At 43.5% G+C, this 71,569-nt stretch overlaps 1 protein-coding gene across 1 annotated transcript; it reads right to left on the reverse strand.

The window, feature by feature from the left end:
- Positions 1–14,651: 14,651 nt before the first annotated feature.
- MME (membrane metalloendopeptidase) lies at positions 14,652–48,255 on the reverse strand. Its single transcript, XM_030456474.1, has 23 exons — positions 48,177–48,255; positions 45,034–45,203; positions 43,667–43,702; positions 38,741–38,902; positions 38,418–38,498; positions 37,534–37,629; positions 37,310–37,428; positions 36,570–36,635; positions 33,419–33,553; positions 31,845–31,946; positions 29,563–29,699; positions 29,371–29,464; positions 27,894–28,022; positions 26,985–27,083; positions 26,132–26,212; positions 25,042–25,145; positions 23,835–23,893; positions 22,452–22,571; positions 21,678–21,811; positions 21,410–21,475; positions 19,103–19,198; positions 18,660–18,736; positions 14,652–15,986 (listed from the first exon to the last, which is right to left on the reverse strand). The coding sequence occupies exons 2-23, from the start codon at positions 45,191–45,193 to the stop codon at positions 15,887–15,889; spliced, it is 2,253 nt and encodes a 750-aa protein (XP_030312334.1). The 5' UTR covers positions 45,194–45,203; positions 48,177–48,255; the 3' UTR covers positions 14,652–15,886.
- Between the last annotated feature and the right edge of the window lie 23,314 nt (positions 48,256–71,569).

Consider the following 71,569-nt stretch of genomic DNA (forward strand, 5'->3'; position numbering starts at 1 on the left):
CCCTCACGCTGCCTTCTCCATAAGGACTTGGCATTTTCAGCACATCTCTAGCTAGGAAAGTTGGCTATGTTCTTACAAATAAGATTCACTGGTTTTCTTTAGTCTGTGCATGCAGCTGTCAGTTCTGGGATGCTTTTGAGACGTTTCTCTCTAGTTGGAGAAGACTTGGTAACTTTTTAATGGCTTTTCAAGGTTTGCAAAGCTTTTTTGGATTAAGTTCTTTATTCTGGTAGTTTTAAAAACACATACTTTCCCCAGCACAGAGAGTTAATTTTAAAAATGAAAATACAAGCTATAGAAAAAGAAAGGAACAAAGATCCATCTCGTGTTCTCTCACAAGCAGATGGGCAGCCAAAGGAGGTGGTCATCTCCACAGAGGTACGAAACCCAGGAAAATGTATCCCACAGCCACCTGAAAAAGGAGGAAGAAAATGACTGAAGGAGCTGCTGCAGAAGGCAGTGGAACTCTGAGCCAGTTCCTCCAGGAGCAGACTGTCAGATCCTGCCTCCAGATCCTGCAGATCCAGCTCCTGCTCACAAGGGGTAAGTTTGCCCTGCACAGAGCTCTCAGCTGGTGCAGTTTGCTGGGTCTCTGCATGGTTTTGCTTCATCAGAAGTTGGTTTCCTCTGGTCTTGACTTTTGCCTCCTCTCACTAACCACCAGCCTGGGTCAGGACTGCTCTTTGCAGCTTTTAAGAAAAGGGACTCTTCATATGTCCAGATAAGAGCCAGGTATCTGCAGGCATTGGTGCTGGGGAAGGTGCAGTTTAGGGTGGGTGACTTTAGGGCACAAGTTATACCCTGTTGTGTTGTGGTTTTCTAATATATGGGAGAATGTAGAATGAAAGATTCTGAAAAAATCCTTCATTTTGCTCTAAAGAGAAAATTGAAATCATCTTGCTTTATTTCATCCAATGTTTATGGTTAACTGGAATGATCAGATGGAGAAATAAAATATTTAAAGCTTAGATAAACACAGCATTTTAGAAGATAATTCACAATTTATATTAATGAATATATCCTTTTTTCTGTAGCCAGGCTGTATCCCATGCTGGCTTGAGCTAATGTTCTTTCAGAGCACACAGCAAGATCAAATAAAAATGTTTTCAGCCTGTGTCTGACTTTGCTCAGCACATGAGCTGGAACCATCCAAGCCAGCATTTGTTTTTGAATGCAGGATCTTTAATAAGTTGTTTTCAACCAGGGAATTCAGGGCTGAACCAAGAACTGGAACACTCACCACAGCTGAGAGGTACAGTTACTTGGTTTTGAGCAGTTAGAATGAGGGAGCAACCAAAATTGTCTTTTAATATCCAGCTGTTCCCATCTTTGTCTGGAGATGGCTCAGAACATCATGGTTACCCTTTCTTATCTGAAGAAATAGAATGAAATGATTATTAACTTCTTCTTCTTTTTTTTTTTTTTTTTTTTTTGGTGATAGTGGGCAAATCACATGGAGAATGTAAAGCTGAAGTTATCAGCTTGGTCAGGAAGTTAAGCCTCAGGGCCAATCCCAGCAACACATTAAATGTCTTTACATTGTGAAGCAAATGCCAATTTTCCTTCAGCTGTCCCAGTAAAAGTCACCCCAAAAGGTGACCCTGATGTATGAAGTAGAAAATGCACCCTCCCAAAAGCTGACATTTCCCAAGTCATAAAGCCCAGAGTGATTTATGGTGTATGACAGGTTGGGTTTCCCTCCTGAATGAGAATCACCAGTGAAGTTTTTATGTGAAATACCTGAAACGTGTCCTGGGCAGCTCTGGGCTGATCCTGGGAGGAGCTGAGCCCCCCACATGCCCCTTGCCCACCCACCAGCTGGAGCCCAACATTTCTGTGACCTTCCAGTCACCCAGAGAAACCCAGCTGGGATGTTTTCTCATAAATAATGTGTCAGGCAGATTGATTCCTGGCAATTATTGCTGTGCCAGCCAGCCAGGTATTTACCAGTCACTCAGCAGCCACAGAGATGGAGCCTGACAAGGACAAAGCCCCCGGGGTTGTCACCTTTGTGTTGAGACACTGGAGGGATGGACACTGCACCTCTGGCACTGCCTCTGCTCCAGGAGAGCTCCAGAGCCTTTGCTCAGGTATCTCAGCATCCAGCTGGAGGCCTCTGCCAAGGGAAGTGACATGCCTGCCCCCAGCCCTAGGAAACTCTGTGGAATTCCATAGTTAGCAGGTTCATAAATGGAGGTTTTCAGGTTGCAGAGCTGCCCAATAAATCGACACTCAGTCTTTATTTGCATGCTGTAAATGTGAGTGGAAGCAATCTGTAGCAATGTTTAAGGGAGCTTTCAAGTGCTAACATTGGTGTGGCTGATGAAATGCTTCTCATTAGACAAATTTTCCATGCAGTTGTGCATTGTGTGAATGCAATAATCTGGTAATGTCTCCCAGTCTGCAGGTCACAACGAAGTATAGCAAAGCAATAAAACAATTGAAGCCAAACAAAAACAGCTTCTTATTTGCTACTAAATAATTTTTTAAAAAATGAATCTTGATTGATAGAAAGAAATGTGATTAAAAAAAACCAGCTGGTACCCATATTACAAAGCTGTGAAGATTTTATTACTCTGAGCATTTCTTTTTTGCAGATGAGCTGGTGTGTCCCTCTAATCTAATACCAAGGCAGTGTAGCCTACAGTTATTTACACAGATCACAGAGGATTTGGTAAACTGAAAAAATGTCTTTGCCAGTCTGAATGCTGCATGTAGACTTCCAGATGTTAGAAACACAGGTTACAAAAACACAAATTTGACCTTCTAATACTTGATATCTAGGCACTGGTGAATTTGTTTAGCATGTACTCCAAACATATCAGCTCTTTAAACAATGAATATTGCCAGTTTTCTTTGCAGTCCTGGGTGGTGTTTTAATGAGGTGTTCTGACACTTGCTTCCCAGCCTCAGACACTGAACCTCTCCAGTTCAGCAGAAGCAGCACAGCAGATGCACCCGTGGGGGGTTACCAAGCAGACATTTGTTTTCCTGTGATTCCCAGCATTCCTCAGAGGGGACTGTGCTCTGAAGAAATCCTGTTTCTGATACAAAAGGGGAAGAGTTTCCCTCTTACTGAGGTGATGCATGATTGTTTATAGCTAAACCCTTCCCTAGCACATTGTCTAAGACAGCAGCACCAGCTCCAGGAGAAGGACCCTGCAGCTCAGGAAGCCAACCTGAAGCCCAGATGTGTCCCTGGACAGCCACAGCCTCTGTTCCTGCTCTCCCCAACACCCCAGGTGTGCAAACACAGGGTGGGTTCTGGGGTGCTCAAGTTTCTGATGTTACAGCAGGACCCCTTCTTGTGCAGGAGAGCAAATCACCACCACCAGGTTGTGGCAATGTATCTGCAAGCAGTGGAAGAGCTGCAGGAATACATTTCTACCTGTGCTTGCTGCATTTTTCTTCTTTTCTTTTGGATTGGACTCTGGCTTTAGTTGCCCCCTTGCCCATTACCACTCCACGAGCACTGAGCCATCAGTGTTCCTGTGCTGGGAGCAGATGCTGGGGACACTTCCATGTGGCAAAGGCTCCTGCTGATGCCTCAGCTACTCCCCAGATCTTCCCCATCCACCAAAAGGGGCAGAGGCAGTTAAATGGCTTGGACAAGGGTGGTGTCAGGTCCTGCAGAGCATGTCAGGCTCACACAACCCCTCTGGCTGGCTGAAGGAACAGCTACAAGACAGCTGTGTAAGATGAGGTGACATCCTTGTGAGCACAGCTGGGGACAACGTTCCTGCCAGCCCTCCACCAAAGCTTGGGCACAAAACCAACCAAGCAGCCTGCAGAGGCTTCAAAAACATCTGTACTGCTTTTACCCTTAAAACTGCTTTCTCTGCTGGAAAGGCTGAAAGCCCTCGTAGCTTTACTCCATTCCTCCTCCTGAGTTTGGCCCTGATTCACTAAATGCACTGAAGGCATTTCAAGCATTTAAAGTGCATTCCTAGCTGTGAGCTGTTCAAGGGCCTGAAGGCAAGGAGGCTGCTCCGAAGAGTTAAGTGAGACAAAGCTGTCTGAGACCCTCCTTGAACTGGAGATCTCCTTCCTGACCACAACTAACCAGCCCAGTCTGACTGACTACTGAGTATGTCATCAACCCTGAGTAAAAACAGGGCATAAACCACACTAAAGTTATCATGTCATTTGAAACACAAATAAAAATGAGGGGATTGTTTTTCTTGAGCAGGCAAAAAAGATGCTTTTTGCCACAAATCACTTGAGTTGTGCCTTAAGCACTGTTTACTCTCCTTGTGTTCTGAAACTGTCCCCCCTGCTTTTTTTTTGGTGATTGGACTGAGATCTATTGTAGAATTTATGTCTGCAGTTCATTCCTCCATCCCAAACAAAAGATGTCTATATTGTTACAGTATTCTGTGCTGCACTTACAACTTCTACACCCAAACCCTCATGCTGTAGGCTTGCAGAACAACACTCCTTATGCTTGCAGCTACATCAGGCTGGTTGTTAACAGAGCTGTTGTGAACAGCAATGACTCCCTGTCCTCGCTTTAGGAAACGGGGCCTGGAAAGATCCCAGTCTGTGAAGGTCAGATTGTCTTGTTAGGAATACCTGGTTCCTGGTGGAAATGATTTCCATTAGATCAGATTTATATATATAGTGAAGCAGAGCCAAAGCAGAGAGCATTATTGTGGGAACAAGCTAGGCAGACAATGAAGTGATTGTGTCAGAGAGGTGGTTTTTTCAATAAATCTATTGCACAGAGAACAGAATCATATTTCTTTTTAGAACAAACAAGCTCTTATCTCAAAAACTCTGCTCTATAGCAAAGCCAGACAAGAAAGGTAAAGCTCACATTTTATTCTTGTGTCTCAAAATACACCATGTGATACACTGAGCTGTGCATGGCATAATGAAATGTTATATAGCCCTGAGTTTATTTTTCAGAGTGTACCCATTTTGGATAAATCCTTCTCATTCCATGGTGCCTGGGGAAAGAGAAAGCATTTTTGAAGGAGAATTGTCTTACTCAAGAATGCAGAGGATTGGTGAAGGCCAGCATGTCCAGTACCAGGGAACTTGCCATTCCAGTTATGATATTAGCAGAGTTATTTGATGTAACTGATCTCTAGAAGTCACTGGAAGTCCTTTGGCTTGTTGCCCTGGGCAGATGAACATGATCCCTTGAGGGATCATTGAGCAAAGTACACACAGGGCAGGAGATGCTGCCAGGGCTGCCTCAACTGCTGGAGAACCAGTGGGAAATTGTAAGAAGTAGCAGGTCCCAGAAATTCAAGATTGTGCTCAAATTTTGAAGAAGGTGTTATCACTTGATTGCAGTTAATTGGCAGGCAGGAGTTTTAGTCCCAAAAAGTCTCTTCAGTCCTGTGTGGGGGAAGTGGGAGTCTGAGCCTTCAGCCAGCAGCACCCCTGCTCTCTGCAGAGCCTGACTGGTCTGGACCTGTGTTAGTAGGCAGAAAATAAAACTGTATGTTTCTATTGCATCTACAGAACTGGAAATAATGCCTTGGAACAGCAGCTTTGAAGCATCCCATCATACAGCTGGAAAAACAAGAACCTGAGAGGCAGTGAGCCCCAGCAGAGGAAGAGGTTGGTCAATACATTGATGGCAGAAAGGGATGAAAACCACTTAGGTGACATGACTTGGCTCTTGCTAGGTTTCTGTAATCAACATCAGACTCAGAAGACCAAAAAATGGGGACTGTTTATAGTATGCAATGAAACCAATCTACACAAACTAAATTCATCACTGATATAAAACAACTGCCTTCAGAAGAGTTTTGCCAGTTGAATGCTGCTCAGTCACGTTGTGTATGTTAGGATGGTTTCTAAGATACTGATCAGGGCAGTACAAATGATTGTATTTCAAATATTCCACTCCCATTCATTTCTTTGTTGTTGTTGTTCATTCCAGATGAAAGTACTCTGCAGATGGATAGAAGTTGTGTAGCCTGGGGCTCACTGTTCCCATTCCTCCACCTAGGACAAAAAATACTATTCCTGTAAAAATGACCAGACATATAATTGCATTTCCTGTGGGTGTTTTGAAGGCTGTCTCCCAGATGTTCCCTGGGTGGGGCACTGGCCATGTGTCTGCACCCTTCTGCTCTGCCTCTGTGGTCATGGAGTGAGCAGGGAATGGAAAGAGGATCCCTGGAAAGCAGCTCCTGTCTTCAGGAACAGGATTTAATCTTAATCCACAAGCACATTAGAAAAGGATAATCTCTCTTAAAAGATCTGCCTAATGTGTTTCTGAGCATTGTCTCACCTTCAGGGAGACCAAACCCAACTCCTCTGAACCACACAAAAGCCCAGATTAGATCACTTCAAAACATCCTGTGCACCTGCTACATGGGATGGCTTTGGAACACCAATTTGTGTCCCTTTCCATTCCAGAAACACTCAGGAAGAATCCCCATTTCCTTGGTGTCAGCACACAGCTCTGAAATGGGATTCTCTGTGAACTTGCTGAAAGTTGGTTAACATCTCCAGTCCCTGAAAGAAAGCACTTAGTGTTAGGGTTTGTTTTTTTTTCTAACATGTGGTATATGTCTGTGTCCCTCTGAATGTTCTGTACAGGACTTCATTTCCCTAATAAACTTTTCATGGGTTTCTTATGCTTTTTGGTCAAAAACTGTGGCCAGGATCACCTCCAGGGACTTTTATACAGAGCTCTCCTTTCATGCCTTGCAAGTTAATGTGCAGTTTGTCCTCTGGCACTTGTCTCCATGCTTTTGCTCTTCTGCATTTGAGGCTGCAGTTTGCAATGATTTATCCTATTCAGGACAAAATTATTCTCAGATTCTTTTAGGAATGTTCCTCCCTTTAATTTTGTTACCCAAAGGAGTAATGAAAACCTGTGAGACCACTATAACCTTTCAGGGGGAAGACATTAGATGTACCTCTGTGCTTTGAGAAGTTCAGGATACTTGGTGCCACTGAGCAAGGAGCTAACAACTAGAGAAGAGTAACTACAGAGATAGGTAACAAGTAGTTCTGAGTAGGACTTGGCTGGGGTTGCTCATGGGAGAGAGATGAGAGGGGGCATGAAAGACTAAGAACAAACTGGATCCCTGTCACTCCTGGGTATGTGGATGCACATAAATATTATGTGAACTTACTGTGTGGTGTTCCGTGGCTGTAGAGGGACCATAAAGCAGTTTTTGCTCTCTTCAGTTTTCTCAGAAGCAGATTGCAGGAATAGGAAGAAGCAGCCCTGAACTCCTGCCTTGTCAGACAATGGAATGCATATTCCCAAAAACTGGCATCAGGAGCAAGGCAGCTGCAGCACATTCCAGATGTTGCTCTATTTAAAGCATCCCAAGGCTCACAAGAACAACTGCAGAGACAAACCTTGACACTTGCCAGTAAAGCCAGCAGAGGGAGGAATGGCAGATCCAGGTAGGATGCACAGTTAAATGTGAATATAACAAAGGCTTCTTAAAACCCATGAGTCTGAGTGCTGCAAGATGAGAATACTCAGCTGCTTGTATTTCCTTATGATACACTCTGTGCTTTACTTTTAACTAAGAAAGTGTACTCAGTTTAACAGCTAATTCTATTAACAATAAGTTTCAGGTAGCTTGGGTGCCTCCCATATTTCTGACTCTCACCAGTTTTCTTTTCTTAAGGATTTTAGTAGCTGTGATTTTAAGTTGACTAAGATAGTGAAAAGGAAGATGCAGCTTCCTTATGTCTGACAGTGTTTTAGATGTACTGTCTGTGGAGCTGAGATCTGAATGTCATGCACATACACTAATTTTGATTTTAACCCCACAAAGGCAGAGAAAATTGAAGTTTTAATAAAGACCTTTTCATTGTGAGCACATTTCCACTTATTCCCAGGTGAAAAGGCATCTTATAAAAATGTATTTTATATTTATTGTCACTTTCTATTTACTTCACTGAACAGAGACTATCAGTTTAAATGTGGTGCTAGCTGTCTACCCAGTTATTCAGGCAGAACTTTTCTTTGTAAAAGTACCTTTTTTATACATCTTCATAATTACATTAGAAGTTTTCAAAGACTTCTGTCTCCCTTTTTTGCACTGGTATCTGAAAAAGATAATGGAATTCTACTAATCTTAGATACAACAGGATACGGAATGTTCTTTCTTCATTTTTTAGTTATTTTTTTCTTTTTCAAAATAATCCACGTGGCCATAATGCCTGAGAGGGGCCAGGCTGGCGCCAGCCCTAGGGCAGCCCCAGCTGGGCTTGGCTGCCTCCTGCCTGCACTTGCTCCAGCCTGGCCCCAGATTAGAAATGGTTGGGCAGCCCCACTGAAATGAGGCACTGCAGGGTTCATGGGGGTTTTCATCAGGACCTGGCAGATGCCATCAACACAAAGGCCCATCCGTCAGTCCTGTGGTTAAACTGGATTTTGGAGCCCCACTGCCTCTATTGGCAGCACAGAGGGGATGTGCAGGAGATGTGGTCCATGCCCACACCTTCTCTCCTGGGGTGCAGCTCAGTGGGGTGTTCAGACAGCCCCCCCAGGGCAGGTGGGAGGTTGGATTGTGTGTGTGCATGTGTAGCCTCTGTGAGATACAATAAAAAGAAAACTGCTGTGAAATTCTAAGGTATTTTGGAGCAGGGAATGTAAGACTGTGAGTTGGAGCTTGACAGGCTGAGGCAGGAAACTTTCCCTTCTGTACCTGCCCAAGCCTCTGCCTCCTCAAAGCAGGTGGGAGTTTTGACCAACAACAGAGAACAAAGCAAGGCAAGTTGCAGTTCTGGATAAAAGGTAAACCCCGGGAGAAAAAAAGAAGATATCAGTTAGCAAAAGATTATCAGTTTATTTTATCTGCATTTGGCCTGGAAACTTGGGCTGCTGTATCCTGTAGTCAAGGGATCCTCCGTGGTACTTGGACATCCCTTGGTGGGAAATTCCAAGGGCTTCCAACCTTGTGAGAGCTCCTCAGCAACCCACATTTCCCTCAGTATTCTGCATTCCAGTATGTTCAGACAGGCAGTGATTGCAATGGAACCTCATGGTTTAGGGTTTTGCCTGGTTAACTGCAGGTGTCAGTGCAGTTTTATTTCTTTCAGAAACAGCTGCTTAGAAATATTCTGTTCCTCTGCTGCTGGGCTCTCCCCATCTCCCCCTCCAGCTGGAAAGCAGGCAATGCAGAAGCTCCCTTCTGGCTTGCTCAGTGCTAGGGCTAACACTGATTCTCAGCTTTAGACTCACCATAAGCTTCCCTTGAGCCAAACACTGAGGGCTGAGAGTTTGACACCTTCTTCTGAGACCCTACAAAGGCACTACCTGCTCAAACATCTCACCTGGCCAAGCCCTAGCCTTGTGCATGTCTCACTTTTCAGTCCCTCCCACTCATGACATAAAATGTAGTATTCCAAGCAGTTGCTTCCCTCTAACTCAAGTCTTATCTGTCCTGTTACAGATGATTTAGTGGTCATTTCTGTTCTTAAGCTATGAAACACGAGTACTCCCAATGGCTCACATGAAACTTTATCCCTTGGGGTCAGCTGCTTGCTGCCTCATGACAAATGGGCACAGCATTCCTGCTGATCCATCAGGACCTGCCAGCCTCCCTTCTCCTCCTAACAAACACCATATTCAGTTGACACAATGGCAATGCAGCAGAGCTCTGGCAAAACTATTCCTTGTACCCCAGCAGGATCCAGCCCTTTATTTGTAATAGGACATTTAGGGGAAAAAACCCCAAACAGGTATGGAGAAAGTATTCCCACAGCTTTACCTTGCAAACTACCAAAGAAATAGCAGTTTAAATGAAGCAGGTAAGGGACTTCCCTGTGGCAAAAGGACACTCAATTTCAGAGCAGAATTTTATCTTTTTGGAGTGTGGTTGCTCATTCTATTTTTATGGCAGCTGCCATTTGGTTAATTGCTGGCCCAGCACACACAGATTTTTCTACCCATGTGTTCTCTGTTTCCCTCTGGGCAGACAGACCATGCAGTATCATGGTGAGACCCATTTGTGTCGTGCACAGCTTTAAAAGAGCAGTGCAGAAAACCTTAAATTATTGAGCAGCCCTGCAAAGTCTGTCTGCTTGATCTGAGCTGTGCAAGGTGTTAGAGTGTTCTATTATTCATGAGTCCCTTCAGAAACCTGGAAACCTTTTAACTCCAGAAAGATGTACTTGCAAATGCTGTAATCAATGGGTAGGTAATGAGATCTCAAAGGCTGATCTGCCAGGACAGCTGCAATCAATGCAGTCCAGGACAGATGTTCTCCTGAGGACAGAACCTTGGTCTGCCTCCTCCCTGGGCCCTGCTGCTTTTGGAAGTGCTGAGCCTTGTGCTGATCCAACTGCAGAGACCCCAGCATGGAAATCTCTTTGGACTTTTGCTACTCATTGTTATTCAAAGGCCCACACTAAAAATAAGAATCACAGCTCCTTCTGCTCTGTGATAGCCATGGGTTTGGTGTGTTGAATTGCATCACTTCAGCATCCCTGTAATGTGGTATTTCTGAACCAGATCCATCTTTTCTCTTGCAGCCCAGGTCCCCCTTTCACATCTCCTTGTACCTCCTTGCACTTGGCTGGATCATGGGTTGTGCACTCATGGTTTACATTGTCTTCTCTTGATGAAAGTAAGTGCCTTGTACATATCATGTACCTTCCATCTTTCCTTTGGTTTGCACTGCCACCTTTCAACATATATAATTTTTCTTTTACAGGACAGAAGAATTTACAACGATGTTCATTAGAAGAACCTGGAATTTAAGTTGAAAAATGTATAAAATTAATTATTTTTAATATCAACACTGTAAACACTGTCTACACACTTTATCTACAACAAAGGTTTGAAATGCTAAGTAGAATCATCAGACAGATTTCCCAGTTTTCAAACAGTTTGTAATTGAGTGAGTAATTCTTGGAGTCCAGTGGCAGGTCAGATACCTGCCTGTTCCCCAGCCTGCTTTCTTGTGGCCACCTTGAATTTAAGAAGTTTTGGAAGTAGTATCCCCAGATTTAGTGATGCAATGGTGGACAAAAAAGTGAGCTAAGCTAATTTGTGAGATCTGCCCAGCTGAGGAAGAAGCATCTCAGTGTACTGGGGGACATTTTAAGTGAGTTAAGTCAGATTTTAAGTTTTGTAGTAAAAAAAAATTAAATTTAAAATATTGTAATGGTTCAGTCTCCTTGTTCCAAGGTCTGAAGTATTAGCGTCTAAATAAGTTTTTTTAAACTACAATAACATCCTTTCTTAGAATAGCAAACAGTTATACAAGCATACTACTACATAAAGAAAAAAAAAAAAAGGCCTTTAAAACCTGACAGGCAAAGAGGGAATGTTGCCTGGAAGCAATGCATCCTAAAATGTGTGACTTGGACTTTCTAAATCCTAAAAGGTTTGTTTTAGGATTTGATAGTATGTAGATAAACTAATTGTATGTAGATAAACTGCAAATTACCTGCTGGTATCTTTTGTTTACAGGATGTTCAGGGCCCAGTTTTCTATTTTTGTATTTTTCCAACCCAGTTCTTGCCAGATGCTGTTGGACTCTGGGCGCTGGCCTGGATCAAGCCCATGTGGAGCTGCCGCCCTGTTTCCTGGCAGTCCCCTGGCTGCTGGCAGCCTGTGCTGAGAAATGTAGGGATTGCCACGATGAGTCCTGGCTGTGTCTTGTCTGAGGAGCTCAATGTCCCTTCTGTGAGGGTCCCGAGGGAGCAGGGAGTTTCTCACCCTGCACAACTTCCCAGCTGCTCTGCAGGAGGGCAGCACTCCCACAGACCTGACCTGGCTTCTGTCTGACCAGCTTTTCCAGGTGCCCAATAACACTTGAAATCAAATGTTTCAAATTAAAATGTTACAGAGCTAAAATATAAACATTGCAATATGTTTTAGCTTTACCTGAATTTTGAGAGCAGTAAAATCTGATTTGGCCGAGCAAAAGAAAATAACTTTCTAGGTTAGCTTCAGTATTGCCAAGCTGACTTGCTACATACGAAGGAAAAGGAAGTTCTTGCAAGTTGTATAAAGTAATAAATAGAGGATTGTTCCCAGAAAGCACACATCTTATATGCTGTTTAGAGTCCACTGACCACTCTGCAAGGTTGATCTTTGCAGGCACCTTTGGGACAGGCAATGTGGGTGTCTTCATAGTGAAACCACACAGGGCACTGCTGAAGCTCCCCACACCTGCAGGGGTGTTTTGGATATCAAACAGGTTTGGTTTTCTTTTTCTTCTTGAGAAATAAAAGGAAGAGTTGCTAGTGATTTAGGAGAGGAAGAAAACACACGTTCAGGTTTCCTCTAAAATGCTAAGTGCATTGCTATTAAAATGCGACAATAGCTTCATTTTTTCTGTCACAATGTCAGTCCCCAGAACGTTTGTGTTGTTCGGAAGCTGGAGGGGACTCCTGGCTGAACTGCAGGATCGTGTCACTGAGGTGAAGGGCTCTGCCACATCACCTCCCACATCACCTCACACCCAGCTCTCCATCAGCACAGCTGACCTGCAGACATGAAAGGGTGAGAACCTTCTCCAAGTCCCCTCTTCATTCCTATTGTTTCCTTCCAGATTATGTTTTCTGTGATCTAGGACGATTTTTACTGATTAATTTCTTACTCATCTTGTTATTTACAAAAGCTAAGTGGGAACACTTGGGTTCCTATTGCTCCAGAGAATGGCTGCCAAGTTTGCAGCTGGGCCTCTGCTGGGCTCTGAGCAAGGTGAGGAGAGAGGAGCCCCGGGGCTCCCTGCTGACACTTCAGCCTCTTGGTAACATTAATGTTATGTCTGTAATCCAGTGGGGGGGACTGGTATACACGGGAGGGGAACTGGGCCTCCCCACTGCCTGCCAAGTGAAGTGACAAAGCTCCCAGGAAGAGATTGGGGCTGTGGAGGGGCTCAGGAAGGTTCTGGAAGGGTTTGGGGCTGTGGAGAAGTTCAGGAAGGGATTGGGACCCTGAGGAGCTCTGGAAGGTTCTGGAAGGGATTGGGGCCATAGAGAGGCTGAGGAAGGTTCTGGAAGGGATTAGGTCTGTAGATGGACTCAGGAGCCCTCTGGGATTGGGGTTTTGGAGGGACTCAGGAAGGTTCTGGAAGGGATTGGGGCTGTGGAGGGACTCAGGTTCTGGAAGGGACTGGGGCCCTGAGGTTATCAGGAACCTTCTGGAAGGGAATGGGGCCCTGAGGGACTCAGGAAGGGATCGGGGCTGTGGAGGGACTCAGGAAGGTTCTGAAAGGGTTTGGGGCTGTGGAGAAGTTCAGGAAGGGATTGGGGCCCTGAGGAACTCTGGAAGGTTCTGGAAGGGATTGGGGCCATAGAGAGGCTGAGGAAGGTTCTGGAAGGGATTAGGTCTGTGGAGGGACTCAGGTTCTGGAAGGGACTGGGGCCCTGAGGTTATCAGGAACCTTCTGGAAGGGAGTGGGGCCCTGAGGGACTCAGGAAGAGATTGGGTCTGTGGAGGGGCTCGGGAAGGTTCTGGAGGGGATTGGGGCTGTGGAGGGGCTCAGGAAGGTTCTGGAGGGATTGGGTCTGTGGAGGGGCTCGGGAAGGTTCTGGAGGGGATTGGGGCTGTGGAGGGGCTCAGGAAGGTTCTGGAGGGATTGGGGCCCTGGGGTGAGGCCTGCTCCAGGCTGTGTCCCCAGGGGGTGTCTGAGGATGGGTCCCTGAGGTGAGGATGACTCCAGGCAGCCCAGGACACACTGCAGCCCTCTCCCTGGGGTTTGGGGGGTTCTGCCTGGGACCCTCTGGAGCTGTTTTACCTTCATTTGGAGCTGGGACCTCCACAGGTAGGAGCTGGGGTTGTGTTACTGCTGCTTTCTGTCAGAACAGAGGACCTGGAGGTTTTTGCCTGTTCGTGAGAGGCTTGTTGGTCCTTGAAGCAAATACCCCGTGTTATGTAGCAACATTGCATTTTGTTGTGGTGTTTGTTTACTGATGTTTATGAAACTGATTTTAAGCCCTTGTACGTCAAGATAGTTGTGGTCTTTGGAGACGGTCTTGGCAGGGTGAAAAGTTACTCTGCCAGTATTCTGTGTCTCAACCTGAGCTACTTATAACTGATTTAATAGCTTATTGACTTAATAATGAAATGATAACTACTTGTGCTTTGCATGAGTATCTTATTCTGGGTGGCAGTGAGGGGAGAAGGTCACATATGGGTTAGATGCCCTCCTTCCTGGTAATGGCAGTGAACTGGAGTTAGGAGTGGAGGCAAAGCTGGGCTGAGCAAGGCCAGTCCTGAGGGCTGCCCTCAGCAGAGGCTGCCTGTGAAAAGGTGACCAAGTCTGTACCTGGAGCTGGTTACAGTGCCCCAGAGAAGTGGTGGATTTGGGGGGGTCACTGCTGGCTTCCTCACTGACACAAACTCTTCCATAGCAGCTGTGGCAATTACTCTGCAATGTCTCTGATTTACTCTGAATTACTCTGGCAATTACTCTGATGTCTGCAGGTGGTTCAGAGGGGAAAAACCCTTCTCTGTGCAGTGTGCCTGCTGCTGCAAACCACAGCATTTGCAGATTTGGTATCTCTGACAATAAATAGGTGTGGTTTTAATTCTGCTCTCCTCAGTTGTTACACGTGTTGAGGCTTGGTGCTCATGGGTGAGTGGAAAAATGTCTCTGTGGAGAATGTTTTTTCTTGTACTTCTGTATTTCCTACAAAGAACACAAATGTTGCATTTGGCTCATAGTTTCAGTTTATTATCAAAATGCTTTTATCAGATGACAAACTTAGAAAGCTAAAAGGAACATAGGTTTTTTAATACACCTATTGTAGCAGTCATCTGAGGTATCTGGAACTTATTTTTGGAAATGTGTTTGCTTTGATATACAAAGCAGTAAGTTTCTTTGCAATCTGCATGAGGATGTTTAATACATATCACTGCAGATTTAAAGCCTTTTACCTTCTTATTTAAAGCTCCATTCTTGCAATCAGTTGTGCAGCTTTACTGATGTGAGGACTGACATTGATCAGATGTACAAACTCTGTGCAGGATCAGACCCTAAACATTAGGAAAGTCATCTGAAAACTTGAATGTTGGAATCACTCCAGCAGAGAACTCAGTTTTGCAGACTTTGTCTTACTGCCTGATACCATGCTTTACTCCAATTTCCCAGTTCTGTGCAGCCACTGATAAAATATATTACAATACTTCAAGTCAAAAGTGTAGCTCAGATTTAAATATAAAAACTATGATTTATACATTACTAGAAACTTTAAAAAAAGACCAACTTTAAAGACAGCAAGAAAAAGCTTAGAAAACTGTGAAATGATCTTTGATCACAATCTTACAGATTACATGTTTAAAAATTAATAAATTACCTACAATTTCAGTTTGGCTGGAAAGCAGTAAATGAACTTGTAAGTAGTGATTTCAGATAATACACACTGGAATAGTTAGTGAGAAGTTAATTACAGCAGGTCTTTGGACTCCTCTTGTATAAATGGTTTCAAGTAAAAATGAAAACATTTGGCAGAAGAGGTTTATGGGAAGAGCAGAGGGTACAAAGTCTGACACTACAGATACAAACCCTTGTCTGGTCACCGTGTGACAATGTCTAAAGCTGTGTTGTTACTCCTTGTCTTCTGCTTGATCAGAAATAGGCACTCACTGACCAGTGGGAGATGGGTTCTATTTTCAAACGTTAAAGAAAAAGCCAGTGGGGTCCAGGATGAAGTAGAGGTGAAGCATTCCTGTACACTGACAGGTGATTTAGGTCCTACAGGGTTTGGTGACAGAAGCAGCTGCTCAGCTCTGGCAGCTCCTTGCTGCATTGCTCTCAGTCCTTCATTTGGTGTTTTGATGTGTGGTTTGGTTGGGTTTTTTTTGTTTTGCCCATTCACTACGAATTACTGAGACTACTCTAGCATATTCCTCTCCATTGTCTTCCCTCCTCCCTTTTTCAATATTAGTTGAAATCCCTGGAAAGCTTCTGGAGATGCAAGGTTTCCAGTTCTGTCACCAAACTCGGCACTTCTTAGCAGGATCCATGAAGTTTGTCTTGGTGCATGAAAAGGCTTCTGAAAACTCTGGAGAGTTTTGCAGTGATCCTATGACCCTTTAAAACAAAATAACAACATCATTGTTGCTTGCTTTTGTTCAAAACAAACAAAACAATTCACATTTTGCAACTTGGTATCATCTCAAAATTCAGTGGGAAACGCCTGAATCTCTAAATTATGACTGTGGCTTCCATTTCACCACAGGTAGTTGCTGTATTTTCTCTTTTCAGTTTGTATAGTCCCTCTTTTGGCCTCTCTGAAATACCAGGCCTGTCCCTTCCTCCTGCCTGCCTCTCACAAACATACATTTATTGCACTAGGGACATGTTTATTGCTTGCTGGTAGTTTTCACTGAGAAGTTTTTCAGCCAGGCTTTGCTGAGAAGTTTCTCAGTAAAGAGACATCAAGACCTTGAGGTGGAAAACTGCAGTGTAACTTTTCTGTGAATATTCCTTTCTGGTTTTATACCCGTCAAGTTTTAACTGAGACCATACTGCTTGTCTGGGCATTTCCCACAAAGGATGCTGTGCAATGTATTTCCTAGACAAGAGACTCATACAAAGAACTGCTTTCAGTGAATTAGTGGGGACATTCCAGCTAGGGCAGTTTTTATATCAGTAATTGTGAGCATATGTGACCAGATCTGCTGGGAGCTGCTCTGGCCTTCAGGAGCTACAGCATGCACATACCTAGGCTTCAAATGTCAGATACTGGTGCAGACTGGTTGTGGGGCAGGAATTATGTGAAGAACTGTTTCTTTGAGTCATTTGTGATTAGTCTCTGAGTCATTTTAACCATTAGATTCAAGAGAACCAAAAAGTGTCCACAGAAGTTGAGGTGAAGTTCAGCAGCTGATGCCTGCCATGATTTGCCTGTCTAACCAAAAGTGAGAGGACTTGCTGCCTGCTCCCAGGAGCAGCACAGGAGATAGCACAGAAAAAAGCAGTGCTTCAGTGCTCTGGAGGAGCTGCCAAAATGGGATTCTGCCAGAAACAGAGCAAAAAGCATTTTGGGTGTATTAAAATTCTACTTACAGTTGTTATTAACAAACAGATAAAACAGCAGTGGGATCAGAGTCCTACTTGATTTACCAATCTCCTCACAACTTCAGGGACTGGGTATGTAAGCAGAGCTGGACATGTATCTGCTGCTCTGCTTGCTGTGTTTTAATCTGACATGTGAACACAGACACAGATTCTCTTTGGCCAGCCTTTGACTATTACCTGATCTAAGGCAACTTTATCTGAACTTCTGATTTTTTTCTAGCAGACAAAAAATTCTACCTGGCCAGCACAGAGTTGTTGGCCCATAAATTAAAATTGTACTATGCAATTAACAATTTTTATGAAGACCTGCCTGTCCCACCTGGAAGAAGAGATGACCTACAGTCAGTGTAGCAGCTGTTAAGGAACCAACCAAAAAACCCCACCCCACTCCCCCAAATTAAAAAAAAGCACAGTGGGAGCCATTGTGACATTGTAATAGTATGTCACTAGGCAATGATTTTGTGGGTGTTTTTTAGGGACTTCAATGCTTCCTGGTTTAGAGGTCTTAGAAGGGACTCATCCTGAAATTTATATTCTAAAAATGTTAGTTTCTTAATAACACTTGTGTAATCCCTTATAAAATCTATATAGTCTTTTATACAGATGTAAAAGCAGCACAATACATGAAGTCATACACCCAAGATCTGCACAAACACAACTACACAGAGATGTTGAACTCCTGAACTTCAGAGGACTTGTGACTCATACAAATTTGATATGCAAAGAGGAGGCAAGAACTGCTGCAGAGCCTCATTAACATCCTGACCAAAGGGGGCTGATCATAGGGCTTTGATGCATAAACTGCCTCTGGAGGGATCTGCAGATCCACAAATAGTACAGAAAACACCCACAGTGAAATGCCAGTCAAGTAGCAATTGAAGGAACAGTCACTGCTTTCACTAAATATTTGAGTACGTGGGATAAACAAAATAATTCTTTGGTGAAAAGCCCTTGAAAGAAAGATACTGGAATTAATGTAGTGACTTGTACCAGGAGAGAGCTCAGCTATTGTGTATGTGAGTTCTGGAGCTGACCCAGCCTCTCGGAGCTACCAAATGGGATGTCTACATTACAGCTTCATCTCCTGGACCTTGTTCAAACTGGTTTCTTGGAGCACAAACATTGTTACACTACTGATGAAAAGGTGGCTCTGACTTGATCTGGCCTAGAGACTTCAAGCTCACCTCTTCTTGGTGAGCTGAGTACACAAGGCAGAAAATACAAATTTGCCTCATAGCTGGAATCTCTCTCTAGCTCTAGATGGCAAAGGAGTTCCTCAGTTTCATGTCAGCAGAGACATGACACAAGGTGATTTCTCTATCATGTCAATATTGCTGTCTAAGAGGAGATGAATTATTTTCCATGCTTGGAAGAGGAAAAGGCTTGTTCTCCACAGATTAACTGGAGATACTACTTGTGACTTCAGTGGAGGATGGACTGCCAGCTGTAGCTTTTAGTCTTCCTGACAGAACCCTATCAGGAGCCACGGGAGCAGCCAGAGGATGTTTGGAAGAGCACTGGATGGCAGACACAGTCCTGGGGACTCTGTCTCACCAGAGCCTGGTGCCTCTGTGTGTGTATATGCCTAAATCTGCTCTGGTGCAACCCTGCCTTTTGGGCAGAGTTGTAAAAATTGAGTTGCTAAAGGCAGGATCTGCACTGAAGATGATTCCACATCCTGACCTGAATTTGCCTGGGCTGTGCACGTCAGTTTTGATGGAGTTGACAGCATACTCTGGTCTGTATGTTCCACACCATACCTACACGGGTAACAAAGAAAAGCTTTTGTTAGCCACAAGATTCCCCAGGAAGAGACTTGATGTCATTTGAAGTACTTGATGTTGTGACAATATTGTAACGATTTCACGTAAGAACATAGAGGGGAAATAAAAAAGTATATTTTGCTTAAAAACCCAAATTATGCTCAGACAAAGGCACCTGGAAAGAAACTAAGATAAAAATTACCCAACAAGACTTTACTTTCACTACTTTGTGGTGAACACTTCTCAGCTTGGCAACTCTGCCAGCTGTTAGGAAAACTGTGAAAGTCATCCTGCTCTCTCTGACTCCCTGTTAACCTGTAACTTCAGTGCTTTTCAAAGCTGTCAGACAAAAAGAGAGAATACCTGTGCAAAGTTCAGAAAAAACAGCTGTTGGTGGTTCATTTCAAGACCAGGAAGAAGTTGTTCTTTTCCATGCTTTTTCACAAAGTTTTGATAGGCCTGTAGAATGAATTGAGCAGAACTGTTACCAGTGCCAGCCCAGACAGCCAGAATGAAATGAGGAGCTGGAATTCTTTGACATAATGAATCACAGACTGCCTGGGCCAGCCATCTTACCACCCCCCTCCCAGCAGAAGGCAACAGGGCCATGTCCTTGCACTGTGATACCCACAGCCTGAGTGAATCAAGTTTGTTTTCTCATTGAATGGGCCTTACAGGACTGTTTTACACCAGGTTTAGTGAAGCTGCACAAATTACATTGAAATAAAGGGTAAGAGAAAGAGGCTTGAAGCAGGCAATTTAGTGTAGCAAAATGTCAAGGCTCATGGAATAATTTCAGTAAGATTTTTGCATAACTCTGCATTGTTTTACAGGGGAAGAAATTAAGAGTACAAAAGGAGTATAGTTGTGTTCTGAAATAGGGTAGCTACAGAGAATCAGTACTGTTCTTCAGCAAGCTTTATAATTTTTATATTTCTACTGCACAATTAAAGCAAATCAACTGCATCAGTGTGGAATGAGTGGTTAGCAGGTCTGCTGAAAAGCCTAAGGAAGTTTTAGTGGAGAATGACCTGAACAAGAGCCAGGGGTTCCACAGTACTGCAAAAAAGGCAAGTGTTACACTGGGGTGTGTGTAAACAGGAGAAAAGATCCATGAAATCATCCTTCTACTCTACTTGGCACTGGCCAGGTCTCAGCTGGAGCACTCTGTGCAGTTTGGGGCACTGCACTTGAAGAAGGATGTAGAGCAACTGGAGAGAGTCCAGAAGAAAGCAACAAGAATGAGCAAAGGTCTATAAACATGACCTCTGAGGAAAGACTGAAAGAACTGCGTTTGTTTAGTCTAAAGAAGAGAAGTCTGGGCCTTCAACTATGTAACAGTCTTCAAATCCCTAAAAGGTCGCAGGAAAGAAAGGAACAGATTGCTCAGTTTCCACTGCTGAAGGGAAGACAGGATGGCACCAGGGACAGAGGAGCTCCAGGACTCCCCTTGTGGTATGTCTGAGTGATACAGAGATGGGTGATTTTACCTGCTGGCAGGAGGGGGGGCTAGCTTACCTCTTAAGATTGCTTTTGGACATATGAATAATTACGGATATCTAAATTTTTTGGGTAATACTTCTCATCTAATTTTTGTCTGGCTTCTCCCTGCTTTCAGAAAAAGTACCCCCTTCCATGGGTTTGTATTGTTTGTTTTTAAATGTACAATGTTCCAGTAACTGCAGATCAGACTAAAAATGCAGCACTGATGCTTCTTTTAGGCTTCCCAATCGTTCTTTAAACTCTCACCAGGAATTGTATTTGCCCTCAAAGTGTGTGTTTCTAGTTAGGTAAGTGTTGGTGAGGGCTTTGTTGCAGAAGCTGGGATGGTAACTTGGAGAGGTGTGAGTTGGCCTGCATATCCTGGTGGGCACCTTGTTGAGGAGTGGCAACACTTTACTTGTCAAGTGCTGAACATTTTGTGTTAGAACAGGGTGTTCAGGGAAAGGTCATGTTATTACCATGTTAGTAAATCATCTTACTAAGGCCTGCAATCAGCAGATTGTCAAGTAGCAAGAAAAGGTCCCAGAGAAGCTGACTTGCTTCTCAACACTCTGCTTCCAGTTCCAGTCTCCAAGTTGGGCAATCTAAGGAGTGAAGTGCACTGCTGCCACAAGGGCTCAGCACAGGCAGCCCAGATGTCACTGCCATCCTTGGATACCTCTGTGTGGGACTCCTGTCACTTGACAAACTGAAATTCTGAACAGTTTTTTGAAGAGTGAGTAGTGATCCGTGCAGGCAGAGTCAGTTTATGGGTAGAGCTTAGAAGAAAGTCATTCTGTCCCTCCTTCCTGGCATGAAAAAGCTGGTGAAGACAGCCAGAGGCAGACAGCTGCTCAGCATCATCAGTTTAGCTAGGTGATGGGCCAAGTGTGAGTCATTAAATGTTTTCATCCTACAAACTCTCTATGCACAAAAGGAAAAAAGGAAAACGAAATGAGCTGAAGAAGAGTGTGCTGGGAACAGATGATATGTACCCTGAAATAATGGTTAGGATTAAAGATATACTGTGGCTTGTCAACATTTTCACAAGCATGTCTCAGTGATGCCATAGGTATGGTCCTGTCCCTAACACAAGAATAATGCTTCCTCTGCAAAGGCCCTGAAATTGAGTTTCTTTATGATGGTTCCAGCTACAGCAGAATGGATACAGAAATGGAAACTTCTTACCTTATATGCTTGCCTAACACCCCCATTATCAGCAATGTTCTCTCCTAGTGTGTTGATTCCACTGAGCTGTAAAATAGAAAGGAAAAGTACAGTTTTTGTCAAAGCAGAGCTTATCTGGGACCTGTAACACCAAACTTCATGTGGTTTGCATTTTTAAAAGGTGAGAATTCCCTTTATAATCAGCAGATTATATTTACATCTCTGGACATAAGATTTTGTGCTTCCTTGTGAAAAACAGCATTGGTAGTAGCAAATCAGTGGGACATACATGCTGCCCTCCTGCTAGGTCCCATGAGAAGTTTCCATACTGGTACACCATGCACTGGGAGAGCTCCTTGAAATTCCGTGCTGATTCCTCAGTCCACCAGTCGACCAGGTCTCCATTCTCATTAAAATTTCTGCCTGCAATAATATGTTAACAGAAATTCATCCACAGGAAATGGTTGTGATGCAGCAAGAAGGGTAGCAAGGAAGTGTAGTCCCTCGTGCAACAAATCTCTGTAATGAGGCACTCAAACAGATGACACCCTGGTGGATTTTTTTGTTTTTCAGACTGAAAAACAAAATTCAGAGTGCATCAGGAGCTGGGATTAAGGCTCTCTTAGGAAGCTGGGTAGGGATGGATCCTAGTGTGGGTCTAGAAATTAACTAGATTAGAAATTAGTTAGAAATTAACTAGAAATTAACAGTGTGGCTGGGCAGGAGGGCTGATGACAGGCCCTTGGGTTCCCTCTCTGCCAGCCTAGTGACACATCCTCTTCACAGTGGATGGTTTGTGATGGTTTCTGGTGTAGCCTCTGAGAGAAGCAAGCAGCCAGCAGCTCTGTTACCAGCCCAGCAGCTGCAGGAGTGGCTGTGGGATTCTTTGGATCACACTTGTGGGAATCAACATGGGCGATCCTAAACCACAGAGCCTCAGCAATCCAGATCTGCTCTGATGTATGGAAACTTCATCCACATGCTCCCTGGAATGAATGGGCACTAAAGCATGTGATACATTCTGTGCATTGCAAGTTTTGTGACTAGGAACTGAGTGCCTCACCATTGTCATCGAAGCCATGTGTGATCTCATGCCCAATGACCATGCCTATGCCACCGTAATTCAGGGACTTGGGCTGAGACGCGCTGAAGAAAGGGGGCTGCAAAATGCCAGCTGGGAAGACTGCAAAAAACCACAGACAATTAAGGCATTGCCTCCTTCTCCTCTGTGCCCAGTGTGAACAGACCATTCTTATGAGCTTCCACCACATGGTGCTGCTGCCTGGGATTTACCAGCAGCACTGAGTGCCTGGCTGCAGGACTCGGTGCTGCCTGGGGCAGAGAAACGTGGCTCTTCAGACACTTGAGAAAGCAGCAGCAGCTTTTAGTTTGTCTCCTTACTGGTTTATTTTACCTTTTCAATTTACAGCACTCAGCATTCCCTGACTCCTGTATCATTATCAAACGACCATCACAACATCATGAAAAGTGGGAGGGTGTTTCCCTAGAAGAATAAATTATGTGCCCTCACCACAAATCAGTCTTGGAGAGAGGAATTTATCCTTTCACAGCAAATACCAGTAACTCCTACTGGAATCCATAAAAATAGGCCAGGCTGGAAATGAAAGACTAAGAACAAAGTGGTTCCTTTCACCCACTTCTTGCTAATTTTTCTAGGCTTTTAAGAAACATATTAGGAAAAAGAAATACATGTTGAAATTCTGGTCTTTTTATAAATGAGGAATTTTTAAAAAAAAAATCCAACACAAAAGAAGCAGAATTCCATGACACATCAGACAGTGAACTTGAAGTCATGTGGCAGACTTTAAATCTTAATAATAGCAATTAAGGATGCCTCAAAATTCTTTAAGTTTTTCTTAAAGCCATATGTGAGAGAACCTGTGTTAGGACTCTGCATTCAAGATAGCTGTCAGCTGAGACTCAGGATTTGAAAGGCTCTGCTTAGAGCAACACAAGTGTGGAGCAGTCAGTGAGCCAGAGTGCTCATTAACCAGCAGGATGGAATTCCCCATCCTTCCCACACCACATAGAAGTTTGTACAAAGGGCTTGTGAAGGAGCTGTGAGGAATGAAATCACATGTGCTCCAGGGCAGAAAGCTCCATGCCTTCATTGTAGCCAACCTTCCTTTCAGTTACTCACTGTTTGTCCCTTCGGACCCCCAGCAGGCTGGGGGCACCAGGCTGCCTTGGTCACTGACCTCCCACTGCCTGTGTCTGCAGGGATGAATCCCAAGCCTCTTCCTTGCACAGAGGCAATTCAAAGTACAAGGAGATGAGAACACCATCACTGAAACCTCTGATTTTGCTGCACTGAGGCCCTTCTGCAGCCCCCATCATATTGTTTTGCTTCTTGATTTTAAAAATCCACCCAAAGGCAAATATATAAAAATAATTCAGCTGCACTCAGGAAGTGGGGACAGCTTACCTATCTGATTTCTGCTTGCTGAATAGAAAGCATTGACAACAGCAGCTCCACTTATCCACCTAGTAACAGCAGAGGAACAAAAGTTAGAATCTCAGTTCTTAAAGGCAGAGATAATAATTACTTGCTCAAAACTAGCAACTGAGTAGCAGAATCACAGCATCACTGAGGCTGGAAGATACTTGTGGAGATTGCCAAGTCCAACACCTGGGTGTGTGCAGCCTCTCATTGTACATCAGATACTCCAACCCCTTACTCATTTTAGTAGCCCTGGAACTGTTTAGCCACGGTTATGATTGTTGGTCTGAAAAGCTGTGACAGAGCTGGAAAATGCAAAGTGGTGATTCCAGAGGTGTGAAGCATGTACTTCATCTTCTGAAAAGGTGAGAGTCTGAGGATGCAGGAGGACTGACTTAACATCTAGTCAGAATTTCTGTGCCTCTTCCCCCTTGTGCTATCACTGTGCAGCTCCCAGGAGAGTCAGGCTTCTCTGTATCACCTTCCATTGAGTCGTTGAAGACAGCAATAAGACCTCCCCTTGGTCTTGTTTTTGGGGTTTTTTTCAGGCTGTACAAAGCTAGTTCTGTTACTCTCTCCTCCCCAGAAGCCTAGCTCTGCAGCCCTTTCTCAAGCAAATAGTCTTGCAAAGTTAGCACAGCCAATGGGTACCACAGTAATTGTTCTGATTTGGCTTAAATTAAGTTTCCAATGGGTCAAAGGTGAGAGGGGAAGAGCAGGCAGCACAGCCAGGAATGTGCTGGGTCAGTTTTCTGGTACATCCACATTAATATCTGAATTCAGAGCAGGAGTACATTTCTGAAGTAGATTGCTGCTCATCCTCCTTTAATCATGCTTTCTTTGGCTCAGCAGTCTCTGAGCAAGACAAACAAATTTCTTAGGGATGAAATTAATCTTTCAGATTAACTTAATTAAAAAGGTGCTCTCCAGGAGCTCACTCCTGGAGCTGAAGGACCATCCTAGAATTAGTACTGCAGAATACTTAACCTTCTACACCATCTCCCAGTTTCTTTGCCCTGCTCACTAATGTAGCTTCAGCCCTTGAGAAACAAGCAATGCCCTCTTCCCTGCCCTCTTCATGGTGGAAAAAAGCACAGAAGAAAGGTCATTAAATCATCACTGATTACCCTCCAAATACCTCCTCCTGTGGAAACTGGGTGAAAGACTATACACAGTATTTTTAAGTACTTACTCCTCTTTGTCCACCTTTTCTCTAAGCTTTTTTAATCTTTTCTTCTGGGTAAACACTAGATTTTGAATAATGTTCTCAAAGTATTCTTCTTCTTTGAAGCTCAACTAAAAAGAAAGAGGGAAGAATGCTTAGTGGTGGTGGTATTGATTTAAAATAAAAGACACATGGAGCTGGAAAATCTGGCAGGGGGATTGGAACCAGACAATTTTTAAGGTCCCTTTCAACCCAAACCATTCTGTGCTTCTACCATGAGATAAGCACCACATTTTTAAGAGTGTTTTTTTGATCTACAACTAGAACGTGATTTGCACTGCTCTGCTACATCACAGAGTTGATATTGTAGCTGGATGTATGATAGAGGCTCAAGCATTTAATTCTTTTTCCAGAAAAATGTATTCCCTCTTTGGATGTATTTTTGAGTAGAGTTCAGCATGTATTGGTTTTGACCCTAACCTCTGGGAGTTACCCTCTTGAAACCAGTAGCTACCAGCCTGCTAAACTGCAATTCCATCCTAGACAGGACACAGGAATAAGGTTCAAATAGTGATTTTAAGAAGCATACTGCAGTTATATGTCCATAGTTTTCAAAATTAGCACTTCTGTGCTACATACTGTCTGATCACACTTGTGTCTTAAATACATGAATGGAATTACCTGTAGAAATGAACCTACAAGGTAAAAGAATCCTGTGGTCACGTTTTGCAGTGCAAAAGCTCAGGTGGGGTTTAAATTATCTGTGCAGTCCAATATCAAACTTGAGAGACTAATTCCAACCCCTGGATTAACAGGCACAGACACCAAGTTGGGTGTAGTTGCATCCATTCCACCAGTGGTAGCTTTATACACCCTGGGCTGAACACCACAGCTCCGTGTCCTATCACAGCCTGATTCTATGGTTCTCCAGACTGGAGCCATCCCCATGAGGCCCTGCACTGGTCAGCTGTAGCACACTGCCTCTCAGTACATCCTGATGGACACCTGTGTCACCCAACACAACCCTGAGCTGCTCTGCAGCTGGGCTGTGAAGTCACTCACAGTTTCTTCTCTTAAAATCCATTTTTTCCTGGCACTGCCTGTTGTGGATCCTTACCTCCTGGTACTCACTGTTCAGCTTATTGTCATCAGTCACGATCTCATCTGGGTAACCAATCCTCTCTCTGATGGCTGTTGCCTAGGGACAAGAGAATCTGAGATCCATAGCAAAGCCAGACATATATTCCAATTAATCATAAATTGCATAATAAATGCAAGATGGAAGCAACTGCAGAACACCCAGGACATTATATAGGTTTTGTTTACTTTTTTTTATTTGTTGAAAGCAATGTAGAGTTTATGGTTAATTGTGGCAATGGAAAAGTCTAGAAAGTATCTGATAGTTCTGTTTCTTCATACATTAACTTACAGAATATGCACAGACACCTAAAGGTGTTTAAACTGTGCTTTTGTGCTGAAAAGCTGCTTTGCTTCACTCCCAGTTCAGGACTCTCTGCAGCTGATTTCTTTAATTTCAGACTCCCATGAGCTGTCTGAAGCCAGGTCTTCCCTTAAAAGAGAACTCTCCAATGATGTGGGGGTTTTTGTTTTGTCCTATTGCCCCTAATAGTTGGGCAAGTCACCATAAATCATTCCTTCTCATTTTCAGTATTCTTTCTTGTAGATATTTGTTATCTAGCTCCTTAATCACTGCTTTGCCTGAAAGGTCTTAATCTTCTATCTAGATTCCTGCTATTTTGTGTGGTTATCTCCACAGAGGCTCTTCCCATATCCCCTGCAACTGACATAGGAAGCCTGGGAGTTGCCATGTCTTGCAAACACCAATATATTATGTGAATTTGTCTATATAAAGCAGTGATAGATACTGTGCTTTTTTTCCAGGAAAAGCAATTGAAATCTTGTATTTTCCAGACATGCACAAAATTGCCAATATTTAAGATCTTACTTACTTTTTGTTCTGCTCTCTTTTTGGTTTCTGCATCCATCCAAGTAAGGTCATCTAAGGTTTTTATGAAAACATCACGAATGTCTGCAATCATTTCCTCAACCTTGGAACAAACATCAGTGTTACAAGTGTACATAAACCCATGCAGTTATTTTTCTGCAGTTACAGCTTTGCTGCAGACTTGTTTGCCCTGCACTGTCTGCTTAAGCTGATGCTGCTTGTGGGCCACACTGAAATCAGGAGCTCAAGCTGAGTCTGCTTTTAGCCTCTTTTGTGGGAGGGAAGGGGATGGATGGAGGTGAGCTCACCAGGTAGTTTTGTCATCTGGGTTACAAAAAAGTCTGTGCAACACCCACCTGTTTGACACAGTGCGTGTGACCAAATGACAGGGTGTGGGTCAGCCACAAGGAGTGGCCTCTCTTAAGCCTGGAGTATGGATGAGGGATAGGAGGAAACTAAGTTTTCACTCCAGGTGAATCTGCAGCAGGTTTGTGTGTGACTGCAGAGAAGGAGATGTAAGCGATGGCCCTGTGTCCCCAGCTGGTGTCACTCTGCAGGGGCTGTGTGCTGGGGGCAGTCAGAGCAGCTCCTGTCCCTCTGCTGCTGGGGGTCAGGGCTGGCTCATGGGAGTGGGGCAGAGAGATGGCTCCCTCAGAGTCTTCTCAAGTCACCCATTACTTCTCCCTGTGGCCATCAGCTTGGGCCCAGGCCTGCAGCAGGAGCTGGGAGCAGAGGAATGGGCTCTCCTAGCAGGTACCCCCCACCTGCTCCTCACACGGACTGAGAAGCAGACCCGAAAGTCAGGTATTGGGAAGTGCAGGTTAACAAAGTGTCACCAAAGCTGTGTGAAGAGCTGCCTGGGGCCAGTGAGGTGAGGCTAGGAGGGCAGACAGGCTGCTTGCTGAAGCTTTACCACATGTTTGCTGTCCCCAGCAAAGGCCTCCTGCACGTAGAGCCGTCCCACCGCGCTCTCCAGGTTCCCGTTGACGTAGTTGGCGCAGCGGCGCCAGACGGCGGCCTCTGATGTGGTGCCATAAAGTGCCTGTGGAACACAAACCTCGGGTAAACCAGTGCCACCGGGGCCCAGGGAAGGTGGAGGAGACGGGGGGCAGTGGTGTGTTTCAGAGGGGCTGTGATTCCCAGTGGTGCTGGGACAGCTGGGTGGCCACGCTCCCTAACGGGAACGTCAGTCACAGGCTGAGGAAACAGCAGACTCCTTAGCAACATTCTTTATCCTTGCAGAATGTGAAAGGGAGAGAGAAGACTATTCTAAAAGCTAAGAATGGGAGAGGTTAGAGAGGAATACCCTAGCACAGAGCTTTCACTGTGACAGGGACCTGTGTTACAGTCCCAGCTCTGTCAGGGCCGCTAGATTGTGGTTTGCACCCAGCCAGCAGCTGCTTCTCTCTGAGCCTTCCACCTTTGGGAGCTTGCAAAGTAGAAACTCATTTACTCTGTGAGATGTTGCTGCAAGGTATACAAGGATTTTGTCATGATAACCTATAAATAAATGAGTGGATAATGTTATGGTATGGTACCTGAATGCAAGCAGTGTAACAGCCAGTGTCAATGTAGGGCAACTCTCTGAAACCATGTTCTAGTATCAAGTTTTTATTCCATACTGAAGCAGCTGCCCATCTCCTCAGAGGTACAGAGCAGTGGCTTCTGGTGCTAAAAGCTCTGTAACAGTCAACCGAATTACTAGGAAAACTACTTCTGTTTGTTGTCATCCTAAAGAATTAGGAACAGAGAAATGATCCATTGACAACTTACCTGCTTATTACTAAAAATACCATGAAGTTAAAATGAATTCATACATGTACAGTGCTGATGCATCTGAAATGACACCTCCTGAGCCTGCAGGGCATAAAGTCACAGATACAGCACCATAGGGAACATTATTGTTTTCTCTTCAAATAAATCTTGGAAAAAAAAGAAACTGATGTGTTTCTTCAGTGGGACTAATTGTATCCTGAGGATACAGTTAGAGTAGCTCTAAGCATTAAACTACTGTCAAGATTGGGCCCATGGTGTTCAACTTCGAATGCATTGATTTGGATGCAGAAGCTTGTTACAAGTTGATCAGAACTGCTGAGAAGTCATTTTCAAATGAACAGGACTGTTCTGTTAACAAAATGGGGATTAATTTAGATTCAGAAAAGCATTGAGACTGAGTACCAGAACAGGGCTTTTCAAATTCACTCCAGCTATTAAACACATCTCATAAATCATGTGTATGCTCCAGCAGAAGCTTCAGCAAACAGATCCAGCTTTTGTGCACAAAATCCAGAAGGTGTGAAATTTTTGTACACCACAGCTACATTAAAAAATTATCTTCTTTGGTTCACAAAAGCCATCTCCACAACTTAAAAGCAGATAAATTTCTGCACCTTACGAAAAGCATTCCTTGTGTCCTTGTAGTTCCGGCTCAGGCTGTTGACAAGGTCCATGACAAATCTCCACATCATGTAATTTTGAAGGTCTCTGTTTAACCAAACAAGAATAAGCTGGTAATGTTCTCAGGCTTTTTCAGTTTTCTGGAAAACTAGAATGCAAATGACAAAAATACCTAACATGCCTACCTGGGATTGTATTTATTAAGAATAGACTTGAGCTTGATAAGGTATTCTGGATCATAAACAATGACGTGCTCAGTGTTCTCAACGTTAATTTCCACAGTTGACATGATATCATTGATGAATTTTGACCAGTTGAATACCTAGAAAAATCAATATGCATTATTACATGGTTAAATCATAAAGAAGCAGACTGAGCTGTTTTTTCCACGTTAAATAGGGCAGCATAACACAAATGCTCTGCCTTTAGTTCTCCTAATAGCTGCACTATGGAGTCATCATAATAATAACTGATCTGAGATAATCTGTACCCTCTGTGCTCCAAAATCCTATTAAAACAGGGTAGTGGTTAGCAGAAAAGGTTGAGAGGTTCTTTTGATTTCAGAGTTACACAACTAAAAATGTTACAACCCTTGTGGTCTGCAAAAGCAGGCATTAGATTTTAAGTACAATTTTCGGTTGCGTTTTTGCTGTATTTGGCTGAGAACTTTTCATTCAAAGCATGACCAAAAGTCAGATTGTCAGTACCATTATGTCTCTGTATCTATACACTTCAGTCCATGAAAGGATTTATTTTGATATGTTTGAAAACAGACACACTAAATCCACTATCTGTAATGAAGTCTCCCCTGCATGCTCCATTCTGTGTGCTGGAGGAGCAAGTGATTTGGTGCCAGGTCAGTCTGCAGCGTGCTGTGATGGGCCAGTCTCAGAGTTCCTGCTCATTTTCTGCTTCTCTGGTCCTAAAAACCTCATTTTCTTTATGCTGGTACTCACCTGTTCGAGAGACCCACAAAGCTCTCGTGAGCCAGTACCTGTGAAAATTATTTTCTGTGAAGTTTTTAGTGCCCAGCTGGTGTGAACAGTCTGGCCTGAGGGGAGGCAGCCTGTGGGCACAGCCTGGGGCTCTGACCCACACAGCCACAAGCTCCATTCTAGCTCCAGGGTTCCTAATCCATGGCCTCTGTGAACCACCATTTGGCTGAGAAAATCACCATCAAAACTCTAGAGCTACTCAGTGCTTTTACCACGTTGGTAGGTACTGGCTTTAGTAATGAGAAGGGATTTGTTAGAAAAGCCAATAATCTTTGTACTTCCTATATTTTAATTTATAAAAAATTGGTATGCCTATTACTTTGAAAAGTATCAGTGGTTTTTCCAGTCTGTATCTTTTGAGAGGGAACTTTTATTGGGAGAAGTAACATGTTTCATCAGACAAACTCATACAGCTGAGGAAGGCAGATAAGCCTGCAGGAACAAAATCAGGTTTGAAGGAGAAGCAGCTAACTTCAAACTAATCTTAGGAATAATTGCTCTTCTATCCTTAGACTATTACAACAACACTACCAACTCCCATCATGTGTCTTTTAAGCATTTTTGGATAAATTTAGAGCAGATGATTATTGCTGATCTGTAGCACTCCCCAGGAACTAAAAATAACCAGGGCAATACCATTCTGTGACAGGAAAAGTCAGTTCTGACATTGTGACTGCAATGGTAACTGCTGAACTAAACCTGTGGGAGAGAGTAAATTGTGAAACAAATTAGGCAGGAGTGAACTATCATATCATTTAAAGAATTAAAGTCAATAAAAATAGCAGTGATTATGAAACTGTGATGGGAATAAGAGGATTTCAGAGTTTCTCACTGGCCTCAAAGAGTGCACAGAAGAGCCCTCAGCACACTGCTAACCATGGGGCACAGCACTGTCACCTCCCTGCCTGCTGGGCACGGCACTGAGGCACAGCTCCTGTCTGATGAGCAATCCCCCCCTCTGGTCAGATGTTGCAGGAGGTTTTGTTCTGAATCTGTGGCTCTGGATAAGCAGAGAGGGCCTGAACAGTCACACTGCAACATCTCTGCATCAGTTTGCATCAGTGGCTGCAGTCCTAACTTTTGTCCTGGGCCCTCTGGAGCTGTGGTAGTTACTGAAAGGGAATTAATTTGTACTTTGCAAAGGATACTCTCCTGATTTCCAGCAAGGGTTATGTAAGTGCAAGTTCTGCAAGATTTACTGTCCTGAATCCGTGATAAGTCAGGCTCAGGATTTTTTTTTTTCCTTTGTCCTCTTCCATCTCTTTGTGTTGCAGCAGAGGGGCCTTTGGGTCAGGAGAAGCCGTGGGTACAAGAGCACAGTCCTCTACACACAGCTTCTCATCACCTGATGTTTAGGTACCAGAGTGTGCACATCAGGTATTTCTAATCTGTCTATGCTCAAGAAAGAAATGTCAGGCTTCAGTGTTGTCTCATCAGTTATAAATTAGAGGTTAAAATGTCAGATCACTCACCTTATGATCAATTTCCAGTGAGAAGTTCTTTTGTAGTTGGGCCAAGGTCATTTTATTGTACAGCAGAAGGGGATCATTTCTGTCCTCAGATTTTGTGGTTGCCTACCAAAGTTAATAATGAGGAAATTACTAAGTACAGCGAGTCAGTTCACAGACTGGTAAGCAGTCTGGGCTTTTGGTAAGCAGAAGTAAACAGAACAAGAGTATTTCTGGCTTAATACATTACTGTAAGTTTGCATTAACTGTAGGGTACTTCCCATGTAAATATGGACAGCATTTAAGAGGAAATGCAGGTACACAAACAACTGCAAGTAAATAGTGACCTGTAAGAGTAATACATGGGAGAACCTACATCACTCTTGCCCCAGGTACTCCTGACTGACTTGGGCAGGAGCTAAACCAGTAGATTTTACCCATTTAAACTGCTTTGAAAAATCATTCATGCCAAGTCTGATTTTCTCTCTCCATCCTTTTCCAAACACCATCTCTTTTCCGCTTCCTCCTCCCTGACCTATTGTGCATTCAGTCTTTTTTCTCTGTTGTCTTTAGCCAGTTCCCAGGAGCACAATGCCAGCTCTCTTCCAGGAACAGTCAGCCTGGAGCTGAGTTTTCAATGAGAGGTTCCCAAGGGAGGGACCAGCAGCTTACCCACCACCAGCTGGACCCTCTGCCAGCACCAACAGCTGGAGAGGCATTGCTCTTGTGGTTTCCTTTTCCATTCCCCTTCACAGCTTTCTCCAATTAATTCCTTTTCTTGTAATACTTTTCCATCTCTGATCTGAGCCCAGAGGTGTATTTTCAGGAAAGCGTGAAGAAAATCAAAATCAGATGTTGGAGTTTACACACAGGGAGGAGGAAGGTTTTCCTCTGCCAAACATGTGCCCTTACTATCACTGGAACTTGAAAAATAACTGAGGCTAAAAAAACTGTATTTGGCTTCTTTTACAGTCATCCTCAGCTTCAGGTCCTTCTGAAATGTTTAATAAACACAAGCCATGTTTTTGCTGGTGAATGCTCTGATATCCATTTGTTTTTCTCTGTCCATATTCAAACTGTGGCTGTTTCTCCAAGCCATACTTTAATGGAGAACAGTGTTTAATTACAAATGCACTTGGAACAATCAGCATTGTGGAGCAGCTTGTGCAGCACAAACATGACTTTGTGTTGCACGACAGGCCAGGGGCTGGGAATCAACTGCTCTGGTAACAGCCCCTGGGGAAAGAGGACAAAGGGAGAAGAGGCGTGAAAGCATCTCCTGAAACTCTCCTTCTAAACCAGACTGAACAGAAACCAAGGCCCTCTCTCCCTTTCTTCTCTTGAAGGCCTTCTCTGAACAGATTAGGATAAAACATTTTGCTGTTTGGAAAAGAGCTAACTCAAATATTTTCCCTTGCTGGTTAGAAGGCATGTCTTTCTCATTATGTGTCCCTCTTAGGGGTTCCAGGCCCTATACATGTTTGGTCAGCTTTGGTCCCACAAAATAACATCAGCAAGTACCAGTTCACAGTGAGCTTTCTTAGGCATTAGGAAAAAAGTCAGTTATTTAAATGACACTTTAAAAATGTTTTTCTTACATTGGCAATTTCCTTCTCCAGGTCCATAATTATTTTCATTTGGTCAGAAACCACACTCTCATTGAAAGGAATATTTCTTTCTTGCAGGATTAGTTTAGCTACAGAAATCATGAAATCAACATAGGCAGTGCATGCCTGCAGGAAAAAATACAAACATTTTAAAGACAGAGCTCTTCAAAGTATAACATACCATGATTATCTTTAAGATTTCTTCACTTTTATGAACTATGCTTCCTCATCCCTTTCTTAAATAGTTTAATAGTGATATATTCTGAAATACTGCTAGATCACAAGTAGAAAATAACTTTGAAAATTACCTCATGGAAAACTGTTCCATAATTTGTAGCAATGTTCAGAGCTCACCAGTCTCAACTACTGCACCATGTTTTCATTATTTAAAACGAGACATTTATCCCTCTGTATTTAAACCATCACCCTTGTTTTTTCTACCTCACTTTAATTACAACTTCCAAAAATACCACTTCCAAAGAGCTATGTTCCCAGAAACATAAAACAGAGAGAAATGCTGATGGACTGTGTGAAATGAGCACTGGGGGAAGATCACTCCCAGCAGCAGAGCACCTCCTCTGTTGCTGCTTGGAGCATTTAGAAACCGTGTTGCTGCCTCTAGATTCAGGCGAGCTGGATACACTATAGACAATATAGCACCTATTAACTATGACAAAGCAGAACTCACCAAGGATAAGAATGGAAATAGGAAAACATATTCTTAAATGTTTCACTATCAATATCTGCAGATCTCTATTTTATGGAACTTAATGTTATTCTTAATTCCTTTTTGATAAGCCACACTCATGGCTTATCAAAAGATGCTGGGTTTGGTATGCTTTTAAAATCAAATAAAAATAAATCATTTTAGATTTGCTCTTTAATAATAAAGCTGTTTCATGCAAAATAGCATCACTGGTAAACCCTGGGATTAATAAGCTCTACATGTCACCAACTTTACTAGCAGAAACAGGTTGGCATGCTCAGGATGAGTGCTGGGAAGTGCCTGCCTTGCCCCCAGCTCCTGCCTGCAGCAGGCTCTGGGCATGGGGAGCAGCTCCCAGGCAGCACGGGCAGTGGGCACCAACAGCCTCCTGAGGACTGAGCTCCCAGTCTGAGTTTTAATGAAGATTGTTTTACCAGAAAGAGGAAAGCCCATGAGACCCCTGAGAGCTACAGCAGCTCCCCAACGGCACTGTGTGCCAAGCCTGTAACTGTGTGTACAGTACAGTACAAATGTATTGTACAACACAAACGTGTACAAACAACACAACAGCCAAATACAGTTGTTAACAGTGCAATGCAGACTCTATTCCCCCAACCACTGTGTCCCCAGACATCTTCAGGTACCAACCAGTAGCTTTATCCTTGGCCTGAATCACAGTATGGCCAAGTAGCCAAGAACCAAGTCAGCTCATTTCAGATGGACTGTAAAAATACTGCCAGATATTGCAGTGGGAACGTAGATATTTGAATAACTCTTGTCTGAGCAGAGCAGTCACATATCCCACAAGAGCAGAAGATTTTTAAAATAACTTGTTCCCAGGCAAAGGCTGCTGGCAGAGGCTGGGATGGGGAGCAGGAACATCTCACTTGAAGCATTCATGCTTGTAGGAATATTATGAACCTGCCCTTCAGTGATAAGCCACTGGGTTTTTTTTTTAAAGACTTCCTTGTCTCCTTTCCCACAGTGGGAAGCAGTGTGACAGTGTCAGGCAGGCCAGAGATCATAATGGGAATTGTCCCTTAATGCTGCAGGGGGTGTAATACAAGGAAGGGAGCAAACTGTGCTCCCTGAGCCAGCTCCTGGAGGCCCTGACACGTGAGAACACCAGAACTGAGCAGTCAGTGTGGTGCTGGTTGTCTGCACTCTGTAATTAAGTGTAAGTAGTGTTAGAGCATTAGGTGTTGGCATGTCAGCAACATACCTACAAACCCAAAATGTTTAGCATGGTTTCTCCTTGCTCCTGCATTTAATTACACAGAAGAAAAGGAGCTAATTAAAGGTTACTTTGCACTCTCAGCTACCACATGGCTCCAGCAAATACCTGCACTCCAGCTCTCAAGGGTTTAAAGCACATCCATGATTAGGAATGAGGCATACACAGTGTTAGTGCTAACAGGTTAATGAACATGCATATACATAAGAACTAAACATGGATTTTAAGCCCATATGAGAGTGTAGGTATCTGAAGCCTTTTCTATGTTATCACATTCTTCATTTTCATTCAGAAGTTAGGGGACTGTGATCTTCTCAGCTGTTTCATGCAGGAAAGTGTGTCTTTGGATCTGAATGGTTCTTTTTTTCTTTCTAAGCCTATCAGTGATGAGGTTTTCCACCTGGACTCCACTGACACCTGCAGCACTTGCCAGTCAATCATAGTTCAGGAATGGCATCCCTTTTGTAGTGACAGAAGCTATATTCTGTGTGTTCTGTCTCAATGCAGCTGTGACAGTTACAAGGTGTCTCTGGATTCAGCTCTGAAGCCTGGCAGAAGCTGTGTAACAAAGCTGAAGTTCTTTCACGTTTATTTCTCTCAAATAGGTCCTAAAATGTCAAGAAGCTGTTCCTCTTCTGACTTGCATAACCATCCAGGCATTGTGTAGGAAAGCTACTACTGCTCTCCCATCCCTATGTTCAGTGATTACAGAAGAAAAGGAAGAGAAGGGAAGGGAAAACAGAGATGGGTTGGGATGTCTGGGGTCCAGTGATGCCAGAGGAATCTGCAGTCCTCCATCCAGTGCAGAGAAGCTGGTACAGAGTGGGCTGCTCGTGCAGGCAGGGGGATCAAACAGGGTCAGTGTGGCAGGGGATTTGTTACTCTCCCTCCCATTCTCAGCTGACATTTCCACTTGTCCCTGTTCTGCTTTCTCTGCATCCCCTCCATGTCCCTTGGGTTCTCTTGCCCCTGTTAGAACTCCTCCAGTCTGTCACACTGACTGCTCTCACCTGCACAGAGCTGCCCCTCAGTGCTTGTCATTATTCACCCATTCTCTGCGGGATGTTTCCCAGGGGCAGTACTGGATCCTCTTTGGTACTGTTCTGTTCTCTGCCTGTCCCTACTCTTAAGGATGTATCTGCCTTGAAAATACAGGCAAGAACTTCTCAGGTGCAGTCAGTGATCTGTCAGCTTCATCTTACCTCTTTGTATGCACCAGTGCACTCGTAGTAGTCACGAGAAGGCAGACCAAGGCCAGGCTGATCAATCTATAAACACAAATAATAAATGACAAAGTGCTTAAGAACAACATGGCAAAGCATTCTGCTGTGCTTTGGTCACTTAGAGGTTGCTGATGCTTCACTCTTGCCAAATCATCTTCTAGCCAAAGGGGATTTTCTCTCTCATCCTGGCCCTCTCTGTAATTCTTTTCATTCTCCTCATGCTTTTTGTCTCCCTGTCTTCTTTTTTCTGTCACCAAACAAGGCATGCTGCATGTAACCAGTGTGAAAACAGTGGATGTACAGAACCCAAAGCCATCCCCATCAAGGCAGCTCCTGCCTCTTTGGAATTCGTGCATGCAATATAGTCCAAGATCAACCCACCCACTGAGAAGGAGGATTAGACCTTTGCTCTTGTGACTGCTGCATCTCAGGAGTAGCTGGTGAAGAGTCACCAGATGTAATACTGTCTTCCTCTGGATTTTCCATTTCCAGAGATCATCTTACACGTACACACTTCCTTAAGCAAATGTCCTCAGCCACTCTCCTGTCTGTGCCACCTGACTGCAGGTCCTGTTAGGACTTTGGCACCTGAATACCTTGTAGCTTACTCTGCTAAAATTGAAGTCACTCATGTCTGTCCTGGTTAACACTCATGTCTGTGCTTCAGGTTATTCTGCTGCATTTTCATGTTCAACAGAACAAAGCCACCCCAGACTTACATGGATGATATGTGCTGTGGAATTTTTATCATCTGTGCCGACAAAAAAATTAATAAGGACTTTTTTTCCATATCTGGAGTTCAGCTGGGCAATAGCTGTCTCAGCTGTCCAAGCAGCTCCTAAGCAAAGGAAAGGTATACTCAGCCTCTGTCTTTGGTAAGCAATGAAAAATGCAATAATTTAGAAATTTTAACTGTAAAATGAAAAAACACAGATTATCTTACCATAGGAGGAATCCCAGTTAACTGTTGCTACAGGCCAGTCAGATAAGTTTGGCAACAAACTAATTAAAGGCTTTCCACCTCTGCTGTCAATGGCAGCTTTTGGAAAAAATAAAATCAGTTACACGAGATTTTAGAACACAGAAATGTTATACTGTCAAGAGGAGTGGAGAATAATGAGTTGAGAAATATATTTTTACCATCCCCACAATACAGGAGTATGCTCTGTTTACATTGTGCTTTTTAATTGTAAAAAACATGTTTGAGTCATGACTGCAAACAGCATATGCAAATTCTTGTGACCACTGTGACACTGAAGAACTATTGTATTTTCACTCTGCAGAAATAATAATAATAGGTTTGAGTTAAATATTATCTCAATATTTGAATATAAATAGTTTTGAAATAATGGTTCTGAGAAGTACTAATAACACTGTAGAAACTACAAAAGCCCCATTTGGAAGCACTGCTCTTTTACAGCTCCTCATTCTAGTGGCAGCATCTAGCTCATATTCTTGAAATAAATGACATCCCTGTATTTCCAGAAGCCAGGCATGTCAGTTATTTTCCACTTCATCCCTGATAATTTCTACAGAAGATGTTAACTCCCATTTAAGAAAAAGGATTTGAGTTGAAGTATCTGCAGCAAACTGGTAAGGGAAGAGTAATTTAATCTCACCTAAAATACCAGAGCTAGTAAAGCAGGAGGTACAATACTAACTTCACTATTGACATTCTGACTCAGAAATGATACATTTTAGTTTTCACAAAGAATTTCTGAAAAATGACGTGCAGAAAGCAGGAGGATCTAGGTCCTGCTGCCCGTGGAGGTGGGACTCTCTGGCCTGTATTTCTCTGTCCCCCAAGCAGCACATTCAGACACTCACTTTCATTTATGCAGGATCTGTACAGAGTTTTTGCCTTCTGCACTGCAGCTATATCATTATTGCTTGGTGTGTCCAGGACATCTGAAAGACACAGACAGCAAATATGGCTTAATACCTGCTCTTCCCTGGAAACCCCCCACGTCTGCTCAGCTCTGCCCGAGTGCCAGACACACAGCAGCTCCTGTGCCTCTGTCCCCAACAGACACAAAGAAACTCCAAGGCTTGGTAAGATCTTCAGCTTTGCTAGACAGCCTCATCTTATTAGGATAACATGTAAGCCAAGAAGAAACCTTACATAGTCCACAAAGAAAAACCCCACTGACCTTTTAGCACCACCTCTAGCTCGTCCCTCAAGATGTCGAAGTTGCTGTACCGGGAGCTGGTCTCAGGGATCACGTTTCTCTTCAGCCACCCCCCACAGGCATACTGGTAAAAATCCCTGCAGGGCTCTGCACTCCTGTCCATGTTCTCAAGGATTCGGGCTGCTGTAATGCAAGAGAGATGAAGGCATCTTTAGAGAAAATAAATGGATGCATTCGTTTGCTCTGCAGAGGCAAGTAATAAATAAATTCAGTTTAGAAGAGGCTCAAGCCTACCTGAATGTTCTAGAGCAAACAAAGTACTTGTCAGTGAACAACTGGGCCTTTTCTGCCCATTAAACATCTGCTTTTCTGTTGCCTGCTTACTGATGGGTAAATGAACCCATGTTCCTGTATCCATGTGAGTGGCTGCTTGCTTTTAAAGTGTATAAGGTTTAATTTAGCAACTTACACTTCTATATATTGAAATGTGGTGAAAAGAGAAAGTAAAAGCATAAGAAAAATCAGAGATTAAGTATCTATATTGAAGTAACTAAGTATGATGTATGCTCAGCTGAATCCAGTCTCTTCCAAGAAAATAATGACTTTGTTGTACCATAGAAGTTTTTGTCAAGGAAGTTTCACTATCAATACTTTCCTGAATCTACACTGATGGTTTTTTAAACAGTTCCACATTTTATTGTAGAAATGGTCCTGCCTCTTGCTTGTCAAATTTGACTTTGTCAGTTGACCCTCTTGCAGTGGCTTGTCAGTGACTGATTGTGATGTAGGGTTCTGTAGTGAAATCTGATTCCCTGATGAGCTTCCCTGCTGCTGTTCATAAACCTTCTGTGAGTTTTCTTTTTTGTATTCTACCTAGGCTGCTCTCTCCACTAATGTGCTAGCATGGAGTCTCACAGAAAGGAGAGCCAGTGATACCTCTGAATTTCCCAAGATACTGAACATGCTTCCCATTTTTCAGACATTATTTTTAGTAAATGGTAAGGCTTGTGATTTCAAATGTTCATTCCTCCCACATGGGTGAGTCAAATATTTATGGCTTTTTCTCCATTACTTTAAATATTTCCACATCTCTTCTACTGGTGGAAAGGAGAGCTGGATGGACAGGCTATAGTATTTATATTGACTTGCCTTGTTCCCAACCCCGACCTCGTTTTTCTTGGAATCCTCAGTTGGCTTAAGAGTGTTATATTTTAGCCCAACCTCCAATGGCTTTCAATGCTCCAGTGCTTCAAAGATGGAAAAAACATTCCTAGCAACAAAGAGTTTAACAGCCAGGACCAGACATCAGTGCTGGCTCATTCAGGGCAGTCTGACAGCCCTGCCAAAAAGTAATGGTAGGATAGAGAAATCTTGTGACACCAAGAAAAGATGAATCTCACCCAGTGTCTTGTCACCTTTGCAAAAAAAAAAAATAAAAAAAAAAAATAATCAAAAGCTAGGAGAAACCCATCTCTTGTGTAAATCTGAGAAATGATTAACAGTCTGTGGAAGGAAACCCTGCTGTAGCTGTGGTATCAGGTTGCTGTCTTTGTAATCAGCACCCATTTAATCTTCCTTGCCCACCACTGTCACAGGAAACTCATCATCCATCAGTGTTCCTGCTGTACACTCCAGGCTAGCCAGGATTAGATAGTCAACTTTTATCAAAACTTGACATTTAAGCACTGCAGACATGAAAGAAAATGCTCAGTTATGGGAACTGTGGTCCTTCACTTACAGCTTCATGAATTAAGTAGTCTCAAGAAAACTCTCTTCAATAGTGTAATTGCACATCTGAACCCCAAAATAACCATTCATTATTTGGCTAATGCCATGGATATATTAAAATCAATTAAATGCTCAGTTAAATGTGAAGCCCAGAAGCACAGTGACACAGGAACTGCCCCTTCACAGGCAGTGGGAACAATTAGGCTGAACAGAACCTGAACAAGTTATTTGTAAGTTGCTACTTGGGCCCAAAGGAGCATTACAGCAAGTTCAGGGCTTTGCATACTGAGACATTTTTGCTCTGGAGATAAGAGGTGTGAGACTGATGAATATTTTCTTATTTTAATTCTAATGCAGGTTAATTCATATCTGTACAACTAGAGATAACACTCTTCAGTAGTCCTCAGTAGTGCTTTGTTGAAACAGTGCTTGAGTTTGTTCCTGTTCTCCTGTTTATTCCATTTCCTACCTGTTGCTGAATTTAGAACATGGAGCCTTATCTCAGTTACTTTTAACCATTAATTTTATTGTAGCACTCTTGATTGCCAGTGGTTGCTTTAATAGCTTACAAATAAAGTCATATAAGCTGATCTAGCAGCCAGTGACCTGGGGAAGATACTTAATAATATGCTTAGCTAGGTGAAACTGGTGCAAGAGATGTCTGAGCTCAGGAAAATGAGCAGGGTATCTCAGCTTATTCAAAGAATCTGAGATGTACAAATGAGATGGTAACTTCATGAGCTGCACTGCAATGGGTCTGACAAACCCTGGCAGTGTTACCCTGCAGCTACTGATACTTCATCCTCTGCACATTTTTAATTCTGGTCATATATTGGAAGCTCCTCCATTAAACCTGCTATAAATTCTGTCAGTATCTTCACTTTACTCTTCTTCAGTGGCTTCTACCTGCTGGAAAATTTTGAAATTCACTGCAAAAACTGGTGCCAATGCTGGTCACTTCCAGTGCAAGGTGTTACCATGTCACCTAATGGCTTTTCCTACTAGTTTTTAATTAAATGGCGGTGGGAAGAAAGCCCAAAACTTCTGTAATAATTTCTTCCTTAAATGCATCACCCCTTGCTGGGACATCCCAGCTCAGTGAACAAATAACAATTTAAAATTCAAACTGGTCCTTCCCATCCATCCCAAATGCTTTGCAGGCAGATGCAGTGTTTGGTCCTGAGAGCTTGCCAAGGGCAGCAGATCCCACAGCACCCCAAGCAGCCTAAAGGGGGGTGCAGAGGTTCAGTGCCTTGGGGCAATGGCTGGTTCCAGTTTGACTTCCCAGCTCACACATCTCTTTGGCTCTTGCCTGAGGTGAAGTCCCAGAGCTAAAACTCCAAAGGTTACAATTCAGTGAGAGACACTGGGAGCTTCCCAGGACCCCTGCAGCATGGTGTGTAAATACTGAAGTGCTGTCTTTTGCCTGGCTGTACATTTTATGTCCTCCAGGCTGGAGTGTGCAGCATCTGCACACCTAGTAGTGATTACTCACAAGTAGGTGCTCTGTCTGCAGTGGATCTGTTTTTATGTCCTGTATAGCAGCAGCAGAATGGGGATTACAGAAAAGCTCTGTGTCAATTTAGCTCATTTTCCTGCCAGGAGAAACCATTTCCACAGAATATATGTGTAGTGTTACTCTGGCATTTACACGTTTTCAGACTGAATTCTCACCATTTCTTTAGGACTTATTCTTTCAGTGTTTGAACTTGGCAATTTGTGGAATACAGAGCAGATGATAATTTGTGAATGAGATAAATGTGTGAGTAAAATAAAGCTGTATTTAATGAAAACCAAAAAGATACTATGACATTAGAACCACACTCTACATTTCTATTTGGGGGGTGGTTTAATCTAGATAACTTTTTCTTAGAATTTCATTATTATCTCGTTTGGATTGAAGCAATTTATATTTTTCAAAATGCTCCTTCTTCATCCTGTTGGGTAAGTTTGGACCCTGCCATTTTTCCCCATCCATGACCATACTGTGATCCCTTCACGATTTTACTTCTTTATTGATGTCTGGCAATCAGTAAGAATGTTTCATTCCCTTTAACATTTGCTTGCTGTTAAATCCTTTAGTGGAAGCATACAAGAGTATAGCTAGTCTGCTTCACTCATCTATCCACTCCTTGCTAGATTCTTTTTTACTTCTCCAAACCTTTTACTGCATATCCTGTCAGAGTTCATCATTACGTAGTGTAGCCAAACTTAATTTTAACATCTACAAATATTTATTTGAAAATGGGCATCTTTGGAAATGAAAATATCAAGCAGGTTACTAATTTGATTAGTTTTCAAACCATAGCAGGAGCTTTTGTGGTGAAAACCTTGGAGTGTAAAAGGCAGTGATGCCCACGTGCAGCAAATCCTGTCAGATACTTGGTGATGACAAAATGCAGTTTGTGAGAGCTGGACCACACTGGGGCTTCACCAGTGGATGACTCCAGCAGGACTGAGGTGTGGGGGCAACCACCCTACCTACTTTGGCTACTGCCTAAAATGAGACCTAATCTCAGTAGTCCCACAGAAAAAAAGGAAACCAATACAATGATAATTCTTCCTGCACTGTTCCTGGCATGTCTGCAAGTCTAAACCTAGCAACCAAAACCTCCTGGGAGTGTCCATGGGGTGCTGTGCACCTCACACTCCTTACTCCTGGGCTCCAATTCCATCCCTTTTGCATGTTGGCTGACAGGTTGGACCTGATGATCCTTGAGGTTCTTTCCAACCTGGCACTCTATGATTCTGTGACTGTCCAATGCCCTGTGACTCCCCAGCAGCTTCCCTGGGTTTCCTACAGACATCCTGGATCTCTGGCTTCTCCTAGGGCTGTTTTTTCTCTTTGGTTCCAGAGGGATGTACAGATGTTGTGATGTACAGAATGGACACAGGAGTGAGGAGCTCTGTGATGCTTGTCAGTGGGATGTTTGCTTGGTACACTGAGAGCTCCCAGTGGGTGCTGGGCATGATCCTGCTCTCAGCTTCTGCACTAGATTCCTTGCCACCCTCTGTGACTGGCCCAGAGGCTTTCTGAACAGTGTGGCCAAGATACTCCACAGGGGGGACAGCCAAAGAGGAATTCCTGACAGAAAGGAACACCAAGAGACAAGCATGTGCCACACTTGTCTGCAGTTAGATGGGAACACTACACAGTGCTAATTTTTCATAAAATTGTAGAGAAAAAATAATTTTAAAGGTGCATATTTCCACTCTTACCTGATTTTATACAGTCTGATGTCTTGCAAACTCCATCTAAAAGAGGATACAATGGTATTCTTAATTCCTTATTGAATATCAATATAATAAAACCTGATGTAAATATTATTTTTATTGACACTTAGGAATTGCATTTAATTGCAGTGTACAGTAAAATGAAGATGTAGGGACCTTACAGTCATCAAGTGACTATTTATAGGACCAGGCTCTAAAAATAACATCATGTACATCCCTTTAGGGTCATTCAGTGCTACTCACTCAAAATTTTGTGGGCAAAATATTATTTTTATAACAAAGAAGAAATTTGGAGAAAAATAGCCCATGGACTGAAGGCAGCTGCAAAGTCAGTTTGAATTTAGCAATACCCTTCCATGGCAAGACTTTGGGGGAATTAACTGAGAATTCTGAGACATTCATGTTGATGTCTCCTGGAAAAAATACAAGGCTCAGGAACACGAAAATGTTTCAATTTGAGACTTTAGGAATAAAACTTTTTCCAGTTTTCATTTCATAGTGGCATTTTTCCATACCATAACTGAACTACAACAGAAAGCAGAAACAAAACTGTAAAGTACTTTAAAATGAAACAAAGCATTTAATTTCCAGTGTAAGGAAACATTCTAACTTGACCCCAAATCAAAATTCTGGCTCTCCTGTATTATCTTTTCCAAAAATTATCAGGATATTTACCCCTGACCTGACTTATTTTTGAGTATTTTGGTATGGCTGCTGAATCACAAAGCCTCTTCAGTGTGACTCCAGACACTGAGTCCTCACTGCACCAGGCTGTAAAAGGAAAAACCAGGGATTTCCTCATGCACAGGACTATGGAAGAAGCTCAGCAGTGTTGTGTTGTGTAGAGCTTTTGCTTACTGAAGCATTCATTACAAACAGCAGCACTGCTAAGGCAGAACAAGCAGATGTTTTGTGTTTACTACAACTTTGTGTGAACAAATGAATGAGTCCTGATGGGCAAAAGGAGTTTGGTAACAGTGTCCAGCAGCAGTGAGTGTGGCTGCAGCTTTACATTTCAGAGAATTGTGTCATCCTGTCTGGGGAGGTACATGGGAAATACAGTTAGGAAATAGTAGCTAATTTTACACACTGAGTAAGGTACAATTTTCTATTATTGAGCAAATAATTCTGAGCTGACCTCATTGTTTTGTTTTCTTAATGCTCTGTCACACAGCAATATGAACCATGCAACACAGTCTTTCCTAACACAACACTTTAATACAGTGCAACTCGTGGGGGTTTTTAGCTCTGTACCAACAACTGCATTCAGTTCCTTGAAGCATTTTTTCCTAATTTAAGACACTTCTATATTCACATGTATTCACACATTCAGTCAGCTCAGGTGTACTCACCATCATATGTTGCATACAGAATGATCATGGTGATGGCTACAATAGCTAGCAGAACCACCACAACAGCCAGTCCTATTTCCAGGCCACTCCATCTCAGTTTTTTCTTTGGTTTTGGAGTATTCATTTCAGTTATATCCATCTGGCTTTCTGACTTGCCCATAACCCAGCCTCTGCAAAGGAGAAGGGAAAGATCACTGGAGGACTTACACTGAGCCACTGGTCCTGAAGCTGGCTCCTCAATTGCCAAGTAGCAAAGATATTTTCTGGGTGAGTTTTCAAATGATTTGTATCACCACTACTACTGGAATGGCAGCCATGGGATTAAAATTCTCTGCTTCTTACACACACACACACACCCACCCACCCAAGTACCTACCATGTGCCAATTGTCATTTATGGAGAAGAGTGGTCTTCCTTCAAGTGAAGGGGCAATCAAATAGAAAAGGGAGGCAAATAAAGCAAAACCTCTTTCTAAAACATACCAGTGTGATTTAATCTTGGGTGATGGCACAGGAGTTCCCAAGCAAAAAGCAAGACTCCCTGCCTGAGTAAACATTAACTTAATCTACCAATTACTTATCTCATGCCAAAGGTCAGAATATGCCATTGTGCTTCGCTGTCATTTCTTAGAACATTATGTAAGCAATTCTTGTCTGCAGCTTTATGGCTGCCTCTAAAAATAGAAAAAAAGTATTTCAGGCTCTGCTGGGAGCCTGTCAAATTCACACTGAAGACAGAAAGTCTTCACAGTAATTTTTTTAAAGAAGTGCAAGCAAGTACTTTAAGGTTAGAACACTGTAAACTGGAAGTGAGTACAACACCTACGTGTGGAATTGGTGGGAGTGTGAATGGACTCACAGTCACTCGTGGAATGTCTATGCGAGAGGAGATGTCAAAATCTAAGCTGGCATTTCTGCTGTGCCTCTGGGACAACCTGCACACCTCTTGCAGTGCTGCTCTCCTACATCTGTCCCACTCACTTTAGGACCAGACTCCCCTCTGCTGACAGGGATTCAACCTCCTCTACATACAGCAGTGTGTTCTTCAGCATTCCACAATTACAACTTGTCACCTTCTATTCCCTGCATTTCCTGGGGTCTTTACATCCACAGGTGGAGTACACACCTTTTCCATTCAGTGGGGAAGAATACAAGGGTTCCATTGGGATAACCACTGGGAACACCTACAGTCACCAGACCCCTCCCTTGAAAGACAAGCAGAGGTGCAGGTTGGGGCATTCAGCTCTTGTTCTGTTCATCAAACCCTTTCCCCCTACTCTCTGCAGGTTGGTCCAAAAGCAGTGAGGGAACCCTTCTCAGTTTCTGCATCCATTCAAGTCTGAGACTTGAACATTATTATTTTAAACTGGTTTAACAGCATTGCTGGCTTGTATTCATCTTTGTCTCCTCAAGCTGCTACAGTCTTCCTGATACCCAGTCTTCGTTCTTCCTCTGGACCTTTTTCTCCTTGGTGTCCACCTCAGCCAGAACACTAGAGTGTTCTGATGCAAAAACATGTCACTAAAGTGTGTATGGTAATTAATATTATAAAGGTATCAAATAACTCACTATTACAGACCTAAGTGAAGAGAGATTTTGTGTTCCAAGTGTTTACCTAGCTCAGTGGATCCTTGGACACCATCACAGTAGCACTTTTTCTATATGAATCAGAGAAGATTTATTTCAGTGTCTCATTTCTCTTTTGTCACTCCTCCTTGGACACAAGAGGTGTGAAGTGACTGCAGTGCCAGAATCACAGGTCTGCTCTTGGCTCAGGAGCCTGCAGCCCTGCAAGGTCTCCTCAGCCTGTCTTTCCTAACCCATAAGGACTGTTACGACTGCTTTCTGTTTCTTCATGAGCCACTCTTTTTCTCTGAAGAGTAGGTTTTGGGTAAAATCAGCAAGTGGTTCTAAGACACAAGACTGAAATCCCACAGAACCACGTAAAGGTGCAAGCTATGGAGAGACATTGGCCCTGCATTAAGTGAGGTATAAATTCATAGATAAGAGAAGAGCAAATTAACCTTTATACTCTTCTCATTTCCAGTCATATTAAGCAGTGAAAACTGTTATTTGTATTGCCCAAACACAGACCGCTCCCCAGTATCCTCTGACTACTTGGAGCCTAATTGACGAGCTGATGCTTATCTTCTGACTGCTGGTGCCTGTAGAGCCCTGCAAACACAGTTCGTTAGCAACACTCTGCCTTTCCTGAGCATTTATGTTCCTTACAGTCAGCTAAGTTTTTCCCAGTGAGCTCATCTTTCTGTTCCTGCAGGACTGTTCTTCATGTTTTTACTTCTGGCTATTTAGAGACGTTACCCTCTCCGCATTAATGAACATCAGGTAAAAGCGGCTTTATATGCTAACTGCAGGCACAGCAGAAGTGTACGAATAACTGAAGCATATACAAGCCTGAATAGTACAGTTTCACGTTTCTCCGATTGCTTCTGTGATCCCCTACTCTGCCTCCTTAACCTTGAATAGAGCAGACAGCTGGAATTACTGAGCCCGGTCCTGCTCTGGGTGGCACAGGGAGTTAATGCATTAGCTTCTGACTCGGGGATGTCACTGGTAAAAATCGACTCGTGGCTTTCTCGATTCTCGGTGTGGTCTCTACAGAAAACGCGGCACATCACAAGAATACTTTTTTCTTTTGTTCCCACTAACTTGTGTAGCGTTGTCTGTGCAGAGGAGCTGCCCCCAGACACGGCAGGAGCAAGGGCACAACGGGTAAAGACGAACAAGAAGTGCCGCGGAGCATCCCGCCCGTCAGACCCGGCTCCGGGCTGGGGCCTCTGTCCCCGGACCGATACCGAACCGGCCCCGGACGGGGGTCCGGGGCCGCCCTGGGCGGGGAGGGGCCGCGGTCCGGGGCCGCAGCTGCCGAGCGCCGGGCCGTTCAGCGCTGCCGAGGTCGGGGCGTCCCGGGGCTTTGCTGGAGGGGGCGAGACCCACGGCCCGGTCCGGAGCCCCGAGACCCAAGTTGCCGGTGCCCGGAGCGGGCAGGCTGGGGCGGTCAGATCCCGGCAGGGCGGCCAGGGCAGGAAAATCGCGCCGGGACCCCTCCGTCCGTCCGTCCGTCCGTCCGTCCCGCCGCCGTGCCCGCCTCGCTCCCCCGCCGGCCCCTCGCCCCGTACTCACCGGCTGCCGCTCGGAGGGGTCCGGCCCCGGGGCCGTCACACACATCCCCGGCCGGCGCCGGGCGGAGGCGGCGCGGGGTGCCCGGAGCCGGCGGGGCAGCGGCCGGGGAGCCGGGGCTGGCGGCGGGCAGGCTAGGCGGGCGGGGAGCCGGACCGGCACCGGCGGGGCTCAGCGCCCGGCCCGCCCGCGGGGAGACGGCATGGCCGGGACATCAAAGCCCGGGGTGCTCCCTGCTCCGGCCGCTGCCGCCGCAGAGCAAAGCTGCTGGCGATCAAAGGAGCCCTTGTCTGCGGGCTGCCGGACGAGCAGTTCTCCGGGTGACCTGAAGGCTTCTTCCTCTTGGCGATCATAAAAATGTGATGGGGCAGGAAACAAACAAACAAGCTCCCCCCCGCCCCGGCAGCCACAAACCGCGCTCTTCACCTCGCAAAGCTTCCCCGAAAGCTTAGGTAGAGGGGAGGAGGGAAGGAGCTGCCGCCCGGAGCCAGGCGGGGCAGCTGAGCCTGATGTCCGATGGAGCAGCAAGGACCACGGGCTGGGAGCCACCTCAGCCCGGCCGGGGGGTGGGAGGCAGCGGGGCCGGGGGCAGAGCGAGAGCCGGGCTGCGGGGCGAGAGCAACCCGCACCTCCCCGTCCGCACCGGCTCCTCATTTCTTTCCAGTCGGTTCAAGAGAAAGGAAAGAGATGATGCGGGGGGAAGGTTAGCGGCTGCATGTCTGCGGTGCTTGGTGCCTGCTTCCATGCAGCCTCAGCGCCTTTGTCACATGAATGCAGGCACGTACCCTCGGCAAGAGCTGGCATCCTCGTTCACTGAGTGGTTTCTTCTCAGGAGGGAGACAGCTGTGACTTCTTGCACGGAGGGGCAGCTCTGAGCTATGTCATGAGATTGCCCAGCCAACCAAATATCAAAAGATAGTAGTTTCATTCTTATTAAGTTTGGGGTTTAATAAGTTTTCATTTTTGCTAATCAGCAAACGTGTGAAGAAGGAGTATGAGCTGCTGTTATTCCTCTTGCTCAGAGCAGGTATCATGCTCACTTTTGCTGCCTTCCTAAAGCGCCTTCAGGACCTCTCAGGCAGAGATGCCAGATGAAATTTCTGAAATCTTTTCTTACTGATACGAAAATATCTGCTGCTTGAGGGGGGCAACCTTCCTCCTTTCTAAGAAAGGTGGGAACTGAATGCTGACTTCTTTATGGAACTGCTCAGCAAACGATCCACAGAGCAGATGCAGTGAGGAAGGGAGACTGATAAGGTTTTAACTAAGCATTAGCTGTAAAAATGAAGCACTTTTTGCAAAATGAGCTTCTGAAGAAGAAATAAGGTTTTATTAACTGAAGAGGCACTAGAAGTACTAAAATTGGGCAGAAAAACATTTCAAAAAGTCTAGAGAACAAAAATACTGCATTTTCTTACAGGTAGGAGTGGGGAAAATGCTGATTATATAATTTCCAGAATTAGTGTTCAAATATCAGTGTTCGTTCTCAGCCTTTCCTGCATTCATTCTTGCAGAGTCCCATCCCAGTTCCTAGATCAAGCCATCCACTCCTGCAGGTCAGTCCTGACATTACCTGGTGCCTTAAAAACATCTCCACACAAACAACAGACAAACCTAAGCAAAGTAAGATCAGAAGGATCATTAAAAATACATGAGGTTTTGTAAATAGATGCCTCTTGTGCAGCCCTTAACTACAACAAAGCTCGAAAAGCAGAGGGTGTCTGAACTAAAATGGCCAAAAAAAAAAGGAAAAAAAGGACTTGTTTCAAAAACTGTAGGTGAACCGAGAAGGTGGAGTTGCCTGATTCACCTCCAAAAAAGAGAAAAGGGAGAAACTTGACTTGAAATCTGTAGATAGTCCGAAGAGGACTAACATAGCTGTGATAGTGTGAGGGCTTCCACTCTTGTAGAACCTGTTGCCTGGCTTTAGACATCTGTATGTCTGCAGTCTGCAGGAGGTGTGATTTGGGTGTCAGATGCTGAGGTACCTGTTGGGTTTTTAGTTAGGGAAAACTCCCTGTGAGTCAATGGAGTCACATCCTGCCTGACATTAAGCACAGCCCAGAGTGCTCCAGGACACCTGGGGGGAGAAGCAAGGGTTGTAGCAACACCACCCAGACACCCCTGAGCAGCACAGGAGGATGGCTTTGCTCTGCCTGCTGTCTCCTCACCCAGGAGGGGTGACAGGGACACTCAGTGTCCTTCCCCAGCATGCCTCAGCTGAACAGAGGGCTAGCTCTAGGTGCAGGTCCTTCTTCCACTGACTTCAGGCTCTGCATATGAGCTGTTGCTACAAATTCCTAGGAATATGGTCATTTTTCTGGCCTCTAATTCCAGCGATAATAAGAGACCTCTAGCTTCACTCTATTAAGGGAAATGCCCTAAGGTGCACACCCAATGCCAAGGTGAACCAAAACCAGATTACAGCTTGAACTGATTGCTGTTAAATGTCAGGTATTTGCTCTCCCCTTGCTCACCTTCATCCTTCTGGTACTGTGATTTTACAAAGCTGAAATAAGAAACAAAAAGGCAAACCAACAACAGCAGTGTCACCCCAGAATTGGAAAAAAAATAATGAAACCCTCACATTTAGGGATTAGAATACTCTGTCCTTTTAACCTTCCTGGGTTGTCCAATGCTCAACTAATCTTCCTGCTTTCTGAGAGAAAGACTGGGATTAAGAGTTTGCAGGTTTATCCTTTAGGGGTAAGTTTAATGGGAACTGGCAGTACTGCTGGTAGTTCTCTGAACTTCTGATGGACAACCACCAGGCTGAAACAAATACGTGGAAAACTTGTAGAGCCAAATCAGAAAGACAGCATGTGATTTAGAGTCAGATATTGAGGAAAAAAGAGCTAATGAAAGCACATACTGTATCAGTGTCCTTGAAAAGTAAAGGTTTCTGCTCAATACTAATTTGGGAGAAGATAATTACTATCTAAAAAATCAGTGGCTAGGCAAGTATGCTTCTGCAGAAGCTGTGCCCACAGGTAGTTCAGAACAACATGACAAAATGGATGCACTCTCCAGCCTTCAGAAAAACAAACTGCTTCACAATAGCTCAACTCCAACTCTTCACCAAGTGAAGAAAAGCCAACAACATGTTCAATATTGTTTCCTCTAGTTGGTCCAAACTTACAACAGTAAAACCTTATTCTCAATGTGACCTCTGGATGACATTTAGGAAATTAGGGCTCATTTATATTACTATGCAAACCCGTCGATGATACTTGTATTTCCTTTTGGGAAAGCTCACTTTCCCAAAGTAACAGAGTCAACCTTCACGAAATAAACAGCTGCCAGCATTGATGCTGCCTGTGTGGTTTTGACAGCCCACCTGAACCCTGCACATCTCCCCATCAAGTCCTCTGTCAAAGGCAGAAGAAGATGGAGAATCTCCTGCCTTCCCTCCTTGGCCCTGGGGCATCCTCAGTGCAGCTGAATGGTAAAGTCTAACACAGAGTGTTTACTCATTTGTTCTTTTCTTAGCAGGTTTGTAACATATCCAAGTCTGGGTAATTTCCCATTCAGGAAAGTAAACAGCCTGGGTCTCAAAATATTTGCTTCAGTGCCTAAATTATTCAGGTCTAATTGTATTGTGTTACCAAGCTTTGTTAGTTGACAGGCTACATAGTGTGGCTGATTTGCAGGTGTTTGCAAGCCTGATAAAATGCTTGGCTGAAAAGCTGCGTTGTTGTGGTTTGTTTTTTTCTTTTCTTTTGGCTGCTTTTGAGCGTGCCACACACAGTGTTTGCAGCTAACAGAGGTTAGCAGGCTCTGGGGGACCGCGATTTCTCTGTGGGGAAAATGGTGAGTGGGTTTTGTGGCAGAAACCAGGTAAAAACTGTAGTGAGGTAAACCTGCATGTGTTGAATGCAGAGAGCAGATGCTATGAGTAATGTAAATACAGAAGGAAAAATTAAGAGACGGAATTTGAGTGAATTAACTGCCGGGTTCCCTACACGGAGCTCAGTCACACTGTTCTGGTTATCTGAAAAACCACGGCGTAAAAAAAAAAAAAAAAAAAAAAAAAAAGAGCAAGAGCACAGAGAGGCCTTGACTCCAGCAACAACTGCAGCAGAAACTACCAGGGACATGAGAACCATCAGGAGTTCCCCAGCAGCTCTTTGCCCCTGGAGCAGCTCCCGCCTATGGCCTCACCTCAGGCAGCCCTGGGCACCTCCCGCCCCCTGTCCCGCCAGAACCAGTGCAGCCCTGAGGGGAGCGGCCCTCGATCGCCTCCGCCGGACCTGAGGTGCCAGGCGGGCCCAGGGCGGGAGGAGTTGTGCTGGGTGTCGGTTCTGTCCCTTGGGAGGGCAGGACCCGTGAGGGGGCCGGGGTCCCTGTGAGGGGTCAGGGTCCCTGTGAGGGGGTTTGGGTCCCCGTGAGGGGTGAGGGGCTGCGGTTCCTCTCAGGGAGCCCGCCCAGGGGGGGCTGTGGTGCCTCAGCAGCCATGGCAGCCTTCAGCGAGACCGTGGGCCACGCAGCTCCATCCGCGCTTTTTTCCACAGCCAAGCTCACGCTCACAGGTATGTATTTCTCTTCCAGAGAAGTCATCTGTTTCTATAATCTCAGAAGTCTAAACTTCCCTTGGGTTTTGTTAGCACTGTCGTAATTTTTCTTGTCCCTAGGCCTTGGGGCGAGCAGTGCGCCATTTGCCTTCAGTGCAGAGCTGGGTGTTGCCAGAGAGGATTTTGGTGGGATGTGGAGCAACACGGGAGGGAAAGGCAGGTCAGATGGTGGTGTGGGATGTGTTTTGAGGTTGCTTTTTTACAGGAAATGCCAGGGAGTCCGAAGCAATTACCAAAGAGCAAACCGTGGGCTGGGAGATCTGTGGGGACCACAAATGTGGAGGATATTTTGAGCTTGTGAAGCGTGTGCGCTGCGTTTCTCCTGGCTGGATGGCTGCAGCTAGAGCCTACTAAATAATGAGGTTAATGACAATAATTCATTGTACTGCGGCACCATTTGAAGCATGAAATCTGGTATGTTTGCACAGGAAAATTGAAGTTACCAGGGAACTAAATGAGCAGATGACTCAGCTGTCCAGGCATTGTTATTTGATGAGTTTCATTCTGCTCTGCACAGGACTTAAGGCTGGAAGCCATGGAGTGAGCTTCTGGTAGGGCCTATCCTGTTGTTGACAGAGGGCAGGTGAATTTGAGCAGATTTGTGGAAATAATTACTTCTACTGAAATCCAAGAGAGTTAGGTTCCTCCAAGGTTCAAATGAAAAGTGTTGAATAGTCCCAACAGGCACTGATACTTGTGTAAAACTGAATACAATGAGAAAAACTCAGTCCATCCGAGTGCTTGTCCTGCCTCTGGTGTTTTGTGTTTCTGACCTCTCCATCATGAGAGCAAGGGTAGAGCAGTTATCATGATGTAATGCAGTAACCAGTCACTGTAAATCTCAGTTCTCAATATTGGGGAAAAATAGTGGAAAAAAAAATCTGTTTATTGTCTCAGAATTCTCACTGTTCAATTCTCAGGCTCAGAATCTAGTTGTTTTCTGGAGCTTCTGGAAGCAGCAGGCTTTGGCTACTTTAAATTGAAAACATGCAACCTCAGTCAACTTTTTACTTAAAAATTCCAAATTTCTAACTGCATTCCAATGAAATGCAGTTTACAAAAATAGCATCTAGTGACAATGCTAGTTCATGGGGTAATGATAGCAGGAACAAGTTCTCAATTTGCTCTCAGAAGAGCTCTCATGAGTTGCCTCTCTAAGGTCTACTTTTCTTCTAGTGTCAGAGTTGTCTGGGTGTGTTTGGAGACATTTTGCTGAGTTCATGGAGTCACAGCAACTCTTTGCCTTTTATGTCTTTACTTCATACACACAATTCTGAGCATCCAGTCCAGCTTTGAATGATTTTTCAGGATATGGAACAAACTATTTATTAAGTAAATACACACAGGGCATATCAGTGCATGGGAGTTAGGTGTAAGATAACATTCTGCCAAAATACTGCACATGTGTATTGGGTGTTGAGCACATTAGCTTGATAGATGAGGAGGCCCTTATCAGGTGAGACACTCAGATCCTAAAGTCTGTGTTTTCCCAGTAGGTTGGAAAAATGTCCAGATTGGTACAGCCACTTCTCAGTTTATGCTGTGCTGAGGGGTGTGATTCTTTTCATTGTCATACTCTGTTAAACACCAAGCCATTGATGTACTGCAAGGCTAATAAACATGCTCAACACTAAAGGCCATGTTTGCTGCAAGTGTTGAGTACAGTTACAATCAAGAAGATTATTAAGGCTGCAAGGTATTCAAAATGAGAGGAAAGAAACCTCTAAATTTAGGGTGACAGGTTAAAAATACTCATAAATAACATCTAGGTCATTGGAAAAGAATCAGCCACAACTTAACAAAACCAGTGAGTAATACCACCTTGCCTGGCATAGTGACAAGTCTATAGTGACGTTTTTTGGTTCTGTTTTGCTTCTTGCACCTCGTTTCTTTTTGCCATCCAAATGACATAAGCAAAGAAAAATAAGTTCTGTTTCCATGTCAGAGATTAGCTGATTCTAGGTCCCTGGACAGTGAGATAATTTGAACAAGCTCCATGACTTAAATGTCTCTTTTTGGTCTTTTCTTAATCTGGAATGACGAAGTACAAGGCTCGCATACTATGAGTGCTGTATAGAAAACAGGGAGGAAAAACCCCTTACTCTGGACTGTCAGAACACACTGAGAGCTGTCCTGTTCTAAACCATCCTTTTTAGGTCACATCAAATAGTAGATCTGGTTTTTCCTAATGGTTTACCTTAGTTTTTCTACCTTAAAATACAAAAGGGGGGAGATCCTGTGAGAATGAATCTGAAAACAGGGGAAAAAAAAAATCTATTTATTGTTTCAGTGAGGACTTGTCCTGCCTTCACTTGAGGCTGTGGCAGAGCTTCCAGTACCTGTTATCAGTGAGACCCAGACCCGGGACATCTTTCTGCCCTGATAAGCTGGTCCATGTAGCTAGGTGTGGGGTATTTGTTTGCAGATGTCTGAGCACACACCAAGTTCTGGCTGTGTAACAAAAGCAGCTGACCTGCTCTACATTCAGCTCAAAAGACATCATCAGGGCTCTGTCAGGGGGGTTCTCCTGCAGGGGGCTGGCTGTGGCCCCTGAGGAGCAGTCCTGTGCCTCTCTGCACAGAGAGATGCCGGGACACCAACATCCCAACATCTCCTCTGGTGTACAGGTCACTGCTGCCTGGCTGAGAGTCAGTCACACCCTGCAAGCACGATTCTGTTTTCCCTTTTAGCTGAATGTCTTCCCCTTTATCTTGGAGGTTTTCCTCCCTTACTGCATAGTCTTTTCTGATTGCTGTTTACTTTTCTGATGCTTTTTAGTTTGCCTACTCTCTGACCTGGTTTTCACTTTATTTGCCTATTGGCTTTGTCCTTTTTTTACTCTGTTCTGTTTCCCTGAAGCTGTTAGTGTAAGGCAGATCAAATCATTTCAGGGTTAAAGCAGACCCTTGAACTCACAGTGTTTAATGGATTTGTAATTAGGCCATGTATCCCTGTGAGAATGGGCAGTCTGGGAATATGCCAGGATTTATAGGAGGGTTTAGTTGCCTACTAAGGGTTTCCAGACCTATTAAATTCCTTAAGAAGTTTTAAAGACACCACCAACTTAGGCAGGGAATGATTTTGAACCAGGGTGTCTCTAACTGCACATAAAACTGAGCGATGGGAAGTAGAAAACTGCTTATTTTGCATGGAAAAGTTTTAAAGATTTTGTAATTCAAAGTTCAGAAAAAGATTTTCAAAATCAGCTTGGTAACACATGACTGGCTTAAAGCATATGATGTCTGTTTTCTCTGAGAATTTGTATATTTGATCAGACATAAATATGAAAATACACATTCATGAGGCACTGTGTATTCTGTAGGTTTATATGACTGCTGCTACTTTCTGATAACCCAATACATACTTATTTTTTCATAAGTCATGAAGTATTTGGTTTGCTCTGACCTACCTGTTCATGATTTATAATTCATTACATGTTTCTGTATGTTTTGGAGAGATGAAGTGGTGTCTGTTAAATGCCAGGTTATTTTATTAGTTAATTCTTGCTCATAATTGAGAACAATTATCAACTTATGTTGTTTATTTTTCAGAGAGGAAGGGCAAAATACATATAACCTAAAAATACTTCCCCCCCTCTCCCCTCCAGACTTCAGTGCTTTGGATTAAGCTTTTGTCTTGGACAGGGTAGAGAGTGAGGGAAAGGAAGGGCAGAAAACAAATGGTCACTTTTCTCACAGTAACACAAAACTGCTGTTTTTTCTTCAGGTTAAAGATAAGATAATTAGCTTCCTTCTTCTAGTGCAATGACTACATAGTAAAAAGGTCACAGAGCAGTAACAATTACTCTGCTTACCTGTACAGCAAACTGAGTGTAGAACTTTTTGACCTGTTCAGATTATATTTGGATTAGCAGGGGTTTTGGTTTGTGAAATTTGTCTTTAGGCCCAAACTCAGGTTTTCTCCTAACTCTAATATACATCAGCATCTCTCAAACCAGCCTGGATCCCCACCCCTACCTCCTGACTGCAGTGACCTGAATGAGCTTCTCAAATCGATGTGTTCCTGTGGAATGCTCAAGTCTTGAAGCTACAGTGGGATTAAGTCAGTCTTGTTTAAAGACAGGAATATAAATTCAGCTCTTTTGGTAACCACTACAATTCCTGTCTCTGTTACCTCCCCCGTTACTTGACTGATGGCATCCTCAGTACTGCAAGCATGTGTTCCTAAAAATGCTGACTCTTGTGAGTAGAGGGATAAACAGAAAAATACTAGAGTTTCCCTTGTGCCTAACAGCTTGGATTTTATCTGCATAAAGAGATACAGTGAACTTTTATTGTCTTATTTACACAACCTCAGAGTAGCTCTTGTCACCTGTGGGTAAAGGAATTCTGTTGCAGTCTTAGGGATTACACTGTATTTACACCACTGATATCCAACTAGAGTCTGGCCTTTAAATGATAGCAGGAGCAGCAGGAGTTGATAGTCCATTGGGTCATGCTGTGAGTTCTTAAAATATAATCAAAACTATCAATCTGAAGAGTTTCTGGAAAACAAATTTGCGGTTTAAACATCAAGCACAAACTGTCCCTTCTTTCTTCACTGAATTAAGCTTTTGAAAGGCCAAGAGCTGCTGCAGAGATAACAAGGACTGAAGAATTTACAGCAGGTGGTACCAACTGTGCAAGTACAACTCCCAGCCAAAATAATCTGACACCCAGCTGTGGATCAGCCTGGGGGATCAGAGAGTGACTCAGGCGGAAGGGAGAAGAGAGGATCTGGCTGAAGCACCAAGCCCATTCCAGTGTTCTGATTCTCTCTTACTCAGTGAGATAACCCCAGGGAATGCCATGTACAAATTAAAGAAGACTTCTGGTTTGTTGACCAGCTAAATGTATTCCTTTCTACCTGCAAAGAAGCAGCAAACATGAAGTGCTCTACCTGCTGGTGAGGGGTGCCTGGTGTAGCATGAGCCAGAGAGCAGTGGGTTGGTGGTGGCAGCCTGGCACTCAGTGCTGTGCCATAGCAAGGGCCCAGTAACTCCAGTGAGACTTGTAAATGGACTGAAGGAGTTCAGGGGAACTCTTGTCTATTGCACTGAAGTGTGTTAGCTTAGTGGGAGAACAAAAATTAATTTATAGTACCTATACATTCATTGCATCTTGACCGTGTTCAGGACGAAGTGCAGTGCATTTGCTTGGTGTGTGGATACACTGAAGTAGACTGGCCCTGTGCATGTAAAAATTTCAAATGTAGCATAAACTTCTTTTTACATTGTGAGATTTCAACTGTTACCATTTACAGTAAATAATTTCTTCACAGAGAGGCTTCTTTTAACTCATCTTTTATTCAAGCTTTTCTTGACAGTTTTAGCTAAATATTGTATTTGCTTATGCATCATTTACAGCTCTTGCTTTATGTTTGGGAAGATCAGTTCAAACTATGTGATAGTGACTTTGTTCATGGCAGTTCACCCACTGGATGCTGTACTGTTCATAATTTACATTTGATTTTCACCTGAGACAAAAATTATTCATCCTCTGCATACATTGTTGCCTTAATTATTAGAGTTTTTTACAGATAGAAATTTGCTTTTACTATGTAAGTAATGCTCTGCTCTGATAAAGATGGCTGGGCCAAAATAACATCTACAAAAAAGTAAATATGTAATCCTTTTTCTAGCCTTTATCTACAACATGCTCTGAAACACTACTGAAGCACCCTGAGATAGCTTCATGTTAGATATCTTGAGTAGCCATTTTAGTGTACATGGGATGGGATTGATGAAGAAAATACATTTTACCTTTTATGTGTGTTTTGGGGATTTTTTAGACTTTGTCTGATGTGGATATTCATTTCTTAAGAAGCTGACTGCTAAATATAGTTGATTCTTGTGGGATCATAAATGAAGATGAGCTGTATCTTTTCTAAGTTCAGACAGAATGAGATGAAAATTGGCAGTGTGTGTGAGATGACTTTAGCTGTGTGCTAAGGTGATGTATTCTGGGTTTTGGTTGTGTTGTTTTCTCTTTCTGATGAGCTTGTACTGACTGAAGGAACCTTGCTAGTGTTCAGATAAACCCTGAGCCATGTTACAATGGTTGTCACGTTGGCTGCAGCTCCCCTCTTGCCAGCATATTGAAAGCTGGGAAGACTCATGATTTTTGACAGGTGTAGCAAAATAATTGCTGGTACAGTAATCTTCATACTTCAGTTTTGTGGAGATTAAGGCATAAGATTTCTCAGATGTTTTTGCTAATAATGATTAAAACAAAATAGTTTTTCATTATATTTCATATGATTTAATGGAGATTAGAGGGAATAATCCAGTTGGGGGGGATTAAAAAATTAACCATTTCTGCTTGCAGATTTTAGGAGATTAGAAATTTGAATCAGCTGCTATCCAGTTAAGATTTTCATAGCTTTTTTAAAGATTAATTCTGGGTTTCCAGCTTTAGTTATTTTAAAGATTATTCTTTTAGTTTTCTTCTCATCTTGTGGTGGAGAAGCACAGTAAGGCTTTTGGGCATAATAATAATTAGTCTTCCTGTAGCAGGCTCTAATAAAGTGAGGGCCTGAAGCTCCTTTGTTTGAGCTGAGATACACAGAAAGCTTAGAAGACAAGTGGAATTTGCACACCTATTATTTCTCCTGTGTTGGTTAAGCCCCAGGAACAGGTGTAGTTCAGTGTTGCTGTTCCACTTTGAGCTGTGTTTGTTCCACACACAATTGCAGCTGAAACTCAGAAGGTTGAGAAGTTCTGCAATTTGGAAAGGTCTTTCTGAAGTTTAAAATTTACCTTGCTGGGCCATTTGCTGGTCAAAGCATCGAGCTGATGGTGTAGGAAGAACAGCTTGATTAAATAAAGAAACACCTGAGAAGGAGCTGAGAAAACCACAGCCTTCCTCTGAATAGGTTTAGTTAAAAAACCCTGTTTTTTGTTTTTGTGAAAAGAAGGCTATTGAATATGTTTATTGCACTTGCTGCAGCTGAAAAAAATCACATAGGAAATATTCATAATACATGCTTTAGTTACAAATGTGATTGTACTCTTCATTTTGTTAAGCTGTGACCTTTGTTTGGATGTATCCATTTAATGGAAAACTGCATTAATACCCTGCTGGGAAATCGTGACTTCCCTGGGGCCACTCAGATGGCCTCTCAGGAGTATCTTAAAAATACTGTGTTAAGAGGAACTCCTGGCGTTATTCCCTTTTAAATACTAATAGTCTTCCTGAGTGATATCCAAAGTACTATATAAGATGGAAGCAAATGGAAGCTGGTACATTTTTGGAATTGCAATTATTACTATCCTTTGTTTTGAAGAGCTAATGCTTTATTCTTGCCAGGAAAAGCCTTTCTCCAAAGACAGGCTAATTTGCCAGACATACAAGTAAGTGGTAGGGGGGTAGATGTAAAAATTCACTGCAAGCTGAGTGCCCAGAAGTACTGAAAACAAGATATCAAAGTTTGTAAATAATGTTCACAGTGGGTTTCCTATTCAGCATGACACATGGCTAAGAACCTAACTCTGGTTTTATTTCTGTGGTGAGCATTTCTGCAGTATTGCTGCGTTTTGTCCAAGTTATTCTCAGTTAGGCTGTTTGCTTTTTTACATTAAAAACAAGCAGTGCAAGACTGTTAGAAATCTTATAGAAGTTTCTAATAGAACATATAATTCTGCTGTTTGTTTCTGGGTGCTGTTTAGGATGATGCAATTTAACATGTTAGAATTACACTCTGCCAAAAAACCTCATCATTTCTGGATTTTGTATTTTCTAAAGAAAAGTTTTCTGTGCTTGCTGGGTAGGGTATATTCAATTAAACTTTGTTTTCTTGAGCTAGAGCCATTTATAGTTCATGTCCCACCTGCTTTCCATTACAACTCAAATTAATAAATTATTCAGATGCTTTTGGAAAAAATTTAGTTATCTTAAAAATTCTTTCCACCCACTTAATGCACCAGAAAGTGAGTTTAATTAGGGCCCTGTGAACCCAGTGGTTATTTACCAATCAGATGCCATTCTGACTGGGAATCTCTATTGAGTTTGCTCCATTTCCCATGTTACTTGCTGCAATGGTGTGACTGTGAGCTGACCATGGATGAGGGAAGAGTGAAATGTCATGAAAATACATGAAAGTGTCCAGGAGCAATGCCTGTGATGAAACAGATGCTCTGAAACATGGAACACTGCTACAATAATCTGTCTGTCTGCTGAAGTTCATCTTGGTGTGGTAGAATGTTAAGTCCCTATTAGAAGAATGAAGCTGGGAAGCAGCCCCAAGCCCATGAATGGCATTTCTTCAAAGTATGTCTGGGAGAACACCTGTGAAAGGCATCTGCAAAGCATGTCTGGCATAGTTGGATTCAGAATGTGAGAACTTGGTTTCAGAATAAAATTCCAGTAAATTTCAAAGTGGTTTGGCTCTGGAGGTGTGTCATGCAGCTCTCCAACCAAAAGTAGTCCTGTACTGGTGTTTAAAAAAAACAAAAAAAAACCCCAGGTTTACATGTGGAAAAGACAGAAATCATGAGACTGGTCTGGCAAGTTCCAGCCTTCCTCAGTGGGATGGAGGGAATCCTGGGAACTGCTCTTCTGTTTCATGGGTTTTAAAATAAATGTAAGCTGTGCTTTCTGTATTGCAGCTTCCACCAGGTGAAGAGAATACTTCCCAAAATCCTTTTTTGTTGTTACTGATTCAGGTGAAGTTGCTCATTGCAGAGGTGGAAAGTTAAGAAACTAGAGAAAGCAAAACAATGAAGTGAAACAATGGCTGATTTGGGAATCTGTTCCTCTTCTCTCTCCGGCCAAGGTCACAAGTTACATGTCTGAGTAGTGCCCAGTCTCTGCACTACCTTGCACAGGTGACAACTGATGCTGTTTCTTCACTCTGTACTGTGTGTTAAACACAGACCAATTGAACAGTAGCAATAAATTGAGAGTCTCAGTATATAAAATGAGTTCTGATCTCATTCTCTGCAGTACTCACTTAACCATTTTATGTACTTGGCACAGAAATCTGCACGCTTTTGGAATTGCTTTTGTGGAAATGAGGGCTGCAGCTGGACACTACCATGTGGATAAAGCAGCAGATGTAGAATGATGATGTCCTGATGGAGCTACACTAATAACTTTTTGAGGTAGTTCCCAGCTAAATGTCTTCTGCAAAGAGGAGATGTGGTGGGGGAAAGGCAAGTTCATTATACTGAGGGAAGTTTTCTCAGCTGTGCTGCCCTGGTGATGACTGTAGCAGTAATCCTGCTGTGCAGCACAGCAGCAGGAGGTTTGGAAGAGTTGAGAATGTCAGCTGTGCCTCCTGAGATGAAACAGGTACATCTGAACATACTTCAACTTCAGTCTTCATAAAAGAGAAAAATGAAAACTGGTGTGCTGAGAAGGGGGAGAGTTGGGTTGTTTGAGGAGCTAGGTCAGGATGTGCTGGATGATAACATCTGTCCCATTAAATGTGAATTGCTTTGAACTGAGTTTCTGGAGCAGCTTACAGGGACTCTGTGGGGGCAGTGTTTAGGAAACTTTCCCTCCAGGCTCTGTGGGTTGAGTGAGACCTTTAAAGCAGGAAAATGCAGCCAGGCTATGTTGCAGCACTCCCATTTCTAGCTTGACCACCTTAGGGCAGGTGGGTGGAAAGTAAACTGAACTGAACAATGTCAAGTGGTAATTAAACTCAGAGTAAGAAGGAGTAAGAGTTTCCTAATGGAAAGGTACTTTGCAAGTGGTGTCACTTAACAGACTGCTTTGTCACAGGTATTTTGTATCAGGGTACTGGTGTGTGTGTGGGCATCTGTCTCTCACTGATCCATAGTCTGGAAGTGAATTGGACTATCCAGACTGCAAACAAAGAGCCAGTCAGTTTTCTAGCCACAGGCCCACTTGCCAACTTGCTTGTATTATCAGGGTGAAGTTGAAGTTTCAAGCACAGCTCATGATCTCCTTTCCAGGAGATGAACAAGTAATTTTTCAAATGGAAAACAGGCCCAGTGGAATGTTGAGGTAAATTGTATTTCCAGGAGAGGTACATAACACAGCTGAGAAGCTGTTTAAGGTTTTCTGTAGACAAACTTTGGGAGAAAACAAGGTACAGTCTTGTGGTGCTTATGATCAAATTTGAGGAATATAAAGAAATACTAAACTTTATAATCTATCCACAACTTTGCCATTCCTAGTGAGCCCTACTCTACCAAATTAAAGGTGCTGTGTATGTAATTTGAATATATCTTACTATAATAGAATCTTCTCTTTGCTGTTCATAGGCTTAGCAACCGTAATTTAGATTTCATATTTCCATCTGAAGTTAATTGTTATTCCTTGTAGTTCAGGAGAAGCTGCCAGTGGGTGCCTAATCAAGAGAACTCAAGCTCAATTATATTTCATGTCAGTTAAATCTTAAATCTTGTGCCAGTGTAGAGAAGAGATCCATCCCATAAACAAGACAGCATTATTTCTTTGGGGAAATTATGATGTATATGAAATAAAATCTTTGGAGTGAAAATTTCTTCTGGCCTAAAGCCACAGTGCTTTGCTTTTGCTCTTACTATTTTAAAATCATGCACACTTGGCAACCATTTGAATACATCTTCCCAACATAATAATTTTCCATACACATTTTCCCCAGAATGACAATTAGGGATTGGGAATAAAAAGTGTTATTTTAGGACACTGGGGGGGAAAGAAATACTGAATTCCACAGAAGTTAAGCAAAATAGTAATGCATTAAATTGGACACAGAAAACAAATGTGAAGTCTGATAGGCAGTATTGGCACCCATCAAAGCATTCCAAACCCTCGTTATTAATGAGTAGGACTGTGTTTGCCCTGAAAGCAAGCTCCAAGCCACACAGAGAATCAAAAGCTGCTGGGCATCCCCAGCACTTGAGGAAAGAGCTCCTGAAGAAAACAAAATGTTTCTGTCTCCCTGTAGCAGTCACCTTTTTTACAGCATGAGTGCTGGCCCCAGCACCCTCCAGAGTGGCTGTGGAACCTCTTCATGGCAATGTGAATGTCAGACCAGAGCACTGATCCTTTTCATTGGCCCCAGGGCTGGCTGTGGCAGGTGTGTGCAGATCCTCAGCAGCTGCTGAGCACTGAGTTCAGAGGCCTGAGTAAGTCACAGCCTGGCAGGTACTCCCGACACTGCTGTGGAACACAAAGGTTTCAGAATGGGTTTCAAAAACAATTGGAAGTCTTAAACCAAATGAAATTCAGTCGATGCTGTTATAGAAGTCAGAATTTCTTCTGGTGCCCTTCCATCATTTTTCATCTTACCTCTCAGAGGAGCATGGCAGACAGCTCAGCCATGAGAGACCAAGTCCAGGTTGCTGTGGCTCCAGACTGGCCAGGTCAGATCACTCCATCAGGAGCTGTTCTCCTTTTGATATGGAGCTGCTTTACATTTTCCTGCAGAGTTCTGTTTCCATCTGACAAATTACCCACCTAAAGCTGATGGCACTGGTTCTAGGATCACAGGGAGTTGTTTTACAGATACTTGAGAGAGGTGCCAAGCACTTTGAAATGGTTCTTAGTGCAAGGAATAATTCTTGGGGGGGGGTGGGGGGGTGGAAATGTGCTGAGGCAGCACTGGAGTTCTCCAGTGATCCTTGTGGCTGTGTGATTGATCTTCCAACATCACAAAGCTGAGAGGAGCCAGTGTTCAAGTTTCTGTGGAGCATCTATGGGATGGGTTTTGTCTAAGTACTCATTCAGCCACACAAGAGCATTTCTAGTTTGTTTAGGCTTTTTGAGATTTTATCTAGCTGCTTTTTTGACTTCCCCCTCCCCACAGTGGGCATTGTGGTGTAAGGAATATGACCTCATTGTCCCTTCTGTGCCTTCTATTCTTTAGGGCTTTGTAGGGTAACTGTTCCACTCCCAGCTGTTACAGTTTTGTGGTGTTTGTTATTTTGTTTGTTTGGTGTTTGTACTGAAGGTACCATGGCTACTTGTTTACAATTGTTCTGCATATTGCACAGTTCAGCTAAATTGTCAACCTCCTTTTCTCAGCATCTGGTGGTCCAAGTCGGTGTTACCACTGTGACTTTGTCATGTGAAATTCAGTCAAAAAGACATAGCAGCCTGATATTAAAATCCTGTGTAAAAGTTACTCCTTTTAAATGGAGAATTCTAAATAAATTTCTTGCCTCTTTTCTTCCTTGAGCCAGTTGGAGTCCCTCAGAGTTGGTAAATGAAGGCTGGTGTCAGGCTGGCTGTGCTGGGGTATTTGGAAAGAGCAAAAATAAAAAGTGCAAAGGAGAGGCAGTGTCTGTGAAACAGCCATGGAGTGAGTGCTCCATGTTACATGTCTCCATGATATCTCCATATGACTCTTGGAAGAACTGGAGCATGGCCCTGAGGAAGACCAAGGGAAAGTTTTCATATGCTACCTGGGAAGTTGTTTTGACAGCCTTTCCCACACTAGTGCTGCAAAAACTGCTTGGTAAGCTTCAGCTGAGCTGGAACCTGCAGCATTGCCATGGAAATCCCAGTCAGACAACAGGACTGAACTCAGAGGTCTATTCAAATATAAATCAGTATGTTGGAGAATGGAAAGACACCATAAATACTGCTACACACTGAGCCTTCTGCCAGAGCAACATAGTGCTGGGGTTTCTTTTCAGCTGCCTAATCAAATATAGATATGGAATGAGTGGTGTGGTTGAGCACACCAAGTCAGACCGTGCAGTCTCTGTACAGGGCTTCATCTGTTCAGCACTAGCTGGGCTTGCTCAGAACATACTCTGCACTACAGGAGCTGTAGGCTGTTTCTTGCTGGCAGTTGTTACTGGACTGGCCTGGAAAACGTGTGACCCTCCAGGAAAAGAGATTCCTTAGTGTGGTACCTCCTCAGGTGCCTGAGTCACAAGTGGAGTTGTAAGTGTGACATTAATATGCAGGAGAAGTGGTGTGCCTGTGAAAAGAGAGTGCTCTTAGCCTTTGGAACCTCAGCAGCTGTTTGAAAAATAACCTCTGCAGTGCAATACAAGTGGTCATGGCCCTGTTCCTAGAAAATATGGGATGGAAAAGAAATACTTGATCCTTAGACTTCTGTGAAAGATGACTTGGTAACTAAAGTACTGGGCTATCAATAAAATATGTGGAAAGCATCTTTACCTGGCAGGGTTATCCCCAACAACGAAGTAAATGTTGGAAGAGCAGTGCTAGATGAAAACTGGTTTTGGTTCCTAACAGTGCTCTAGCAATGGAATTTGTAATTTCCCTCCTCTTTATCTTTGTTCCTATTTTCTGTCTTCATCTCCTACATTACTCTGACTACAAAGACCACCTTTGACTTTTTGCATTCCTTTTCCTTGCATGTTGACTGCTGTAAATTTCTGCCATTTGAAAGGGACTCAGAAGGCTACACACTTAAATAAAAAAGGCAAATATCCACAAAAAGTCAAGGGTTTTAATATTATGAGGTTTTTATTTTTTTTATTCAACATAGTGCATCCTTCTATTTAGTGATGAGAGAAGGTATGAAAACATAAAGACACTAAAATAAAGCTTAGTATTTATTAAGAATAAAGGGAAACGTTACAAATACTTCAGACTATCATAAGAGTTTTCAGGTGTTTTGTTGTAAACTGACAGTGATTGTGAGGAGTCAAAAAATTCTGCCTCATGGACTTAACCTGTACTTGTTGTTTAGTGTTTTTCTCCCAAGTTTGCCCAGTATAGCATTCCTAAAGAAAGCCTAGGAGTTAGTTCTACCATGGATCAGCATCAAAGAACTAATTCTTACGGTCTTTTCTCAGAAAAGCTCTTGAGTAAAAAAAGTGACCAAACAGAGCAGGAGCTGATACCCAGAGGAAACGTCTCTCTGCTCTCTTTTAAAGGAAGAAAACAAGAATTGTGTTGCTTTGGTTTTTTTAAACTGCAGAGTAACTACTATGGATCATAGAGTCTCTGATGCATTCATTAAATTCAAAATACATATGAAAGTAATTTATTATACTCAAGGAACAAAACAAGAGGAAATGTGTAAATGTCAGAAATTGTGCAATATGACTTCACCGTCCTTGAACATCAACTGAGTTTAATTAAATGTGAAGCCAGTCCAGAAACTGCCAAGGTTCTTCAAGTGTTTCTTGGTTTCAGCCAGGTGAATTGTGAGTTGTTTTCTTATTTTGTGTGCCACAGAAAGAGAAGAGTTGGAGTAGGTCTGAGCAAATCTGGGTGTGAGGAACATCTCAGCCTCTGTGTTCGGGCAGAGCTGGCAGCACTGCTGCACCTCTGCAGGCCAGCATGCTGCAGGTGGTGACCACTGTGCTGAGGTTGCCCAAGGCTGTGTTGGAAAGACTGTTCATCACATCAGCTTTGCTGCCCCAGCAAGGCATCTTTAAGTAAGGAATGGGTTTGCTGTCCCTAGCAGGGAGGAGCTGAACCAGAAGCTCAGCAGCTGAAGCAGCATCCCTGCCGGTCCCACAGCTCCACGGGGCAGCAGAGCTTATGGGACAGAGTTACTTGGGACATCACACTTCTGTGCTTCATCTCCACTGCTGTCACTGAGGAAAGTGCTTGAATAGGTAGCACCTTGAGAAGGCAATACTAGTTGTTGGTTGTTCTGTCCCCGTGGATCTCCTAAGTAAACTGGTAATTACAGCTGGCTGCTTTGCTAGCTACAGAGCACAACACTGTTCTGTGGAAATGGGTCCCTTAGTTTTTCAGCTGGTAAAGATAGCTTCAGTCTAAACAGAACAAGGCAGATGAAGTCTTACTTCTAAAGATACATATATAGATGTTATCTAAGAGCATAAATAAATAAAATATAGCAACTCACAAAGAACCAATGGGCAAGTCTCACTAGTCATGTAAAGGGGAGCAAGTCAGAACTGACAGGAGAAATATGAAAGAAAAAGCACAAGTGAATAGTTGTCTGAATTTCACCACAGTGCATTCTGCTATATATTTGCTAATGCAGAGCTGCCCTATAACTGAGCTAAATGGATTTCTTTCTGTTATTCACTCATGCTGTACAATGTCTGAAGAATGCTAAAATGCAGTGTTGAAGCAGAGTTCACAGTAAATTGTCAGAAGTTACCTAGTTGTGGCTGGTGGCTGGCAACATAAATATGAATCACAAAATACAATTGTTTTGCACATGTGTCTGAATAAATGCAGGTGTTTGGCAGCAGGAGTATCACAGACCCCAAACAGACAGTCACAACAGAACATCTTTTGTTGAGCAATAAATGAAATCTTATTCCTTCTACTTGCACCAGATAGAACAGCTGCAGCTGGTGTGGAAGTGTTGCTAACCAGGGTGATCAGTCAGAAAAAGGAAGCAAATGCTTCACCCTTTTTCCAGGCACTGCTGAATGTGGTGAGCCTTGGATGGGCAGCTCTGCTTTGTAAGCACAGCTCTGAGCAGGCAGAGTGCTGGATGCTCCACAGAAGAGAGGGGGAGCATTGAGTCTGTTCTGCACACATACGTGGTGGTTGTTTGCCAGAATCAAGCTTCAGACACCCAGAGTGTTGGCATCACCAGGCCCCCCAAAAACTCCTTTTGAATCAGGAGAGAATGAACCATGACCCGAGTGCTTCAAAAGTCCTACTGCTTGTAGGATTTTACCTCTCTTGGCCCCTCAGCCTTTCAGCTCAGAAAGTTTTATCACTTTTTTTTAAACAAGCAATTGTTTGGTAGAACCAATATTCCCACAGAGTCAAGTCCTGAGGCCTAGGTGTGGGAAGTTCCAGTAACTGGGCCCTAAAGAAAAAGACTTTCCTAGGTCCTCTTTGAAATCACATAACAGCAGAAAGTTTAGTTCAGTCACTTAAGGAACCAAACTAGTTACAGGTTTTTTGGACTGCATTCTGCCCAATGAATATGGATTGTTACTCATACTCATTTTAGTCTGAAGAGTAGAAGCCTGGTTGGTTGAACTTTAGCTTAGTGACTTGGTGATTAATTTGTACCTGGACATGAGAGATTCATACATTGTTTTTTCCCTTTTTTCTGATGAAAAGCAGTTATATTGATAGTTTGGAACACCACAGAGCTAGGGTTTGGTTGGTTGGGTTTGGTTTTTTTTTTTAGTTGGCAATCCATTTTTTCAGCTGGTATGGGAACATTCGTATTTATTCAATTTGTACAATTCAGTTGATGATGGTTTTTTGTTTTTCAAAGAGAAAATAGATTTTAACATGTTGGAGTGGATTTCCATAAAGTCAGAAGCCCAAGGCAGCACAGAAGCATGCTGAATTTTTCATGTGCACACCACATTTTCCTGCACAAGTCCAACTAATTGTGTGCATGTTTTTGCTTGGGGCCTTGTGCTTCTCTGCTAAAAGGAGGGAGTCTGGTCTGTTGTTTTATCTTACAACAGCCTTTCTCAGTACAGCCTTTCAGCAGATCAGTTTGACTCTCTGCAGGTTGTGTTTGCTGTGGGAAAGTCAGGAATTAAACTGAGTTTGTGCTCTGTGACTGACAAAGCCCAAAGATGCAAGAGACTTGCTTCCACAAATTCACAGTGCCTTTATAGCTCTGTCAACAAATCCCACCAGATCTTGGACTCCTAGGAAAAAAAAAAGAGAAAAAACTGCAGAAAAAACATGTTGTTCCTATGGCCAAGCACATTTTATCTGAGAATGTCCCAAGGATGTTGACTCTGGTGTTAGGAGGGCAGTCAGTCTCTGAACTAGCTAAGGTCTGTGTGGCTCTTCTGAAAATACAGACACAGTCTGGCCTAGCTCATATCTCAAAGTGTGGTCAGGAAAGCTGATACAGGACAAAGTGCCAGGCAAACCTGCAGCATTCATGCTCACAGAATTCAGTGTTTAGACTTCTTTCTGCTCAACCATGGAGGTGAATCATAGCTCATACTCAAATAACCTTCCTTGGGCCTTCCCTTGATGGCCTTGCACATGATGGGATTACTCTGGTGGGACCTGACTGCTGAATAGCAGGAGTTTGGAGTAGGAAGTGGTTAGGGTAAACCTACACAACCTATTTTTCCTGTTGGTTTATGCCACTGAGAAATAATGACATGGTCAAACTGACTGTAGAGCCTGCTAGCATTTAATCACCCTTGTTGTTCACAGGGGAGCAGTGTTTCTCAGTGCTGGCAGACAAAGATAGCTTGTGTGTGGGCCACGGAATTTCTAATTGAATGCAGACTGCTGGGCCTTGCCAGTAGGTGAGTGTGGTCTGAGGGCTGCATCATGGAAAGCAGGACATAGCACCAGAGCCTGTGTTCTGTTCCTGGTTGTGCCCTGAAAGCTGAACCTGTCAGGCCATTTAGGAAAGAGCTAGAGGAAGGTAGGGGCCTGTAAAATTATGCTGACATGTGGACTGTGTTCCAGCAGGCACCCTTGGAGAGAGAGCTCAGCTCCTGAGTTTGTGAGATACTGTGGAGAAGGACAACATACGCAGGGAAGTTCTCATCTTTCAGCTACATGCACCAGTTCTGACAATACTTGAATGTAAATGCCAGATCTAAATCCACGGACAGGAACAAGCCTGAAGTTATACCTGCACAAGCTGATTGTGATCACTGTCTGGTCTGACAGGAAAGAATTTCATGGAGATTGTTAAAATAAAACAGACTTCTCCAAGGCTCCAAGAAACTGTCCCTTGGAAGTGTCACTGCTGCTGGGAAGCTGAGTCCCAGAGCCTTCCAGTTTGGGTAGCTCTGATGTAGTCTCAATCTTGCTCTTTGGTCAGGAGATGACCAAGAGAACAGTTGCTGTTCTGAATAAGGTTCCAGAGAGAACAGAGCTCTTGCTCTTCTCTTCCAGCTCTGCAGGGCTGTGCTTTGTGGGCAGTGCTCAAAGGAAAACTAGAAGTCTGGCGTAGCTGCAGCACCCAGTGGCTCCTGAGCTGGGCTGGCTGTGTGTCAGGGCACTGTTGTTATTTGGGAAACAGCACCTGGGTGTGACAAAAAAGACTGCCTTAGTGCTAATTGTTGAACAACTCCTAATGTGGAATTTGGATCTGATTTTTTCAAGGTGCATTTATCAGTTGGGAGTAGTTGTCTGTGACTGACACCTCTGGAAATGGCTTAGTACTGGGACTTCCCTCCCTGGGTCTTCTCTGGATGTCAGAGAGGTTGCAGAAGGGGCCCTGCCTCACTGGCATTACTCAGAGCTGTATCTTACACCTTCTGCTCTGGGACTCCGTGGCAGCTATGGCTGGAGAAGCTCATCCTGTTGGTTTCCTAAGCCTTGTGGTTCCTTCATTGTTGTGTTTAGTCCTTGCCTGAATCTGGTTACCTTGATTACTGAGTGCTACTGCCAATGTCAACCTAAGAGCCACATTACCTGGAGGAAGGAAAACATTTGCAGTTTCTTTAGACAGTTCATCTTTAGTTGCCATCTGGTTGCTGGTATCAGGACAAAGAATGTTTTCCATCAGGAATAACAATTTTTTTCCTGTAACAAACCACAATATTTTCATTATGTGCCTCTGATTAATCAAGTGAGAGGTAAAACCTGTAGGATTCATGGGGGTACTTTTCAATTTGTTTTTGTTTCATCCACCCTCTCCCTCTCTCTCTCCCTTGCTCCAGAAGCACAGAATAGAATTTCTTTGTTATTTCTCATTATTAGCTCCCCTGTGTGCTGCTGCAGCCTTCCTCTTTAGCCTCTTTTATTGCTATTTTCTCTTGCCTTGGCTCTCTCTTTCTGTCCATTTGCATGCTCTGAAAAAAGTTCCCAGCCTGCTGCTGTTAATGTCTGTACAGGCTGGTTCACGTGAAGGAAATTAAGTTGTTGTTTTGCCAAACTGTCTCGCTGCACATTTTCATTTTCTAGATTTATGATAGAGCAGCTGGGGCTGAATCCCCTTTGAAAAACTTTTGGTATTTTTTTCTTCTATGTGTGAAATGGTATAAACCCTTGGAAAGGGTGAAAG

Source organism: Calypte anna, chromosome 9 (assembly GCF_003957555.1).
Source record: "Calypte anna isolate BGI_N300 chromosome 9, bCalAnn1_v1.p, whole genome shotgun sequence".
Classification (NCBI taxonomy): Eukaryota; Metazoa; Chordata; class Aves; order Apodiformes; family Trochilidae; genus Calypte; species Calypte anna.

What these genes read in the sequence shown, in the direction of transcription:
- MME (XM_030456474.1), bottom strand. Translation starts at nt 45,193, where the DNA reads ATGGGCAAGTCAGAAAGCCAGATGGATATAACTGAAATGAATACTCCA. An exon ending in TCTGTATGCAACATATGATG is followed by an intron (nt 43,703 to 45,033) that starts GTGAGTACACCT and finishes ATCCTCTTTTAG; the next exon opens with ATGGAGTTTGCAAGACATCA. An exon ending in TTTTTCTGAACTTTGCACAG is followed by an intron (nt 18,737 to 19,102) that starts GTATTCTCTCTT and finishes TTACCCGTGTAG; the next exon opens with GTATGGTGTGGAACATACAG.